The 62,508-nt window shown below is 36.3% G+C and overlaps 2 protein-coding genes and 1 long non-coding RNA gene across 7 annotated transcripts; 2 read left to right on the top strand and 1 right to left on the bottom strand.

Moving 5' to 3' along the window:
* The first annotated feature begins 3,010 nt into the window (after window positions 1-3,010).
* Window positions 3,011-4,641, top strand: LOC128467597 (acrosin-like). The gene is made up of 5 exons (XM_053449270.1): window positions 3,011-3,016; window positions 3,136-3,383; window positions 3,613-3,878; window positions 4,129-4,274; window positions 4,429-4,641. Exons 1-5 carry the CDS (start codon window positions 3,011-3,013, stop codon window positions 4,639-4,641), a joined length of 879 nt encoding a protein of 292 aa, XP_053305245.1.
* Window positions 4,642-7,029: 2,388 nt separating this feature from the next.
* On the bottom strand, window positions 7,030-28,290 carry PAX6 (paired box 6). 5 transcript variants are annotated; one of them, XM_053448578.1, is made up of 13 exons: window positions 27,882-28,290; window positions 25,162-25,237; window positions 24,744-24,799; window positions 21,678-21,808; window positions 21,077-21,118; window positions 20,770-20,985; window positions 20,196-20,361; window positions 11,772-11,930; window positions 11,121-11,203; window positions 10,695-10,845; window positions 10,482-10,597; window positions 8,999-9,149; window positions 7,030-8,260 (listed from the first exon to the last, which is right to left on the bottom strand). In XM_053448578.1, exons 3-13 carry the CDS (start codon window positions 24,751-24,753, stop codon window positions 8,175-8,177), a joined length of 1,311 nt encoding a protein of 436 aa, XP_053304553.1. In that variant the 5' UTR covers window positions 24,754-24,799; window positions 25,162-25,237; window positions 27,882-28,290; the 3' UTR covers window positions 7,030-8,174. The 5 variants fall into 5 exon arrangements, with proteins under 5 accessions (XP_053304553.1, XP_053304555.1, XP_053304554.1 ...); XM_053448580.1 differs by lacking the exon at window positions 8,999-9,149; XM_053448579.1 differs by lacking the exon at window positions 21,077-21,118.
* Window positions 28,291-37,678: 9,388 nt separating this feature from the next.
* On the top strand, window positions 37,679-39,128 carry LOC128467072 (uncharacterized). The gene is made up of 2 exons (XR_008345683.1): window positions 37,679-37,908; window positions 38,586-39,128. It is a non-coding gene; the product is annotated as an uncharacterized LOC128467072 (long non-coding RNA).
* Window positions 39,129-62,508: the final 23,380 nt, after the last annotated feature.

The raw sequence follows: 62,508 nt of genomic DNA, 5'->3' as shown, positions 1-62,508 counted from the left end.
TACCTTGAAGGTTCAGGCAGTGGTTTGCCCTAAGCTCACCAAGCCCTTGGTAACAAGTAGATACTAGTTATTTGCACTCCTACAGACCTAGATGTATTAATATTCTGTGGTCTTTAGTGTCTTTACCCATGAAACTGAGTTACATGGGACTCATATTAGACATAACTTGGAATACCATTTTGCCTCTTTAATTATCCCCTTGAGAGTCCCCTCTTTCTCTTTACCAATACAATCTTGTTCTTAACAACATACACAATAATATTTTATTTCTAGAATACCAGTGCATTCTATAAAGCTATACATGGTCCACATGATAAACTACCGTATATGATAATTCTTACCCAAGATCCAATGGTAATTGCACATTCAACCTTCATGGAATTTGGTCTTTCAGCTATATCGGGACTCTTGTACCTGTAATAATAAAGCTGTGACAAGTATACAAAAAGTCATATAAGGTGACTTTGCGTGTAACCCTAAAAGTCTGTAACGCCATGTGTAACGTGGCTTTCATTGTGATTGTTTTCCAAGGACGGCAGGCTCAATTGGAAAGCCTCGAGGATCCAATTAGTTATGCGTCAGCAAACACTACTTTATAAGAAAAAAAAACAAAAATCATCTGTCCATTCTGCTATCGCTGATCAGCTGATCAATGACTGGCCTGGATACACCGTTGGGAGCCTTCCTTGCATTTCTCCTCAGAATCATTCTAATCCAATATGGGTTCATTTATAGTATGAATGTTGATTCAAGCTTGGTTTTACCAATTTATAAGCCTGAAGACAATTGCATTAACGATCTGGATAATTAAAGGGAACTCCCACCGCCCGGCCAAATCTTTTTGTATTATTAAAATATTGTGTATGTATGTAACTTAAAGCTTTATTCTAAATCCTTTAAATGTTTACTTACCTGGAGGTACAACACTGATACTCTCCATCAGGGACCACTCCATTGATGACATTGCATGCAAATGAAGAGGACCAGGAAGCAAGGACACTTAATGCTAGTTAGCTAACCACACTAAACACTAAGTACCCTACTAACCACACTGCTATACCGCCTATAATAAAAAAAACAGAGGAAGTTCCCTTTAACCTATATATATATATATATAAATATATAACAACAATTATGTATTCAGAAAGTAACTAATGAATGCTGGCAAACCAGAGCATCGCTGAGACTGGAAACCCAGCCTGCACAATGGCCACTCCAAGCAAGGTGTAAAGAATAACTGGAAATGATCAACCGTACAAGTATTAGCAGAATGAAATAAATTTATCATTACTGCTTTTTTTGTTATTTATTCATTATGATAATATTTGGTTCCTTTATAGCAGATTATTATACCTCTGTTTTATGATACTGTACATGAGAGCAAATGATGTACAATTATTTAATTCCAAGACTCAAGAGTCTCTTACCCTCCGTAAGGCAGACTGAACCAGTCGGGGTAAACTTGGGGTCAAACTCAATGAGGAGGAATAGCCAATAATCATCCGAATCCTGAGAACAAGAAGTAAAGGACAGTGCTCCAAAATAAAGCAACTTTCTAACATATATATATACATATATATATATATATATATATATATATATATAAATGTCTGTTAAAAGAACCCATCACTAAGTTTAATTTGTTCAGTGAGCTGTAAATAAGAGTTTTGAATGAAACTGTGTTACATCATGTGGACCTTTATCAAATCAATTGGACACATTTATTGCAATGAGCGTTTTCAGTTAAGGACAGTTAGTCGCTACGTGTCACGCAACTACCTTGGTAAGCAGATAGATGGGGTGCACCCTACTGTCAGACATCATATTTGCTATAAAATATGTTTATAAAGAATCTATCAGGTTACTAATTACCCGTTCTTCCCTCCAGAAATCAGCCAGTGCAAGGAACTGTTTGTTTTTCAATGTTCTGCTTTTGGGCTTTAAATAAAAAGCCGTTATTCATGGCTCTTAGGACAGTTTTACTTCTTGGGTTTGGGGGAGCTCTATACTATGTGACGTCTACAAGGAAGAAACAAATAGTCTTGTCTGAATGCAGCAGCTTATTCTGACCGAGGATGATTAGGTAACTCTGCCTTAAAACGGGGGCTTGTTGCCCTTTTAGGCCCCTCATTTCCCTCGGCCGCAGAAGCTGGTGGTGCTGCTCTTGGTCAGGCCTTGATCAACACGACAGTTACTGAGAAATACACACAGGACACTAAGTGCTATTTTATTTATCTATTTTCATTCACAAGCGATCAGGACTTGCTTTCAACCATTGCACCCACCTGGCACTTTATATTGTTTATTAAAAGCTTTTCCACAAAGCTGACACAATGGAGGCTAGATACATGATGCCTGACATGGAATATAAATGCTATTATTTCTGATCATATAAAATGACGCCATAGATCACTCTTATTTTATGAAGTGACCGCGTTATTTAGTTAACACATAAGATTATTTGGGTGGTAATATCGACAAGGACGCTGCATACAATGCAATGTGCCCCTTAACATCAAACTGGGAAATAAACAGATGACAAATCTTTAACGTAGCAGCATTCACTGGGTTAAAAATGCTCACATGTGACTTTATTATGCGTTTCTATTTGAAATATTTTCTAGATTAAATGACAAATTGGGTCTTATGTTTTCTTGTTTCAATTAGTTACATTTAATGACCGCTTTTTATATAGAAAAATATTTTTATTAAATATGCTGGAGAATCAGTGAATTCAGTTTTGTGTTATTTATGTGGTTTTGTACATAAATATAATTGGCTTTATATTTATTTACTCACTATATATTTTTTCCCCTGCCTCACCATTTTCCTGTGTTTCACACTTTCACTACTTTGTGACCTCAATTCATTCTGCTTTTATGATGTCATAACCTACTGTAAACATCTGCTGCACATTCCGTTGCACAAGCAGATAGCGGATGGAGGAGGAGGATGAGGCTATTGGGATTCATCATATGGATTGCTTTCAGTGGTTCTGAAAGCTCGGATCATGGAGGTGAGTTTATTAAAATATAGGGCAAAGATGTTTACCATTAACATTATAATTCATAGATGTTTTATTTTGATGTGAAAAAAATGTTATACATCCTTTTTAATTTTTTGTGTTATTTTACTTTAAACCAAAGCCTCCTGTTTCTCCAATGTCTTTTTATTTCTATTTCAGTCTGTGGAGACAGACCCCTAGTGAAGGATTTCCGTGGCTCCCGCGTGGTTGGGGGAAAGGATGCGGAGCCCGGTGAATGGCCCTGGACAGTGAGCATCCAGGAGGACAGCGATGTTGGATATTTCCATCTATGCGGAGGGGTCGTCCTGAATGCTTTGTGGGTTCTGACAGCTGCCCACTGCTTTAAGGATCGCGGCAAGTAAGTAATTTAATTGTTTTATGGCAGAAAATGCAGAGTTACAATGTTTTAGGAGACAGGGGCCAGTGTGTTTTCTCTTGACTATCTGTTACAAAATAATTGAGTTAATGGGGGCTCGTTCCTTTATGATTTAACAAAAAAACAACAAACACAGCATGTGTTCTGGTTAATATGGTATTTATTAATGCCAGAGAAAGTAAGAAAAATAATAAAACTTTGGTTTATGCAGTGAATATCTTTCATGGAGACTTGTGTTTGGCGCCAACCAACTATCACAGATCGGGACAAAGGCTCAGATCCGGACCATTAAAGAAAAGATTCAGCATAAGAACTACAATCCTGAAACAGAGAGCAATGACATCGCCCTGCTTAAGCTGACCAAGCCCATCGTATTTGATGATTACACTCAGCCAGCGCGTCTCCCTCCCAAAAAAGCCATTCTGAGGAAAATGGACGACTGCTTCATCGCAGGATGGGGTGTCCTCGAAGAAGAATGTAAGTACAACTTTATCTGCAGATTTTGTTTATATGCTTTCTCCTTGTCCCAGAGCTGTGTATCTTCCCCTGTGGCCCTTTTCCATGGATTGGGCCCTTAGCACCACCTTTCCAGATGTTGGTGTCCTCATTGTAAGGGTGGTGGGAGAAGCATGGGGTTGGACGGGGTAGGGGGCCCTGTCTTTATGTTGTAATGGGCCCCAAGATTTCTGAGTCTAGCCCTGCTTTTGATTACTCTTTTCCTCTTCAGCCACCGAATCGTTGGACGTCCTCCAGGAGGCTCCTGTGAATCTGATTCCGCTGAAACGCTGCAACCGCCGGACCTGGTATAACGGAGCTTTGGGTGACTACAACCTCTGTGCAGGACATGAACAGGAAGGTATCGACCGCTGCCAGGTAAGCCGATTTTTTGTCCTTTTTACTCAGTGATGATACATTGTTAACATTGTGGACAGTACTTGTTTTATAGAACTGTGCCGAGGAACAGCTGAAGTAATGGTAATTATTGAGTCTTTATTAAGGAATGTTTTCTTTTCTTTGAATCACGCAGGGTGACAGTGGAGGGCCTCTGATGTGCAAAAGACACAAAGCCAAGTTTTATACTGTGGTCGGCATCACCAGCTGGGGCTTCGGCTGTGCCCAGAGGCAAACTCCTGGAGTTTACACCTCGACCCAGTTCTACCTCGAGTGGATCTCTGAACACATCAGCGAGGGCAAGAAACCTGCATCCAACTCTCTGAAGATGAAGGCCAATACTAGCTGAAAAACTCGCCGAAGCTGGCAAGAAGACCCATTAATTCTAGGGCGCACCAGAAATCAACGAATCCATCACATCTGGGCCAGTGAAACATGTCAGCAATGTTTCGATTTGATTGACTAGATTAATTAACCAATAAATAGTAAATCATCGATAAGACGTGTACTTGTCATGAACTTGGAATGCTGTGGTGTGGATGCTTTACTTAAATGTGTATGGGGTAGACTGGCTAGTGATGATGTAAATGTGTATTTTGTGTGTATGATGCACTAGGGTATTAAACGCAAATTTTCATCAAAATGTTATATTTAAAATGTAATTCATATAAAATATATTGCAGTTTAGTTGATCTCGCCCTGCTGCTGCTGTAATTATAAACTATATTGCATTATAGTCTATTTTGTCTTTGATATTTAAGACTGCAACAGAATGAATAATCTACCAAATCAAGTGAGTTTAGTTTAGGTATATTTGCAGTATATTTTACCTTCTTAAGATGGTACTTCAAACAATTAACTTCGCGTTCCGTCAGGTCTTTGGTAGTCAAACACTGGATCGAAGAGGTAAATATTTTTTTCTATTTGCTCAAATAATATCCTGAAAGAAAAGGAAGCTTTCAAGCTCCCCATGCGCCGTCGTCATCATCAATTATGGTGGTTTAGCGGAGCTGAAATTGTGTAATAGAAAGAAGCACTTACAGCTTACATCAATACAGCATCTGCTAATACAACTGTCAAGTCCACATCAGTAGCATGTTTACCCACACCAGCTTAAGGAGGGAATAAACTACTACAGTTATGGTTCAGGCTGAAGATACATCATGGAGAGAGATAATTGAATATTCTTTGTGCTGTGTATATATATATATATATATATATATATATGTCAATGTATCTATAGATCGGTGAGCTAATCCAGAAGATCCTCATTTAGAATGTCCGATGTGCAGACTGTAGGCCAAGAGGTAAAAGACCTTTCACAGTCCCAACATGCAAAACACTCGCTTCTTCCCCCGATCTGGATGTATTTTGTTTTTATAAACAGAGATTTGGTTTTGGATCAGGTTGATGCTGAGATGAGACCAAAGGCACATTGGATGGGAGGAATGGTTCTTATCTGCGGTCACATTTTATGTTTCTATGATACTGTTAAAGTGTCGTTCGCTATAAGTATCATTAATGCATCAACAAAGCCCTTAGCAGAAAATAAGTTTAACTGATTGTCCCAGTCTTGGGGACTTTATGAAATTAAATAAAGCCAATAAAGGTTTTTTCAGACAGGCCGAGATAGATGCCTCTATGCACAACGTCTTGAGATGACAGCTCTGTCTACTAACTCATCAAGTATTAGAGAGACTGATTGTTCTAACGAGCAATTTATTCTAAAAAGACGAAGGAAAGATCAAAGCATTAGTTCCCAAACCATTTCTGAGACACACTGGGAATATGGATAAAAATCTTTCCCGAAGGAGTGAATATAGAACATCTACCAAAAGTGAGTAGGCATGAAAAAACAAAAACAGGTACAATGTGGGCTTTCTAAGAAAAATGCATTTTGCAGGATTTACATGGGTACTCGATAACAGTGTGCCACCTGGTTTCTATAAATCCATTTGTTAACACGGTCATTGCTGGACTTCACACCTTAGGGTGTATTAAATGTAACCCTGAATTCTAGAGAGGATTTGTGACATCAGAATAATAATTGAAGGAAACATCCCCATCTGCTTTAATCTCATGACCCTTCTTCATCAACATCGGAAGTCCTTTTTTTATAACTCTTGCAGCTGGACTGTTCTTCTCAAAACATGGTTCTTATATTAATTGGAGTCTTCTTTTGGTATCGATCCTCTACTCCAAGATGGATCTACATGTGTCCGTGGCATAGCTGGTAGAAGTTATTGGGCTGTATAGGGTCTTTTGTGAAATTTCTGCCAAAAAAGCCTTACAATCCCTACTCCTCAATACACAACACTTGGCTCTACCTTTAGTTGACCTCCCTTCTTTGGGACATCAACTAAATGGTTTGAGATTACCACCTCATAATAGAACCTATTTGGATGTTGGGATCATGCGTCTTATAAGTACTGAACTTAATTAAATGTCCAACATTCCCTCCTTTGCAACATCTGAGCTTGGAACATCTGATGGAAAGTATGCATATAGTTCCTCCGCTCACTAAAGAAAACACAGCCAATCGGCTGCCATGTCTCCTCAGTCGGCCATCGATGTAGCACGGCAATCAACGTGTCTGATTTCATGTGTTCCCAGTCCTCAATGGACATGTTGAAAATCTGGGGCAATAACGATTTGGGTAATACACTTAAAAAAGCCTATGAAATGGACAAAGAATGTAACGATCAATGAAATAACTGGTATAGTTGATAGTTTGAAGTATTTGAGAAGCTCTTTCAGTTGCCCTAATTTATTTAAAAAATAAATTACAATTAAAACAAAACTGAGTTAATACCATACTGGTAACAAAATTTGCAACACCACGTTAGAGGATTAAATTGAAATAATATAATATGGGAGATACAAAGGCTTTGGTATGGTTTTTTTTTTTTTTTGTACAATCAACAATGGTAAAGTTTGATATGTGGTCTTGAAAACTTGAAAACACTTAGCTTGAAAACTCTCGCAAGCACTTTTAATTGGCAGAAGGAATAGTCTATATGCACAAGAATGATCAGACCGTGAACATTTTGTACAATCTAAGAACAATTTAAACAATTTGTTGACCAAAAAAAAAAAAAAAAGTATGATGCGTGGAAATGTGTATAAAACATCTATACAATATCCTTGTCAAATATAAATGAAATTAACTTTATTATAGAAATCATTCTGGGAGATTTCTAGGGAAGACGAAAACGTACATTTCGACATAAAACAAATTGGGTTATACTGATGACACAATCTACCTTTCATCTACCAAACGTCTCTCTCTGACTTTCTCTCTCTCTCTCTCTCTCTCTCTTTTTCTTTTTGACTTTTTTCTTGGTTTTTTTTTTTGGAAATTAATGTCAACCTTTGGGGATACCACAGGGAAACTTGGGGATGATGGAGGGGGGTGACAAAAGTTCCATTTTGTACTCTACGCAAAGGGTTTGATACAAACGTGGAGCATTGGTCCATGTAAGAACAAAATTGGTAGGAGTCGTCGATATATCTTGATAAAACTCTTAAATTTACGTGGCTTGATCATGGCTTCCATTTAGAAAAATGTAATTAAAAAAAAAATCTGTTATCATGATCAATGCAGAGAAGATCCATCCAGTCCATGTTGTTCTGTTTGTCTTAACATACAAATGTCAATTTACAAATAGTACATCGTATGGATAAAAGTTTGGATATCAAAATGAAGATTTGTTCCAACTGATATACTGACTTCAATGTGCAAAAGTCGATGGTGAAGTCTTTCCATGAATACCAGGGCACAGTTGCTGTGCAGAAGTAAGTTTCCAGTCCAGGCTTGTTTATAAAATACTGCTGAACATCCAATTGTTTTCCATAAAGTCATTGGTTAAATTAACACGATTTTTACTGTAGTCTTGGCCAGTACTGAGACATGTCAGGTTCACTGCCGGGTACTTGTACTGGGACTGACACTCCAGGGGAAATGAGACCTAAGGAAAGAAAAATACGTTATTGTTTCAAATCGTAAATTGAAATCGTAATTAATTATATTATATTACCTGTATCCAATGGTTACATTACTATTACTGTAGATACAAGTTGGTCTTTAGCCACAGAGTTCTAAACATAGGAACATTTAACTCTTGTTCTGAAAGCCTCTAAGAATGCCATTCCTAGCATTCAATGGCAAAACCAAGGCAACATATCTATGCAAGGCTTGCGGAAGTGATTGATGCCTATGGGCATTTAGAGTAATGTCCTCCACAAAGCCTGTTCCTGCTTTCTCTCTTTCACTTTCTCTGGAGACCAAGGTTCATTGAGTCCTACGTATAAACATATATTTTGAGGGCAGATAAGACCAATTTGGTCCATCTAGTTTGCCCATTTTTTCCAATTATACTCTAATTGGTTCTCGGTCTCGTCTTAGATTCAGGAGCCATATGTCTACCCCACGCATTTATTACTCTCCTTCAAAACGACTCAAGGAAAGCACAAGGGCAAAGCTGGGACATGGTATGTTTAGAACTCTGGTTCTTTATTGTGCATGAGCATATTCTGTGACATTCCATTTTTTTTTTACTTCTTTATATATTGTATGGTAAGGGGGTATATATACAAACACTACATTACATTGGCACTGCATTGTGTGGTCATGTGTGAAGAACCCGGTGACACGTGGTTATGTATGATGAGGAGTGGCCGAAGGTGGAAAATCATGGAATGCCTACCTGTAGAGGTGGTGCCAGATGTGCCCATTGGCTGGCTGTTCATGTGTGTCTGCATGTGGGGAGGTGTGTATGTATCATAGCTCCGCCCATTCACAGATGGACTGGTGGGCAGCATGCATGAGTAGGAGGAAGTCTGGCTGGCTACAGGGGGCTGGAAGAAGAAAGAAAATTCATATTACTACCCAGTGAAATTTGTGAATTAAACACAATCACTGCACCTCCTGTATCCAACATCTGCCTATTTGGGGCTAAGGAAATGAAAGATATACGTGTGTGTGAATGTATGTGTGTGTGCGTGAATGTATGTGAGTGTGCACACGTGTGTTGAATGTACGCACATGCATTAACCCTTTGGGTTAAATTTTGTTGGCCCTTCATACATTGGGAAAAATATTAGTCCTTTTTTTCGAGTGAGAATCAAGTTGTGATTTTTACTCCTGAAAATACCGCATCCTCCCTAATGTTAAGTTAAAACATTATTTCTAAAAAAAAAAAAAAAAAAAAAAGAACAAAAATGAGGGTTAAAAAGGAGGAAAGTGGGACACATGTTATTCCTACACTGTAGCTGGCTGTGGATAGGCTATATCAAAGGCTAAAATGTCGAGTGGGTAGTGGGAACTCAGCCTTAGAGCGTTCAAGCCATGCAGAAGATATCAGCGTCTGTATAATTAGGAGCCTTTACGATCAGCGTATAAGACTTATTGTAATAGGGCAAAGCCTATAAATAAAGCAGTTTGCTTTTATAAATAAGGCCATGAATAACACTTAAGTTAACCCTTTGGGTGCAAGTGATTTGGTGGTAGTTTAACCCTTGGGGTGGGGGGTTCACCTTTCTGACACAAAAAGGATCATATGTTCCTAGAATAATTGTAGTCCTACCCTATCGACAGCATTATATATAGAAAAATAAGTAGTAATGCATACAGGGCTGATCTCCCTGGGGCACCTGTATGATGTGGGGGGGTGACTTCAGTCCCCAATGTGTAGAAGCAGGTCTGGTGTCTGCCTTGGGTGCAACATATGAGGTCTCCATCTGCATCGGATTCTAAATGTCAAGTTTGAGCAGGGCAAAAAAAGGGGGCTTCTTGTCTGGGGTGCTTTTTGGTTGAAGATATATATATATATTCATGTGAATTCATATCTATTTAGCTAAGACCTGGGATGATTGACAAAGTGAAGGGGCAGATCATGTACTTTAATAGGAATATTTTATTAACATTGCAATATTCTTTTCTCCTCGTAATCTATATCCTCAGGAGAATGTATCTGTCTTCATGTGACAACAGCTAGATAAAGTAAAATGCATTGCTTAATAGACAACAAATACATACATTTTTAAGCAAGAATATTAATTGATGAATAGTTTATATATTTGTTATGTTTTGTAACTTATTACGTAATCACATATCCAAGATCAAGTCATGCTATATAACCTCATACACATTGGGTGAAGCTTGCATTTGCCCTATAATCGTGTACTCACTTGCATAGGTAGGTTGTTAGCCATGGTAAAACTAGGCATGGGGGGCAAAGAGCTGTATGTGTTGGTCAGAGCTGTGTCTGTTCTTCCCAACATGGATCCTGATGTGAACGAGGAGACTGTGTGAAAGAAGATAAAAAGGAAGAACCATGAGTATGAGAAGATCATTAAGTTTTTCGGGAGGAGACAGGCGGCCGCATGGTTCCATCATCTCACCTGGTGTAGTGGGTTGTGGAATCGGTTGGTAGACGCTGGTGCTGAAACTACTGCTAATGGGGATATGACTCGGGGTGTTACTGGCTTGTCTTCTCTGGTTCCGAAGTTTTTCTTCTCTTCGCCATTTCGCTCGTCGGTTTGAAAACCATACCTAAGAATGATAATAAGCAGAGTGATTTTACTGTCCATGTCTGGCATCACATACATGGGATCTAGATGAATTGTAATAAAAAGGAGGTGTGAATGGTGTTTCACAAGGATCCCCTCCCCCAGCTTTACTTTATACACAATGTGCTTCCTATAAATAGAGATATATGTTCAGAGGGTCTACATCTCATATCCAGATGAATGTTTTCCTTGGAAATAAGTGGAATGCATGTTACACTGGGGGTCAAATATCGTGTTTAATTACATAGTAACAGTTACCTGTATTCTTGCCTCTGGTAAGTCTATTTTGGCAGCTAGTCTTTCTCTGGCAAACACATCGGGATAATGGGTTCGTTCAAATTCTAGAAGCATACAAATGAGCAGGTTAGTTAAAGAGAAATTATCTCAGTTTAAAAAGAAAAAAGAGTATTAAAGTGAACAAATAATGTATCCAATAACATCATATCCAGATCTTTACATTGTAAAACTACAGAGGTATAAACCCGCAGATTTCTATGTTACTTTTGTCCACACAATCAGAGATTATTGTCTTCCCTTCTCTGGCCACTTACCCTACAGATCTGGCAGATTGAGGCTATGGAAGCCTGAAAGGCCATATAGAATGCCAAAACAAAAGCATGTATGCATTCAAGCGGTGGACCGATTTAACAAATATGCTATTATACATATATATATATATATATATATATGATATATAGATTTGTACACAAGATCTATACCCAAAGTCTTTGACTTAAAACCCAAGATATCCACTGCCAAATTTGGAATTATACTTATACCAGTATACATCTTGATATGTACCATCAAAACAAGCATATGTGTCTTTTGGGTTGAATCATCAAGAAAGATATATTTATGTTACTAATCTATGTTTACAAATATGTGACAATATGATAAATCATGATGTACCTTTTTCTAGGGCCTCTATTTGTTCCTGGGTGAAGGACGTTCTGTTCCTCTGTAGCTTTCTTTTCAGTTGAAGTCTCATCTGGGCTTCGTCCGAGTCTTCTCCATTGGAGCTGATGGAATTTGTATTTTCTGCTCCACCTTCTGGTTGCTGACATCCATCTACAATATAAACACAAATTATTTGTTACTAACACAACCTATAAGCGTTATGGGGAGAACAAAAATGTAGAGAAGGGAAAACATCGAGATGTATTGCTGTAGAGATCAAAAAGTCATTGATTGAGATTGTGATGATAGGAATTCAAGTAGCCTGGAGGTGGCCGCTAGGCATTCTGGGTAAATCAAAATTCTGTTGCGAGCCTTTAATTCAAAAACTTAAATTAAGTACATATTTTATTACCAAGTGATCTGTTTTAGTCTGTAATCTTATAGCATGGCAGAAATAACACCATATGGGAAAATGTAAAAGCTCAATTTTAGAAATATTGAAAAACTATGAAATCTAGTAGTAATCAAGAAAGAAAAAATATTTCACCATATACTGAATATTATATATAATAAGATCATTGTAATCAATTAAATGTTGATAGGTTTATACCAAATGCTATTAAGAACTCAAACCAAGCTTGTGATGTTTAAAAGAAATATGAATCTGTTTTGTTTTTGGTTTAAATTCAGTGCAGTCAATTTCATTTTAAAGATTCTGAATTTAGAAGTGTCTCAATTGTTCTACAATTTTATTCAACTATTGTATGATTGTGCATTTCCATGACACCTATTACAGAGAATGGTTGTAATTATATCATCACCAAGAGCAGCCTATAATTGCAGAAAATGGAATTTTATACTTAGATAAAGGGACTGTCCATTCTTTGTAATATGTTTCAGAATTCTAGGATTAAGTGAAAAAAATACTGTGTCATTTCTTGTAAATACACACAGTGGCGACTCTAGAAGCAATATATAGGGGGGCACACAAGATACCACAGTCAAACTGGGGGGGGGGCATTAATAATTTCCACCATGAAATCATACCACTGAAAAAAAAAATAAAAAAAAAAATATATATATATATATAAGCCTGAAGCCACAATTTAGTACGACTAATCCTTGAAATCCTTTAAACAACACAATACATTATCTTTTGCACTAAATGATTTCAGGGACTAATATTAGATCCTGCTGCTGATAATATATATTAGCCCCTGCTGCCGATAGCAGGTATAGATCAACACATTAACACACAAACCCAGCTTTGCATGTATAGATCAACTGAAATTCACTTGATCTCAGCACTGAAGGTATATATCAAATAAACAGAATCAGACATACAAATCCTGTATTTGCAGGTATACACTAATAATATATGAAACGTAGCATCGCAGGTATAGATCAAATAAATACATGGAAACAGCATTGCAGGTATTAATCAACTGAATAAGAAATACAAACCCTGTATTTGCAGGTATACATAATAATGTTCAATGTACAATAATGTACAAATAATGTATGGAAACTTAGCATAGGAGATATGGATCTATAGAATTGATATAGATCAATTAGAATTCACATAAAAACACTGCATTAAAGGTATATTTAAAACCCCCTAAATTACAGGCATAGATCACAGGTTGCACACCCCAAAGCCAGCCCTGGCGTCCACACTGCCCACATAGAACCTGACCAGCACCCAGATTACACACATAAGATTTGCCATCTTTGTCCCATATACACCCTGCCTGTGCCATCTTGGTCCCCGAGGCTCAAACATCCTGCTAGTGCCATCTTTGACCTTCCACAATTATACATCTATGATACACACAAACACATTAACTCATGCTCTCCCTCATTCAGACAATTCATCCATTTTAAGAAACTACACCCCTTGGAGCTTCAAATGAGGGGCTACATGTATTTCTAGGACAAAAGTTGAGTGCACAAATAATGATGGAATATGTCTCTTTGGCTAGAAAATATGTTTTTTCTAACCATAGCGACATGTTCATTTGTGTCTTGCGCACTCCAGGTTTGTACTAGAAACACATGCAGCCCCTCATTTCATGCGCCAAGGGGTGTAGTTTTTGCAAATGTGTACAGGATTTCAAAAATTGCCTCCCTCTACCGTTGGCTAAATTTAACCCCATGATCAAAGGGATCATAGGATTAAAAATTAGTATCGGCTATTTTTAAAAAGGGAATGTGACTTTTTATAGCTATACGATCACTGTGGTAACATTGGCTACCACAATGATCATTTAGCTAGAATACTTAAACTACCGTACTTTATGTTTACATAATTTAATTTGGGGGTCTATAGGCGATTTTGATCATTTTTATCTGCCTTTTTTTTTACATTTTTATTTTTTTAACCTAATATTTTTATCCTTTTTTGACATAATATATACCGTTGGAAAGGTGAGGCGATTACCTTTCCAACGGTATATGTTGGGGGTCTGTAGCTGCTTAGATGCCTGAGATACAGGCATCTAAGCAGCATGCCCCCATACCTCTTTAACTGACAATTGTCAGTTGTTAATAAAGTTGCGCGGTGACGTCATCGCGTCATTGCGCGAGACGTTACCAGGTGGATCGGGTGGCCCCGGTCATGCCCTTCAGTTTGAGGGGCAGATCGCCGGGGTAGGAGGTCCACAGACCTCTGTCAAGGTAGGGTAGTGCTAGCGACGGCATGTTGCCGTCGTTAGCACCTGACTGGGACTGCTAGCGAGGGCACTATGCCGGGACTGTCCTGGGGGGTTCCAAATTCGGCAGGGGGGGGCAAGGAATAACCTAGGGGGGACAATTCCCCCCCCTTGCCCCTCTGTAGCGACGCCACTGAATACACATATCAGCTTTAAAATATATGTAATAAGTAACTTGAATTAGCAACACAGCGTGCCATTGGAACACAGGAGTGATGGGAGTGATAAATGGCCTATGTACGCCTATGAAGATATTCTATTAACAATCAGCCGTTTCCAGCCACAATAGTCATTTCCAACATTAACAATGTCTGCACTATATTTCTGATCCATTTGTTATTTTAATGGGCAAAAAACAAGGAAATTAAGTGGCCCCAAAATTTTGGATGATCCATCTATATGATAAAAATATACAAAAAATATAGAACTATACCCTTTCTTCGAAGGATGCATACTTTCTGCAACTGACTATTGTGGGAATTAATTTCAGATGAATATCATTGAACAATAGTGGGGCCTTCAAAGGGTTAAGAGAATTGTGACAGAATATGGTAGGGTCTTTTCAAACACTTTGAAATGTTTCAAAACCCCAACATTCTCTTCCATTTAAATGGTCAGATCCATCTACAGTGCATAGCATATGGAGGTTTGTAGTCCTATTGAAATGACCACCAACACTTCAATAGAGAAGGAGCTGCCTTTCAACAGCACACAATGCTCAGAGAGTAAGAGAAACTATTAAACACTTTGGAACAGGAGGGCTGGCAAACTTTCGTGGGCAGAATTTTGAGGACACAATCAGAGAGTGGAACAAAGGGATTCTCTTAAAGCTTGCAGTCATCTACATTGTATCACAAGGGGTCCAGTCAACAGACTTTTCAGAGGAGTATGTTAACCTCTATGCACTTACCATCATTAATCACTGTCCCCCTGGCTTGACTACTCAGAGCTATATAGGATTTTTTACTTTCTATAGGAAGAGAGGAAAAATAACACCTACATTTATCAATGGGGCAGCTCCATGCACTGAAGCTATTTACACAGCAGCAAAAGAGGGGAAAATGCTTAGTTAACATTAGAGAAACTTACACCCTAGCACTGCAGCCTATATTTACTCTCTGAAATCGGTTGTGAGGGGGTTTGGGTTCTTCAGAATGTGTTTGTTTGTTTGTTTGGGTTTCTTTATTGTTATTTTCTTGTTGTATGTGAGGCTATGGGTACTCAGGGGCTGAGGATAATGCCTACTAAGCAGGTGGGCATCATCCTCCAATTTTCAAGATGATTACTTGATTATTATCAGGTCATCAGGTCTATTTCAAAGTTACAAAGTTAAAGCTCTGGAGGTTTGCTGTAGCATATAATATATATATATATATATATATATATATATATATATATATCATCTTTAAAACATCTAACATCTGTATACTACCAAAAACATTTTGCCCCATAAATGCCCCAGTTGTGTATTAAGTCACTCACTAAAAAATATTGCCATGAGGATTCAGGTCAAAAAAGAAAAATCACTTTGCCATATTTATAAAAAAAATGGAATACATCTCTTAACACTTTAAGTGCCAGAGGTGTGGGCAGTGTTGTGCTCACTCTTTCAATCAGGGAACAAGTGAATTGGCGTTAACTCCCTTTTTTGTTTAATAAATACCAATCCTTCCTTTAAATGCAGTGCCCCCTCCCTAGTTCAGACTGTTAACCCTATATGTGCCACGGAATTAAATCGCAAAAGAATAGGGGTGCACGCTCACCTGGCATTTAAAGGGGTTAACCCAACAACTCAGAGATCATATAATTCCCCCTTTTAACCTTTCTGTTATGTTACATGAAATCATTCCAGTGTCTTGGGCTCTAATATTGAATTACATATGATATAAAAGTGACACTCAATTAAGATATCTTCTTTAAGGTCTATTTAGAAAGCCTAAAAGGACTTGCTCAATAGACTGCTCCACCCCATAGTCCTAATCCATAAAGAGAGAGAGTGATTGTGAGTCCTATTATCCTGTAGCTAGACCATCTGACTCCGAATATAGGATTTGTTCCTTGGAAAAAAAAAAAGGAAAGGGAGGGGGTTCTCTGGGAAATAGAATCATTCCTGAGTCTCTTAGTGTCTTAATCAGTGAGGCGGAAAACCAGGGCAAGAAAGGGGGATAGCAAACCGATTCCAGCACCTTTATAGCTGGGGAGATCAGATCAAAACATGGTAGCATCTGTTAAAAAGAGAAAATGTCTAAATCCTATAGAAGGCTTTAGTCTTATAAGAAAAAAAAACAAAGATAAGAAAAAGTATCTGAGTAATCCTTAAAACCACTAAATCGCTGGAGAATTTTCTCTTGGACAGAGATGTCTCTTTTTGTTCTGTCATCTCTTGTGGTTCTATTATTGTATTCACTGTTGCATGGTGTTGCTAATATTGGGACCATATTTGCATCCTCTGAGACCTCATCTTGCCTTATGCTTTTCTGAGTAATAGGCTCTTAAGATCTTGCAAACATCTCTGTGCAAGAAAATCACATTAGAGCAAGTGAGAGAGACACCCAGAGTGAGACCATAAATCCAATTTTATTAATATTGCATTTATGAAATAAATCATTAAAGAGGATTTTTTGTAGCTGCTTTAAAGATCTATTTTAGCTTTATTACAGCTACTTGGGCCGGACTGGTTCAATGAAAGTATGTGAAATATTATTAGTGTGTTTGTGCCTGGGGTGCGGCAGGGAAGGGGTTAATGCTTTTCCATTCTATAAGATGTGTTTATCCAGGGATTCTGTTTCTTAAACACTATTCACAATAACAAATGCATGTTTGTTGTGTATTGAAAATGATAGATTTGGTGACAGGTGTGTCTATTGTGGCTGGAAATGTGGTTAATTGTATTAGATATATGTTTGTGTAAAATAGATAGATAGATAGATAGATAGATAGATAGATAGATAGATAGAAAGTGATAGATACATAGATAGAAATAGAGAGATATACAGATATATATGAATTTACATTAGTTCACATAAAATTTCAACAATATGTATATTGTCTCTAACTAAAACACAATTCAGAAATATGTAAGCACATAATTGATATATATATATATATATATATATATATATATATATATATATATATATATATATATATATATATATATATGTTTGCCCCAAAGTCCTTTGGAAACGAAATTAAAATAGAAAGCAGCATCAACAGAATCGCATATGTAACTAGCAACCAAACCGATCTAAGCAACTGACCAAAAATAAAATAATATTTGGATAAAAAAAAATATTTAAAGGAAAACACACCGATGGGACTGATAATTCACATTAATGGCTGTGTTTCTGGTGGTTTTTAATTAAGTGCATTTAGTTTGAAGCACCTGGTTTGATTTCGATTTCGCATTTACTTCTATAGGTCTGGGAATTCGGTTTAATAGACTCTTGCCTCTAGAACATACCAAGAATGTGTGATTCCCCTTCCGGCAATCTAAGGGTTAACCACTTAATCACTTTAATGGACAACCTCTTTCTATAGGTATACAAACAGAGATGGGTTTTATAGGTTTATACGCATCTATCACTTTTCTGTTGGCTTAGTGCATGGTTAATAATTGGTAAATCATTTCTCCCAAAATCACAAAGTTTTGAGGGTGGTCGGGAACATTTCTGGCAGAATAATGACAATTTTAAATGATGAGTGCAGGTTATCTAAAGGACATTTAGTGCCTATATATTTCAAGACATTCATTTACAGATCGACTCCATGTACCGGCGGTGGGTGTCATAGTATGTGGCCGAAACGTTAACTAGCGATGTATTAATAACGCTTCTATATGCGACATGAAGGACATCAGAACGGATTATTATTCACTATACCCTATCTATATCCAGTAATGACCATATACACAGGCACATATAGTGTTAAGAATCCGTGCACACCTTGCCCAGTCCCGTGTGCTCTTCCTCCAAAGGCCGATCACGCCCGTGATCTCAGGACGGGCTGACACTCGCTATACGGATCACCGGGAATGGGGTTAATCAGTAAAGGGGTAGCTGGAGTCCCCATCCCAGGGCCCTTCATATATTGTTTTCTTCTCTTAAAAACTGACATGTCTAATTGGCAAGCGGAGCCATAACGTGTCCGGGGCTCTCCTGTGAGACATTTCTCCAGCTGCCCCATCCAGCTAGACGCTCATTCATGTCTCCTTAATGAGAAACAAAACGATCTCTAATGAGCAATTACATAGGGGCAGGATTGTCCCCATAACACATTCTTGTGTGTGACAGAAACATCCATTGTAGGAGATACTTTATTCCTTGTAGATGACTGGACAGGAAGAAGGTCTGAGCTACAGCAACTTAACCATATGGGTGCCACACCGAGGTGCAATGCATTCAATGGTTAATGCCAAAAGGCGAGGGAGGTTAAAGCTTGTACACAAAAGGAATGAAGGGGTTACCAATATACCCCGTCTGACCAAACTGGAGCATATCTATAGATATATATATATAGATAGATATATCTATATAAAAATATCTATATATAGATATATCTATATATCTATAGATATATCTATATATAGATATATATATAGATAGATAGATATTACACGTTAACCCCTGAAATAATAACTCAAGCACTAAAGAATATTATATTTTGCCCCACTAGTACCATATATTGCCCTAGAACCACACACCCTGAAATAATGGTACAATAAAAATATAACCATTATATACCGTAATTATAAATATACTGCTCCAGCAATATGTCTCTTAAACAAAAACTGCTGCTCATCCTGAGATAATGCCCCATCACCGCAGATATACTACCCCAAATCACAGCTCCTCAAATGCCTCCCTGGGGAATCTGTACTGCCCCACTTCTACTAATGCTACATATTTACCCCAAACACCACCCATTACTACAATCCAACAAAATCCCCCCATTACTGTTATCGCCAATGTACTGTGTGATCACTGTCCACACAGCGCTGTATAAGCAAGCATAACATCATAATTACATATAGATTGTTTCAGACCATGGCATCCCCTACATACGTACTGGAATGAAGCAACTTGGCCTGAAAGCGCACAAATAAAGCGCTTTATAAAATACTACATTGGTTTAATTTATGTTGAAAAGGTCGCTTGCTCTGTATGACTGAACCCAAACATAAGGCGGCTGCTGGGATGTCTCTGTAACCGAATCCGATTCCACTTCTAATAGCTTTAACTTCCTCATTCCTAATTCACTCAATACATCGGCTCATTGCTGGCAGGTATATGTCCCTTGTATGTATGATGGTATGTAACTCTGTATGTTCCCAGGTTATGGGCTAGATTCTACATACTGACATAAAACAGATCAAAATTCATGTCATATAAACTGTAATTAAATGATTATTAGGCACTCCATCGAAGTAAATGTAATATTTTAAAACTAGTTAAATGTATGTATTTATATATATATATATTTATATATATAAATTTAACTTGGCAAGTATTGCCAGTTTTGTATAACAAATTTGTATATAAATATATGTATGTATGTGTATACAAATGGTATTTTAATATTACATTTACTGCGGTAGCACTAGTAATAATTATATATATATATATATATATACTTTCTTAATGGTTTCAATAAAAATAAAATGCATACATCATAAATTATTACATGGGATTATTTGCTATATGGAGTAGTAAATGTAAGAATGTACCCTGTGTTGGTTGTCCCGGAACGGATGAGCCCGGGTACCACCCCGGCCGGGTGCCCCAGGTGCCCGTCTGCCCGTTCAGCATCCGCAGCTTGTCGTACATGCCGTCTGCGCCCATCTGTTGCTTTTCGCTCGCCAGGTTGCGGAGGACTCGGTTTATTGATGACACCTGCAAAAGGAAATGGCGATTATTGCGGTTATATCGCGATTTACGACAGAGCCTCTATATTCACTGCAAACTAATTTACTTGTGTATGTGATAGGGATAGATCGATAGATAGATAGATAGATAGATAGATAGATAGATAGATAGATAGATAGATAGATAGATAGATAGATAAAACAATCAAATTAATTCTAAACTCTGTGTAATTCATTCTGCCTCGGTAACAATATACAAGTACATTTTTATTTGTATTATTATTTTTCATCATCACAGCGCTTTATAAAATGTAAAATACCAAACACCATTCAAATCTCCGTTAACCCCTTCAGTGCAGCAGGTTAGACAAGGGGGTCACCCAAAACTAATAATCTCCTTCCCAGGCTCCCATTCCTTAAGACATCGCAGACTTACACTAGGTATGTTGTCGTTGGTACAGACTCCCTCTGACAGCAACCTGTCCCGGATTTCCCAGGCAAATATGGAGGGGCACTCTCTCTTATACTGGGCTATTTTGCTGACCACTTCTGGGGTAGCTACTCTGGGTTTACTGCCCCCGATCGCTCTGGGTCTGATGGATCCAGTCTCGTAATATCTCCCCAAAATCTTACTCACGCACCCGTTAGACACCTGCATAGGAAAAACGAAAACACATCACATTATTAATAATTTCAAGACACTAATAGATTTTAAATTAGGCATTAATCAATGACAAGCTTACGTTTTGACTATCCAGCACTTGACCTTTTGCATCTGCATGGCTCTATAATACAAAAATATACCTTAAATGGTATGAGAACTTTTTCTTAAATTACATTCGTGGACCTACATTAGAAAAAAATACTTAAAAACCAAGAAAACATTTTTTTTGTTTTTTTTGTAATGAAGTATATATTAGCCTCCAGCTAAGAGCTAATTAACAATATAAACAAAAATATAAAAAAAATAATAAGGTCTATTTTATTTTAAATTAATTTCTTGGTTAGGGAGACATTTTTTTCCCCTATACTTATTATATAAGAGCCAAACCATACAAAAAAATCTTTTCAGACACAAGAATATACTTAAGTCATAGCAAATACTATGCAAGCAGTGTCTTGTTTCCAAAGTACTAAGCGCTATTATAACAAACAATCGCAACGCGTATATAAGATACTTTACACATACATTGTTTAAGCAGATGGTGCTTTTATATTAAAAAGCTGGACGAATATATTATATTTTTTTTCTTTTTGCATTATAATATAGAGGGGGGTGACAGATGGGTAATACTTATAGCCAAAGCTATTAACAGGGGGTTTGAAGGCACGTAGCCTGTTCACCTGGAGGATCCTTGAGATATCGCAAGGTCTTGCACCACTATGCGCCAGTTCGACAATTTTTTGCCTGGTCGAATCGGGAAGGGGTCTGCCGTTTACAAACACACCACCGAGCTGATTAACGCCACTGTGACCTGGGAATGAAAATCATATTAAAGATAGTAACCAATATTAACATTCCTGGGTTAATACATTTTTTTTTTTTAAATAAAAAAAATTAAATTACATTTTTTCTAATATTTACATTAAAAAAAATTAATTTGAGGAAAAAAAATAAAATTGAAAGGTTGGATACACTTTACAGAGACATAAATCCTAAATAGTCGCAGATTACCCCAAATTGACTTTCCGAAGCAGAACAAAACCTATACACGGTAACGAAATATTCGGAGAATACTCATTAATTATAAATATAAACATTATACAAAATATAATTAAGAAAGACAATTTTCCCGATTCAGAACTAAATTTGAAAAAAACAACAATCGCCACCTATGTAATCTCCTGTATTATTTCTATACATTATTACACGCATAGGAAAAATATATATTCGAAAAAAACAGGCAATTATAATCCGATCTAGAAAAATAAAATACGATATTTGTCTTATTTCAAATTACCCCATTAGATGAAAAACAAAGAAATTGATTTTCAGTTATAAATCTCACAAGATTAAAATAATCTAGTTTCCCTGAGCAATTCGGCGAATAAACAGATTACAGAGGAGACATGCATTTGCTTTAGATATCTAGCAATCTAATGCTTTTCTACTGAAAATACCTAAAAATGCAAGTATATTCCTTTTCTGATCATCGTGCTCTTTTGATGAGTTATTAGCAGTAGTTCATTAAAAGCCCCCTAACCTGAAGATCTGAGCCTCCCTGTGAATCCCAGGAGGAGATCTGCTATCTTCCTTTGGTGGACTCCAGATGAAGCCACTTGCAGGAGCTCTGGCTTCTTAGCAATAAATAAGCTCCAAATATAGGAGAGGGGGAAATATGATGAGTCTCCCTGACATTTGTCTTTTAAATAAAACTAGATGCATGTCAAGTTTGAGCTTAATTTCTGGAAATAAGCGGAAGTCGCCCTGGATCATGCATGGGAGGCTAATTGAAAAGATCAGTGGAACTGCTAGTGGCAGCCTTGTCACTTTATGACAGTCCTCTGCTTCTGAAAACTGCATCGTCAGGACAAATGGTACCAATGATAAAAACGACCCTTTCTGAGTAGATTTGGAGATCACTCAGACTAGATATTAGGGTGTTTCAAAATCCTTCAAGGAAAGTCAACATTTTAAGATGTTTGGGGTGGGGAGTGCAGGCACACAACCTTTATGTGAGAGAGGTCAGCAGTCAAAGGATTCAAAGTGACACCCATTTTTAAAATAAATATTAGTTAATTTTCCCCTCCACATTTTCATGATTCTAAATATATATAGATATCTTCAAACTTCCACATTTAACATTTCATATTTTCTTTTAAGAATTAAAATGCACATTTTATAACTATTTCAGTATATCTGTGCCCCTGCCTTCAATTCTCTATGTAAATGCCAAATTTCTTACAATGTACAAAAACCAAAATACCCAAAAGCCCTTGGCTTGGATCCAATGCCGGGTAATTAATCTATCTATTAGATAAAACACATTTTATGAGGGGCCAATATAACTCTGTTATATCTCAGTTTTTAGATTTATCTCCAGTATTGAATTATATATATATATATATATATATTCAGTATTGAGAAATCAGTAAAAAACATAATTTCATCGTTTCATTTGCCTTAAGGTCTAGGTTTTAACAATCGTCTTCATCAGGATTTGAGTCTTTAGTGTAATTTCTCTGTGGGGACTTGTCACCCTCTCTACATTTCCTCCAGGAATGTCATTGTAAAGACCATTTATCAACTTAAAAATGACATTGACAAAAGCAAAACTAAAAATTCGCTTAAAAGGTTAAGCCTTAATCATGATATAATTTCCCCCGGGAGGGTTGTAGAGCTTGCCCGGTGGCAATGATTAGCCTCCTTGTATTGTACAGCGAGTTATCTAATAAGGACACATATGGTGTCAATTTGGACTCTCTGATTCATGTACAAGCAGGAGTTGTTGACACAAAGGGTGAAGAACCAGGGTCTGTCTACCTTTACACTAGCCTACCCCCAGCCCCCCCAAAAAGGGTCACTCAAATAATGTCTGCAAGGTGCCATGAGCAGGTCAAAAACACCTTGTAAAGGCATTTCAATATGCAGTTTTTATTTCACCCCAGCAAGGCAACTTGCTAAGCCTAGGTAGATCCAACATGCTCTTGGCAGATGAAAACAGAATCAATCAATTAATATAATATATATATATATATAATTAGCATTATTCAATATTTTGAATTTTAAAGTCACACAAATTAAATATATAGAGCAAATCACAAATCTCACATATAAAAATACAGATTAAATTGCCTGTCTTTTTATTTCTTCCTGTAATTTTTTTTTTGGGGGGGGGGGTCATAAAAATCTGCAATTTGGAATGCGCATACGGTTTGCTAGGGGGAGGACACATGAACTGTTGTCAGGCTACACAATATCAGGAATCGGTTTTACTCAACAGTTAGTGTATTAAAACAGCGATTTATTCAGAGATAAAATTGTAACATTTAGAAATGAACTAAAACAATAATAAGACTTCTGAATTCCCTAGCTTATTTCTCTTATGTTCAAGCTCCTTAATAAAAAAAAATTAATGGATGACAAATTCACGCTAATAGAAATTAGCACTTTTTTATATTTTAATCAATGCCATAAATCTGAGCTCAAATGATACATTATGAGTCTACAAGGACCAAAGAGAACACATCAAGTCACACAAATAAATACTTTTCCTTCACAATACAGCACAATTTAGAGATCAAATATTAGACCTCTGCAAGTACCCCTGGAAATGCCCCTAATAACATTATCTCAACCTGAGCTCTTAAAGTAACAGAGGGTCTAAAGGAAACCCACACAGCTAAATGTATTGATGCCCCCAGATCTCCAAAGGAGCGACCCCGAATATATATCACATCATTACTCACTGTTCTGCATGTTGAAGACTTGCAACTGATTCCCACGTGGCAGTTCTGTGGAATTTCTATTAATAAATAACACATTTTCCAATTAATTAAGGGATTTCTTTTAAAAAAAGGCAGAGCCCCTCCTCTCATACAGAAACACACAGCCAGTCACACATATGCAACATGAGATATTTTTTAATAAGTATTATTTGAAATGTAAACTTATTTTAATATTTTTCCATGTCTAGAATACAGACATGCAGAGGCACATATATAACACGATAAAAATTATTTTATATTTAATATTTTTATTACTATTTTCTGGGTTTAAAATGCAGACATGAATAGCGTTAGGATTACATATTATTTACTTTACTTTATTTTATTTTAAACAAAGCCATATATGTCAAAAATAATAAAAATGTACATTCGAACTTGCCTGATATCTGTAACTCTCTTCCCAAAAGTCGATTCCACTCCAGCATCTGCTGGCTTGAACTGTTAGTTTTCTCCCTCTAAGATAAACAAAAAAAGTGTATTAAAGTCTCAAACAGTAGACACCACACAGTTTTACCCATAAATATGCAATAATTACAGGAGCACAACTTAAAATCCCATTACACGCTAATTATCCTAGAAAAAAAATATTTTTCCCCAAGGCTATTATCCTGAAAATCCAAATAAATGAGATGAAAAGCTTATACATATTTTTCCTATTTTCTATTATCTTTTTAATTTAATTTAATTTTTTTTCGACAATTAATTAAGGTCGAACATGGTAGGAGCTTAAAAAAATGGATCAAAGTATGTTTATAGTGGTTTTTTTTTGTTTTTTTTTGCTACTAACTTTTTTTTTTCTTTTTTGGTCTTTAGCTCTTGTATTTTTGACTGTACTTTGACACACGCTGTCTATCTCTCCTCGGTGCTTTAAGAAAGTAGGATCAGGAGGGGGTTAGCACAATTAAACAAAGCCTACAGAATCCGCACAATACGTTTTGTTTTCTACCCCTTGCCCAAAGAGAAGTATTTCTAAAGAGACTTCTAATTGCCCCCAGTAACTTACAAACACCCCAGCAGAGGTTCCTGTCTCACTTTCTCCCACTAGAAAAAAATAAAATGATTCTGATCCAGTGACTCCTTTTATCGGTTCCTAAGCTTTAGCAGAAAATACTAAAAAAAAAAAAAGCCACTTTCTTGCTATAAATTTCTGAAGGTAATTGTGTTACTGGTGTGAGTCGTTAGGGGTTGTAAAAAGACACAACAGCTCAGTAGGGGAGCCCAATTGGGAAGAAACAATTACAATAGAAAAAGCATTGAAGAAGGTTTGGTAAAAAGAAAAAAGAGGCAAAATAATGAAATAGTCACAGGCTGAAAATTCTCCCTAAAAATAAAAAAAAAATCTTTTACAGCCGCTATGAATATTAATTTCCCCGTGAAAAAAATGATTTTCTTTCGCAAGTAAAAAATACAACACAGATTTCTTATTTGTTTTCTTTATTCTATAATCTTACACACCCTCTACATTAAACTAAAATTTGTCTCAGTATGCGTAGAAGGTGCAGTAGATACTTACAACAATGGGTTAATAAAACCGTGTATTTATTTTATTTAAAACGGAATTTCATCAATCCACAGTGCCATCGATGATCTCGTATCTCATAATTTAGCACGATTTAAAATCCCTATGTTTCATTAATTGATATACAAACAACAGCCAGTGGATTGTAAACACATACAGGGACCAGCCATGCATATCACTCTAAACTAATTGTCCAAACCTTCAGAAATCACCAGGAACATCACTAATCTCCCTTCCAACAAAATCCTTAATCCAGTTTGAATATGTTATGTACAGTTTGCACACACAATGTATCCTCAAAGACACACAAGAAGCATTACAACCTTAAGAAACTGTCAATAATGTATAAATTGACTTGTGTTATTCCTATACAAAATTTTTCACTTTTCTGTAAACCTTGGCTAATCACTAAACTTATTTTTTTCTGTCTGTAACTCAATAAAGAAAAGGCCAGGCCTCCATCCACAACTCTGCTTTAGTGTGATAGATTTATTTTAAATGTATACACACTATAGAGAAAGAGACACCTGTGCCAAGGCTGTTTATTACTATCAAGGATTCAGATTAAAAATCAGATACCGTCACCATCTGTGAGTTGGATAAACTTTTACAAACCATTACTGGGAATAATAAAACAAAAATATCTTCTCCAAAGGAAATATATTTATATATATTTGTCAAATAATGCATTAGAATCAAATAAAAAATGTTGCACCTTTAACCCTGTGGGTGCCACGATGACTAACCCCTTTCTCAGTTATTCTAAAAAGTTTTTTTAAAATACATTGCAGCTTATGTGTTGCTTCTACGTTGTCAAGGGTTACAAAAAAACTACACTTTACTAAAAATAGCTTACATTATATATATATATTTATATTTTCTATAAAAAGTAGGTTTTTGTTGCAGTTTGGATAGTGACATGGGCATTAATAATTGCAATGAGGGCTTATCACACCGTAAATAATAAGGATAAAACTGATGATGGAAATGTATATTGTTTTTATGTATATATATATATATATATATATATATATATATAAAATAATTCGCGCATAATATATATATATATATATATGTTTCCCTCTTTTAAAGCCTGAGGCCCGGCTCTTATATACATCTTCTTTTCATAGAAAAAAAACATTACACATCGACACACAGTCGCTAGGATTTAGATATAGGGGATAGGAAAGGGTAATGGAGGAGATACTATAACTTCTGCTTCATTTAAAGCTATATGTAGCTAATGTACAGCTCTAGATCTTCATAAAGTCTCGCAATCCTCATCACTACATGCAGTAATCAACAGCCATTCTAGGGTGAATTCCAGCCATACAGGACCAGTAACACTATACACCCTACTTAATGCTTTCACAATATCACTAAAAAACCTGTTTAGCTGCCTTTGTGTTAAGCCTTAAGTGCAAAAAAAAATCTATTTGCAAGCAAGTCCAGCCAGCCCAAAGTTTCCTTTGACAGGCAAAAATATAGACATAAAAAACACAAAAAATAAAATCAGAATGCACAAGTGTGCAAATACCCAATCAGAAGGTAAATTGCCTTTTAAAAAAGTGCAAACTCACCAGTATAATGCATCCTGTGCTGTCAGAATCCGGTGGAGAATTGGTTAGAAGGCTGGATAGAAAAGAAGATGCCTTTTTTTTCAAGAGTTTGCAAAAATAAAACCAATTTCTCCCAGTAAGTCTGAGGAACAGACAGAGATTGACGATGAGCTGGGCTGTCAGTGCTTGCAGGGCAGGCAGTCAGTGCTTGCAGGGTAGGCAGACCGTGCAGTATACAGGCTTAGTGCACACCTATGCTGATGGCTGATGGTTCTGATGTATTAATGTATGTATTGCTGCTCCCTGTGCCTGCCTCCACTGCTCTTTACTGGCCCATTAGTAAAGTGTGACCTCTGTCATCATCTCCCAGCAAAATACTTCCTCCTGCTACTTCATCAGAGCGGGAAATGCAGCAGAGCCAGAGCCAGCTTTCAAATCCACTAATCAGTCCACGCATGCAAATGCTATGCTTTCCCCACACACAAAATATTGCTTTATGCAAAGCACTGGGAATGGCCTCCCATCAGTCTATTGGCTGCTTCCTCCCCCTGCCAGGCTCCATTGGCTCTGCTCTTTGAATATGAATACAGTTGATTTTTTTTTTCAGTGCACAGAATTTTTTGGGGGGTGACTTTCTTGGATTCCCTCTCTCCCTCTCTGTATGGCTCTCCACGCATTATGTGAATGAGCTGAAATCTATTATTTATTTTATTTTATTTTTATTATTTTATTATTTGTGCTCTTGGATCAATTCGGTTGGCAGGACTGTTGAAAAGCTGCATCCTGCAAGATCTTGTTTTTTCTTTGTGGATCTGGAAAAAAAATGGCCTGATTCCAACCTATATACATCTGAGGACGGATTTCAAGTATTTAAACCCGTATGATGTTTTTTGTTTCTTTTTTTTCTTTTCTTTTTTTTTGTTTTGTTTTCATTCTGTGCTACCCAGAGGTATCACTACCTGGCATTAGCAGCTCATCTTCCTAAGAAACAATTTGGCAGCTCTAATTGTGTACTGCTCACAATAGGAATTAAATAATTTTCCTTGTAAGCAGGTTTTTTTTGTTTTTTTTTTTGTAAAAGAAGATTTTCTGTGTGAATGGATTCGATTAGCATTTTCGCAGGAAGCCTCCACAAAACAATGAGGATAACCAAAATATCATTCAAATGTAAAAGGCATAAATATTTGTAAGACAGGCGCTTTGTAAACTGTAAATCGCCCCCAGCCATCCAAGAATTTGAATTGGAGGAGTGAGACATGAACCGCATTCGAATGATAGGAAAGGTCCACTTTGTGTCTTGAGAGCTTCTTGAAGCCTCAAGTGTAATCAGCAAACACTCACAAACTTACAGCACGTGTCGTTTGTTTTTCTGTTTATTTATTTTGTTTACTAACCTAAAGAGCTAACACTTATCATTAGGGGCAGATGATGTATCTAAGCCCTTTTAACAATAACTCCCCCACTTTTAGCTAATGGTCAGGTTGGGGGTATTTTTTCTAGCAATATAACTTGGAACCAAAAGGGGGCAATCCCCATCAAAACAGAGAAAGCAACAAATGAATATATATATATTTTTTAAAAATAGCATATATTTTTATTTGATTTTTTTTTTAAATGTAACTCATTAAAACTTTTTTTATTGTCATGTTTCCACTTGATTTTTTTAAAATGTAACTTTTGTATCTTGATGAATGTAGATATTTTTATGACGTTAGCATTATAATTATTTATATTTTTTTGCACCTGAAACAAATTATTATCTCTGATCTCAAGGAAGATACATTTCGTGACCCCCCCCTCGCTTCCAGCTGAGAATTTACTAATGGACACTAAACTGAAGCTGTCAGAGAAAAATCATTGGGAGGTAAGTATATATAGCTTTGCTGTTTTGACCAAACGCCAAAAAAAGTGCATTTGATGAACAATTGAACAATTTGGTACAATATTAAGATAAACCTCAAGATAAAACAAAGGAGGCCATTGATGCTGGTTTTAAAGTTACATTTAAAACACTCTAAAGTTCTGTGGTATCTGGCTGTTTATTGTGATCATAAAGGATAAAGAAAATCACCCCAAAAAATCTAAAAAAAAAATCAGAAAAAATAAAAGTAGTGCTAAAAGGGAACGCAGGAATTTAAGGAGGCAGAAAATGAAGTATTAGATAGTATACACTTGACTTTTCTTGACATGTGAAAGTGTTAAAAGTCAAAGCTCATCAATAAAGTATCTAAAAAGTGAATAAGGGGCCTGACAGGCATTGCATTCTTAAATAAAGTACAATGAAGAGACAAACGACTCTGGCAAAGAGTTTGCATGTTAGTGAAAGGGGCCTTGAATGGGAACTGGCTAATAAGCTGCCTGCCTGTCATACACTGTCCTCTCTGGCCTGCACACATCCAGCTCCCAGCTCTAAAGCTCCACAGTGTCCCCCCATTGAGCTCCTTTTTATGCAAATGTACTGAATCCACCCCACTACCCCTTAAGAAACATGCAAGAAGTCCTGAAGAACAGCTCTCCCACCCCAATACTGCATCTGACAGGCACCAGGAGCTTGCAGGATGAGTAATGTATAATATTTATTTTTCTTAGTGGATGTTACAGAGGGGGGGTCACTGAGTATCTGCCAGTGTTAACCCCTGAGTAGCCAGGTGAGTTATGTGATCTGTGAGCAATGTGTTCTGACTAATCTGTAGATGATACTAGTGGTTTCTTTGTAGGATACATGTCCTGTTGGATGCCAAGAGGTTAATAAAGAGCAGTGTGATTGATTTGGGGGTTAAAACCCCAACAATCACTGCACATGCGCACGCACACTTCTCAAAAAAGTACACAAGTATATACACGTGTTACCAAGTGTTGGGCTTTATTTTTAGGGGTTAAACTGTGAAATTTATCACTATCCCTCTGTGGCATGGCCTTTGAAAGAGACTTACATATAAGGTTTAATTATACTGGATGCATATGCTCATGGAAACAATTAGTATTGCAAGCAGTCATTTGAGACTTGCCATTGAGCACAATCCACAGGCCCTGCAAAGGGTTAATTGACCTGTATAATATTACATGTCATTTGCACTGCCCTGTATAGACTGAAACCCATTGAAAGTCTTTTAATGCACTCATAGATTTTTGTAAAATTATTATTCATGCAAGTTTATCATCCATACCAATATAAACTCATATGATCTATCAACTAAAAAACATTTAATGCGAAATATCACACAAAGAGAATATGTCTTGGGGTATGTAATTAGAGTCATGGACTGGGGTCTCTCCTAACAGCAATCTCCTTTTTCCTACCATTTTTTTTAAAAGGAAAACCTGATTAAAACCCTGAACACTGATCTCTTACAAGAATTGAAAGAAATGGCTGAATCACATCAGGGAAATATAAGATTTTTTTTTAAAATCCACCTTTCAATTAGCAACTGTTGGGATTAGCACCAGCAAATGCCTCTCCTTCAATAAACTATCGTGTTGCTATTTCCCCCAAGGGCAAAGTGGTCTTTGTGTGTATTCCTCCAAAGGATTGAGAAGGGGGGGGGGGGTAAAAAGTTTTAGCTAGAAAAAAAACAAAAACGCTTGGAAGATGTGAAATCAAAGTGACGTCATGTTAATGGTGGGTTGAGAAATGGTTGCACGGTTTATCAATGAAAGTATGTCTAGCTATATGTCTTTAGAAAAAAAAAGAATAACTTATTGCTCAATTTAAATGATATATATGAAATATGTTTAAAATATATTATTATAGTATTGCAATGCAGTCTACTGTTATGATTTCGTTTGCTCATTAAATATACACGTAACTTCAAATAATGTACATTACATTACATTTATTCATATAGCGCCAGCAGATTCCGCAGCGCTGTCTTTAGTTTTAAAAATGTATGATGCGATTTAAAATTGACAGCGGATTCAAGTTTTATGTCATCTGGTTTTTTTTCTGGCATTTTCTGTCATGTGAAATCTACATTTTCCATTACTACTGTTTTAATATTTCATGTGACCAGTTTTTTTTAAAACAAATTAATTTTCAAGATATTGTTAAATTAATTGTGATTAACAAAAGCTTAATAGAGTTCCCATCGGGGACTTTAATTATAGATGAAATATTTGTTAATGATTATATGCTGATTAATTTAGTTCACTTTTGTCACGTGTTCAGTAACAGATCATATATTTTCTTTTTTTTGGAAATACTTCTGTTTTAGGCAGACTATGGATGTCTTGTTGCGTTAATATCTGATCTAAAAGTCACCTTTTTTAATATCCAGAAAAATGCTTAAAGTCCTCTTGTCCAGATCGTTTTAAAAGTAGAGAGAAACATAATTTCTGACGTGTTAGACTGAGTTGCTTTTGCCTTTAGGATATCCAGTGCCTATTTGTGTGTTAGGGGAGGTCTTTCACAGTTAAAATACACACGACATGGAGTTAAATAGATATCCTTAGATAAGACAATAATAGTCGTATTTCATTCTAACCCAATTATTACATACATAAAAACAAAAAAGAAAATCAGAATATGTGTAACTGTACAGTTCCACTCCTCCTTCTGGAAAACTGCTGGATGTTGGTTTAAAACCAAAAATAAAAATATGAAAATTATAAAAATGTATGAAAAATCCCTCAAATATGAAAAAAATTAAAAGAATAGCAAATGATTTGGGTTGCACCATGCTGATGAGTTGTTTAAAATTCCTGCCTCATTTAATCTCTCCGTTAAATGCGACTTTTATTAGCGACCAGACACGCAGCTTGGATCAAAAGATTTTATGCTCTCCATACCCTCTAAGACCATCCTTCATAATATATTTTCAATTATAAAGCAATTTGTTAAACGGTTTGTAGCCTGTAGCATTTCCAAAAGTCTAAATATCTCAATAAATAACCCTGTCGTTTCTCTTAGACACATAGGGGCATTGTCCGCGCAATGCGAATATTCGCAAAAAATGGGCGACATTTATTGATATCCAAATACACTAAATTGTTGTGTGTTTTGAAGCCTAGTTAGAAAATGTAGTTTTCTGGTAACGTTTTCCTTTTGGAGGCAGATGAATTTCCTATCATTCTCCCGGATAAAGAGATTGATGAGATCTGAATCTTACTGGATTGGATTAGATTGTAAAATATGTAATACCAAATGCCTGTATCAAACTAATATACATATGAAAGCCTATTTGGTCAGAGGTAATTATGCTACATCCTTTTCTCTGCATGACAGCTGGATAAACACAATCTCCAATAAATATCTCTAATTAGAGAGGTGGAAACTGTGATGGATGCTATCTGATTTATTAGGAAGCAGAATGTCTTTTTACCGGCCTTGCTAAAATAATTTATTTTTATGTTAACAAAGGGGTGTTTTATAGATCGTTTAAAAGCATTCTATTTAATACATATATATATATTTCATAAGGCTTTAAAGTGTTAATAATGAAGGTGAGTGCTTTTAAACCGAGAAAAATACATTGAAGATACAATAACATTTTTCAATAAATCAAATTCTACCGTGACATCATAATGTTCAATAAATTTCCTCTGATGGGAGATATTTAGTATACAATGTGTGAGTTATTATATCATTTTAACACGTCTTAAATTGTTATTCTGTATAATGCTCAGATAATCTGAGTAAAAGAGTACAAATATGCTTTGTGAACAAAAACTGCTGTGCAAATAGAACTAAAATTAAATTTACTTGCCTTTGTAAATCGGGAGACCGATTCATTTTCCTATAACTCAGATTAAGGAATGAATAGAATAGAGCATTTTTTCGCAAAAACACAATTTCCTTAAGTGGGTCTAAGTTGAATCTTCACAGCAAAAGAGAAGCCGGGACCAGTTAACTGTAACCCAATTCCTTACACCCTACACCAGTGCAAATCGTTAATTATCGGGTTTTCCTTTAAAAAAATCTCAAATCACACAGTCTGAGGACTTAAAATTCTTCCAAACTATGTGGATCACATTCCAACATTTCAGAACCAGATATTTTAAGAGACTCTTTTGTGCTTTAACACTTCTTAAAGGTGAGAGTTATTTCTTTATTTAATTTTCTCTGTCTAGAAGTTTCTTAAACATGTGGAATTCTTCCATTTAAGTCTAGCAACACAGCAACTAAAAATAACAATTTTTCACCAGACAAATCTATTAAATAAATCATTTATAGTTTTAAATAACAGAAAAACTTTTTAGGCCACTGCAATTGAAGGAATGATTTTGAAGGTACTAAAGTTAATAATAACATGGGCTATTGCAGCAATCAAACACAATATTGAAAGAGATTAACATTATTTACCAAGTATTAGCACAGTCTATTACCTGTTTGAGCCTGTGAAGACAGATTCACATGATCTCTCAGTTTCAGGAGTTTTCTTTCCTTGATAGTTGAAATCTGGCAGGTTTGATCTCCAATTTCCACACAAGAATCTGCCACACAGTTTAAATGTCAGTGACAGGGAAAAGGGAGGGCATCTACATAGCTCCAACTTTCCCTTAATATCAATACTAGCCCCGCCCTGATTGGCTATTCAGCACATCTGACGTCACAGGGGACAGAAGTCGAAGATCAAACCTATTGGAAACTGTTCAAATAAAGAAATATCTATCCCAACCGTCCATGGTTATTAAGTGCATTCAAACTATTATATATATATATATATATATATATATATATATATATATATATATATATATATATATATATATATATATATATATATGTGTGTGTGTGTGTGTGTGTGTGTGTGTATATATATATATATTTTCTTAATTCTTAATGTAACCATATATATTCAGTATATGTATTTTAACCTGGAGCAAAATGATACAATTGTTGAATTTTGTTTAATTTAATTCTGTAGCAAATGTCTCAATGAATCCTTACAGCAAAAATTCAGGAGCAAGTAATATTTCAGAAGAAAAAAATGTGATTTTCTGTCTATTTCTGTAAATATGTAAAAGTTGCCCTAGTAATTATGTGTTTATTGCATTATAAACCAGACGTGTTGTAGGCACCATGTATCCCTCTATATGGAGGTAAATGAAGCTTTTGTGATGATTCCAGCAGCGATCTGCTTAATGTTTTGGGTCTCCATTTCTGTTCTGAATGTCTGTAGTCAGGTAGAAAATCCTACTTTTACTTTTGGTTCGTTACTTGCATTATTGAGCCTAAACAAGGCTCAGTTCTCTCTAAGCCTCACTCAGCCCTGTGCTATCCCTATGAATAAATAAACCAGAAACAAGGTTATAGAATAGTTTGCATTCTCCACACTTTGCCACAAAATCACGAATCATTAAAGCGATAATGCTACTTTACATTACATGCTCCCATCCCAAGCGTAATTAATACTCTGATTTACTTCTTATGATGCTATAACTTCCTTAAGAATCTCAAATCCTGAATTACTTAGACACTTTAGGTGATATAAACAATTCGCATGTTTATATCACTTTTTTAATCCGTTAAGTAGTTTTGGAATATCTTTTAACCCATTGTGTGCCAGGCAGAAGAGTAATAATGGACTGCACTTATTTAAATATATATGTGTCCTTCTAAATGTTGCTGGGGCACAGGGCAGATACTGTCGGTTTATTACCCCAGTGTGTGTGTTACACAAACATTATTTGCACCTATTGGGGTTGGTGCTGAGTGCTGCAGCTGCCAGCTGTATAGTCATTCGGTGTCCGGTTTAATCATTGTGTTTGTGAACTCACATGTAAAGACACAACTTGTGATGCGAGGGCTCTGCCTGTTCACCTGATGACACTTTGTGTACAGAAATAATGTCATTAACAGAGGATGTGGAGTTGGGGACACTGATACAGGGGTCACAGGGGCATCACCCCGTGTATGCCCTCAACTATATATCCAGAATAATAAAATATACTGGACATGGGCAACACTGATACAAGAGCCACAGGCACTTAACCCAGTGTATGCCCTTACCTATATATCCATATCAATATGATATACTAGACACTGATATAAGAGCCACAGGCACCTCACCCTTTGTATGCCCTCATCTACATATGGTACAAAGTATAGTTTTAATAAATAAGGAAAAAAATAGGTATGTGTGCATGTGTGTATGTGTGTATATATGTGTGTGTATTAATATATTATACTAACTATAATATATCTATTCAATCCAGATATGTCATCCATATCTATTAGGAGCGTTTAACCCTGTGTATGCCCTTATCGATCTATTCATTCCATAATAATGGATAATATAATTTCAATTCTGCGTATATATATATATATATATATATAATGGCACAGATTGGAGAATATAGATATATATATATATTGGAGAATATATATATATATATATTGTACCAGGCAAATAATTATATGGATATATTTATCCATATAATTTTCTTGGACAAATAGATGAATATGCAGATGATGAAGGCTGTTTTTTATATACTGGATTTATTAAATGCATATATATACACATACAGAAGTACAGAAGTATAGAGTTATAGAGAACCCTGCTGCTCTCTCTTAGCGACCGTCTGGTTAACGTGTAGAGGAGGTCACTTTGTTTGCTCGCATTACACAGTAGAGAGGTACAGATACGGGCAGGTCTCTCAGGAAGCTCATGGCTAATGTTTCACTGGGAGAGAGCTGTCAGAAAGGTGCTTTACTGATTATTTGGACTTGTTGCCATTAAGGGACTCAGGATCCCTGCAACCCAGCAGGGTTCTTGAAAGCAGCACTGGAAACACCACGGCTCCTGCCTGCTTATCTGGCTGTCAATAAAACAAGAAGGTCCTAAATATGGACCAGGTGCTGCCATGCCTTCCATCCCCAGCACAGGGCTCTCCAAAGCCTGATGAAGCGTGAAGCAAAGTCTGCCTGGCCTGGTCTCCTGTACACAGCAGCCAGACCAATATCACAAGGGGTTGAGGGTTTTAGACTTTTTTTAAATCAGTATCTAGGTAGCCAGAGAAGAGCCAAGGGGAGTGGGTCACATTAACCCCATGGTGGCTGCCACAGCATTTCAAGCACTGCTGCTTGCAATCTCAATGCCAAAATAATTTACACCTCCCAGCACCACCAAGGATTTTTTCAATGCCCCTTTGGCTCCCATCACACTGCTCTTTTTGAATTGCCAAAAGACACATATTTATTTGCCAATATATATTTCAAAGGAGATGAAACATTTGGTAATAGCTTTATGTACAATTTATAAACTGGCTTAATGTGATATTAAACACAGACCCTAAATTTTATATCTAGTTTATTTAAGTGTTATTATACCCTTGCTGTGGAAATTATGTAAACATTTAAAAAGCCTCTTTTTCACAATAAAAATGTGTGTCATTTCATAGTGAAATTGAATTTAGTGCCTGTTTACACCCAGGAAAGGATTACTGGGTAAAGATATAGAATCTTTTACACCTTGGCAAACCAGGGATTACATATAGATAGATCAATTCACTTGTTTGTCAACAGCAACTCTCAGCACTCCTAACTAGTCACAGTGAGTCTAGGGGTGATGAGACATCTGAAGTTGTCTGGAGCTAGCAGTGACTGCCCTTGGACTCTGGGTGAATAGTTAATTAACCCTTCCATTGCCAAGGGTAATGCAACATAATTTGTTTATATGCCTAAACTAACACCGAAAAGGTTAATGCCAGTTTGGGATCTCTGTATAAACCGTCTTAGATTCTCACACATTAAAAATGATGAAGAGAGACGCAGAGTATGTGTGTATAATGTACATTTCAATTATTCTGTTGATTTGATGTTTTGAAGGATGCCTCAGAACCCATTGCTTTCACATAGACTGAGCAATTCTCAGCACAGACTCTATATAATGAGCTCTAATTCTCTATCCAAGCATAATCCCAGCAATAATAATAAGCACATCAGGACAATTTGTTTACTGTGGCATGGCACAGATTGGAGAAGAAGCTCCATCCCCACTACTCGGAAGGTACAGGGTCCCTGGAATGGGTACAAGACACACTTATCTTGATGGGTCTACCTGGGAAGGCGAAATAAAACTGTGAATTTGTATAACCCCACAACCAAACGGTAAGTGGCATTCTGATAAGTGTCATTGTGCTTATCTGACCTGCTGTATCCACACTGATTGCACTAAAAATCACTGCCACGCATACATGGCACTGTGCCCTATCTGCAAATAATTACATTGTATTTATATTTACACATTTATCCCTTGTTTTATTTGTTATTTTTATGTTATTATAATACTATACAATGTTTCACAGATTACCAATAGTATGTTATTTTTCATTATATCCTTAAGCATTGTAGTAAGTTACTTTTTTTTAACCTAATGCATCGTAGCGAATTAACCCCCTCGCTGCTGATGCACGAATTCCACTGTTAACATAAGGATTTGCTACATTGAGTTGCATTCTTAGGCACTGAGGCAATGAAAAGGTTAAACTAAAGGTCATGACGTGTGAAAAAAAGGATATTGCTCTCTATCACAGTATTCCAATTTGTAAAACATTTTAATGCAAGGTACAGAGTGAGAATTCGGGGGAAAAAATCAATTAATTATATATATATATATATAATGTAATTTTTATTGCAGATACATTTATAATTCGGATCTGGATTTATGCAATTTGTCCTGACTTCTCACTCTGTGCCTTGCATTAAAATATTTTAATAATAAGCCTGGGTCTGTCCAATGTTTGATTTGTTTTTTTTTTTCTCTCTCTCCCTTATTCTTGCTCTAGACTGAGGCATTAGCTGGATTCCCTGGGGGTGATTGGAGGCAATGCACAGAAACTCGACAGCCACGTCCTGGATGTTAAAAATTCACTTTGGCTCAGCCTGACATCACTAAGTTCGATCTCCAATTGTATTTGAAAGCGCAGTGAGCGTAAAAATCTCCCATCATTAAGCTCCTCTCTCCTTTAACAAAATAACAAGATCTTTCATTTGCACAAAACAACTCCTAACAATCCTGACTCCAATACATATTTAATAGAAATCTGATGTATAATTCAAATCCAGAAAAGAAAAAAAGATTTCCAATGACCAACCTCTCCCTGTCCACCCATGTGATCAAAATGACTTTTTCCCCCTAAAAATCTTGAATCAGATACGAATTCTAACAAGGGGATTTTCACTTATGCCTTGACCCCTGTAATTGGATTAAATATAGGCTGAAACTTCCAAAAACAGCCCAAGATTGACACCTGCCAAGTGGACTCCCTTCTGATTGATTGTGATGATTCGTGCTGGCTGCAATAATGCAATAAATTGTATGGATAAAACAGAGCATTTGTCATTTCTGTGCCATCACATAGGAAGTCAACGCATACTTCCAGCTGTTACATGACAAGAACACAAGGCAAAGGGGTGGAAGAAAACAAGGGATGCAGACATTGACATGGGAAATTATAACTTGCCACATGCATGTTTTACATTCAGAAGTTTTCAATTAACATATATATTGCTGTTACATATAAGATGAGGGGGCATCTAATATATGCATTTGGGTTTTCCTGCTGGATGGACCCGGGATATTTGGAATCCACTTGTTCCACTGGAGCTGGTGATATTTCCAGCTGGGGATTTAAGGCATGTAGCCCAGCATTTGGGGTCCTGTCTGCCAACAGGGTGAATTTGGGTGGTGGGGGTTTAGAGCAACTGAAAGAAGAAAAGCTAATGCATTTGAGTTTGGGGAATGATGGAGAATTATGCTTAAAAATATATTTTTTGTTTATATTTTAGATATTTTTTATGGAGCCTCTCTTGCTGTGTTATTCTATCAAATGCCCCTTCTTCACTCTCTCTTCTTGATTTTCTCATTATGACCTGTGCCCTCTCCTCCCAATGACCTGTTCTCTCCCCCTTCTTACCTGCCTTGCTTACATTCCTTTCATTGATAATGCTTTTTACAACCCTGCTCCTTTCTGCTCTAATATTTATTTTTATGAAACCAATGCAGTTTGAACTAATTTCACCTTCAAATATATTCTAAAAGGAAACCCAGGCATACACTTAAGTATTATTAGGACTCTATGTAGTATATACAATATTAATTTATAAACAATGTAAATTAATATAATAATAAATATAATAAATATAATAAATAGAACTATACTTGTATTTATGTGTGCATAATATATATTGTAAAAAACATATAGTTATATGTAATGGATTTGTATAAATACCGATCTCATATATTGTGTGTATATATATATATATATATATAACTATATGTTTTTTACAATATATATTATATAGTATATCTAATATATATAATACATAGTTATTTAATAAGTGCTAATCACTGCCATGTCTCATGGCTTACAGGTTACACAGGGGGACAATAAACAGAATCCCTTTTAAAGGTCGGCTGAGTTTGGTTGTGTAATTAATTGTTCCAGCTCTGCACTGTCTGTATGTCATAACACGATCTGTGCTGCAAGACAAACACTAGGGCAATGAATATTCATTTATATACTCACTAATAGGCCGGATGGTTGGCTTTGGGTAAGCGATATATATATATCTATATATATCTATATATATATCTATCTATATATATATATAGATCTATATATATATATAGATATATACAGTAACAGGGCATAGTTTACATTAGATTACATTTAATTCACTTTTTGCACAATACAGCGAACTTATTCTGTCTGAAAATATGCATTAACCTGATCACCGATACATAATTCTATAATTCTTCAATGTGTATAAAATCAAGCTTATAGAAATAATATATCTTATGTCCTTTTTCCATGGAAGGGTGATCTTAAATAGAGTGTTCATGTGTTGGTGTGTGTGTTTGTGTTACGCTTACGCTGTGCTATCATCCTCGCTTGTATGACCATAGTTGGTTTGCTGGAAGTAATCTGAACACTAGAGGAAACTAAAGGGTTAAACGCTCCTAATAGTTATGGATGATATATCTGGATTGAATAGATATATTATATAGTATAACATATTATTACACACATAGAAACACACACACATATTGTATACCTAATTATTTCCTTATTTATGAAAAGTATACTTTGTAAAATATTATCAAGGATATGTAGATGAGGGCATACAAAGGGTAAGGTGCATGTGGCTCTTGTATCAGTGTTACTCATGCCTAGTATATCATATTGATATGGAAATATAGGTAAGGGCATACAATGGGTTAAGTGCCCGTGGCTCCTGCATCAGTGTTATCCATGCCCAGTATATATTATTATTATTCTGGATATATGGTTGTGGGCATAAACAGGGTTAAGTGCTTGTGGCTCCTGTATCAGTGTTACCCATGCCCAGTATATGTTATTCTTCTGGATATATAGTTGAGGGCATACACGGGGTGATGCCCCTGTGGCCCCTGTATCAGTGTCCCCAACTCCACATCCTCTGCTATTGACATTATTTCTGTACACAAAGTGTCATCAGGTGAACAGGCAGAGCCCTCGCATCACAAGTTGTGTCTTTACATGTGAGTTCACAAACACAATGATTAAACCGGACACCGAATGACTATACAGCTGGCAGCTGCAGCACTCAGCACTAACCCCAATAGGTGCAAATAATGTTTGTGTAACACACACACTGGGGTAATAAACCGACAGTATCTGCCCTGTGCCCCGGAAACATTTAGAAGTACACATATATATTTAGATAAATGCAGCCCATTACTACAGTCACTTCTGGCACACAATGGGTTAAATGATATTCCAAAACTACTTTGGATTAAAACGGATTAAAAGGGTGATATAAACATGCGAAGAAAGGGATCTGTAAAGTAAAGTACTTTCCCTGCCTGCAATCAGGTAGTGCAGGATTTAAGATTCATATATTATCAGAAGACTTAATTCATTAAGTTATTAATTATTTTTTGTAAGAGAACATATAAAGTAAGGTAGCATAATTACAATAATTGGCTATATATATATATATATATACATATATATATATATATATAAATATATATACACTATGATTTGATGTACCTGTCTATTACATCTATCTATCTATCTGCCTCCCCACACCTGAATTTTAAGCCTTTTTAGACTACTCTCTGATGAATACCCTCTCGGAACCGAAACGCTACATTTCAATGATACAGCGATCTTCAACCAGTATGTATATACGAGTGTGTTCTAATCACATATAGATCAAAGAGAGAACTCCAGACAATCCTATATTACAATCGATTAGTCCTGCTTGTGTCATTTTCAGCACATTTTTTTTTCTTTTTGTAATTAACAACTAGAAAGGATTAGAAACCACATCATGGAAATAAACCTATAGTGAATGGATTGCATTACTTCAGCTCCCTTGTGGCTGAATATATTAACATTATAATCTCAAACACTATTTTTTTATGTTACTATTGTTAGTAAATCAAGCCCATAGGTCCTTTGAGATGCTGACCCCTTGGCAATTTCAACCAAATTGTAATTATGTCCCAGAATCTTGGATAGATTTAAAAGATTACATTTCAACTAAATCTATATCAATGCTAATTTTTTTCTTTTCTGAAGTCTCCAGGTGCTAGGTAATAAGATGTGGTCCTCTTGGCCAGCACACTTCTTTCTCTACAGAGAAGAGATGCCTTGCTGTGCACAAAACCAAAAGAAATACAACTCCTTCCAAAATTGCACCTATTTCTTGTTACAAAACCTGTTTCTTACATGGTAAAGTTATACAAAACAGCCATGCTAAATTAACTTGAAATAAAACCCAGTTTAATGCTTGGTTACATGCAACTGGTGTATACAGGATGGCTAATTGTCTATCACAATTAAATAGAAAAGACCAAATGATTCGTTAGAAAAAGTATTGAAGCTGCAATAAAAGAACTTTTCACAAATATAATATCAGAGTCTTCCAAAGCCTGTTCATTTACAACTTGAGCCTGGCAGGGCTTCAACCTTTGAGGTGACAGTTATTGTATGTAAACAGCCTCTAGAACACTGTGATATTGAGATAATTTAAGGGTTTTGGTAAAAACCAAAATACAGATGCTCAGGGTATTATCAGTGATGGAGCTGAACAGGAGAAGGCATAATGATCCGTGGAGGGACCCTATTTACCAGGTACTAACAAGCACAACAACATAAACAATTAACACTTTAGTGATTCCTTCCTAAAAACCTATGTATGAGTTTTCTTTAAATAACTGAGACAAAATAGCCTTGCAGATAAATTAAACACAGTGTGAGCTTTAGGATTCGTGAACTTTGCAAAACAGTATGTGTCAGCTGGATGGCACTCATACAGTTAATGGATTAGTGTTATATTTGTCTGGATTATGCTTCTATTGTATCCAACATAAACTCACCTGTGCTTGTCAGAGGATAAGTAATCAGGTATTCGTGGAGCCACACTGCCCCCAAATGCCTCCTTGTCTCAAGCACAGATTCCAACACGTATATATATATATATATATATATATATATATATATATATATATATATATATATATATATATATATTTATATATATATATATATATATATATATATATATATATATTTATATATATATATATATATATATATTTATATATATATATTTATATATATATATATATATATATATATATATATTTATAGATATATATATTTATATATACATGTATGTATATATATACATATATTCTCCTTTACTCCTTAAGAATATATTTCTTAAGAATGTATTACATATATATATATACATATATATACATATATATATGTGTGTTTATTTTCTTACTCCTAAGAATGTATTTGTTAGCACACCCTTACATATGTATTTTTCTTACACCATTATTGAAAAACCACATGATTTAGCCAGCGTTAATATATTGGTATTTTTCAGAAATAAAAAAAAAAATGCGAATATCAGGTTGAATCATGTTATGAAACATAATTTCCTTTGTATCATTATTGTATGAAAATCAGATGATCCTGTTATACATTAAACCCCCGAAGGTTGCATTGAGGATTGCACCAGACCTTGTGATATTCTCCACACCAATTCTGTCTCAGTGTGTTATAAAGAAGCTCCATGGTAAAGGAAACTCCAAGGCCATTCGACTATGCAAAAAACCCAAACTTAGTCAAGCAGCAAGAAGAACAAACCGTCTGGAAAATGGAAGCAAGGAGCAGCAAGAATCTACTATCTTATCTTTGACAACTTGTGTCCCACAGAAAATATCTTGAAGATAATTGGAATGATTACAGTGTATTTCTGCCTTACTTTGAATAAGATCCTCTCAAATAATGCAACATTGGGAATGCAACTAAAATAATTTTATTTTCTTGCTTACTGTCTGTCTACTGTTCCTAGAAATTGTGTGCTAATACATAATTCTGTACTTCATTGAATTATTCATATTTTTTTCTTCTCCAGTAATGTTCTTTGCAACTTCAAGGTGTAGATGCAAATGAAATGTGACTGCTCCAGATCACTATATATTATTATACTGCACAGTCTGGAAGAAAACATTTCACTCCTGACTTAATGGGGTCTCTACCAACTTGTTCTTCACTGCTGATATAAGAATGATAAGTATGATTAACCAATTATTGAAACTATAAAAGAGTCTCTGCCAGTATTTGCATGAATACATTAAAATATATTAATCTGGATAAATTAAGTTGGCAAAAAATGTAAATCTTGCAGAAAAGTCTTCTCATAACACCAAGAAATTATCTAGCAAGTTGTAGTGCTTCTACAATGGTGAAAAGCCATATATATATATATATATATATATATATATATATATATATATATATATATATATATATACTAAAAAACGTTCTAGAAAGTGTAAATATGATCTTTTTATCGCAATATGTGTCTAGATGGTCAGATGAATAACTGTGCTTATCACATTTTTAATGTAATTTACAACTGTTTTCATATTGACATAGGAACTGTAATTTTATACATTTTATAAAGGAAAATGTAAAATCTGTCTATACATTTTTTGTATCTCTATACCAATCTGTGGATCTGTGCAATGTAAACAAGTCTGATGTGTAAAATCTGATCTAAATTAATTTCTAGATGGTCGGATTAATAAGTGTCCTCATCAAATTTTTACTAATTAAACCCCCAAAACATGTTTAAAAATTGCTCTACAACGTGATTTTTTCCCCCCTCTGTGAATATCAGGAAAAGTGTGAAAAATATATGTCTAGATCTTTATATCTCTCTATGGGTCTGTGCACTGTATAAAATCCTGATCTAAATGAATTTCTAGATGGTCAGATTAACAACTGACGTTCCATGTAAATAAGCGGTAAGGGAAGACAGACCATCTGCTAATTGTCCTTCTTTAGATCTTCCTTAATTATGCCTTTAATTAAAGATGGTTCAAGGCATTGGACCACATGAAGGGTAGTAATTACAAATTACATGACAAACCCAACAGATGTACCACTATCTGCTGGGAAAAAAGGTACTGGTTAAAATATGAGTTAAATTTATAGAAAAAAAATTAATCCACAGCCTTGTGATTTTTTTTTTTTTTTTTTAAACATGCAGCTCAGCCAGGATTTAAGTTCGTTGTCATGATTGTTTTCATATTTCTTTGACATCTATTGATTTAGAGGCAGCTGCAAGGGTTTGTCACAGGAGAGGAGACCAGTCACAATATATTAGCTTGATTGAAAAACCGGAATCTAGCTAGAGAAAAGAGGAAAAAAAATAAAAAAAAAATATTTTAAAAAAAATATTTTAAAAAAGACAGTTACCACGTGACTGAGAGATGGGACTTAAATTAAGGTATTAAAATTTCATAAACATTATTTTAAAATACTATGCACTTAATAGAACACTAATAGCGTCTGGACTCCACAGGGGAGATAGTATGAAAGAAAGGGGGAAATGGGCACTGGCAGCCATGCTAACAGGAAAAAAATATTTATGTGATTTAAAAAAAATTAAAATCACGGAAAAATAGACGATAATGATAAAACAAACATATATATATATATATATATATATATATATATATATATATATATATATATATATATATATATCATTAAAAATAAGTATTTATTGAATTTCCTTTCCATGTTACTCTGTATACAACATTTCATTCTAAAATATTCTGTAAAACTCTTCTATAAACTTTAATTTACAATTAATAAATAAATACATAAAATAATTATACTGGAGTGGAGATCTTCCTATACATATGTACTATTAGTTTGTCCCACTTTTTTAAATCATTCTGTTTAGGGGTTCCTCCTACCAGTATCTTGGGCACTGGAGGCACTTTATTGCAGAGGTTATCCCAGGGCAAACTTCCTCAAGAGAAACACACACTGTGAGGAGTACCATTAAAGTAATGTTTATACAATAATGTAAGAAGAAAGAAATTCAATGTAAGAATTTGTATTTATTAATTTATGTGACTGGTTGCAAATTAAAATTCAAATCTTTTTACCATGTTTCAGTCCTTATTGTTAGAAATGTGTACATGATTTTTTTTTTCCAAAGTTAAATTTATTAAAAAATATCTTGTAAACTGAATTATCCCATCCTGTGCCTTCTCTTAGTATTAGAGTAATGAGATTAGCTCAAATATCCAGAATTAGTGTTATAAATCTGAAATTTGATTCAGCAGATGATGTTAGGAACACTCAGGCAGCTTTAGTGCAGGATACACAGGTTATTGTATGATCTGGGGAGCAGAATGGGGATATGCATGATCCAATATAATGCATATTTCCTCTTCTACACATAAACAATAATATATACATATAGGTGAAACTAATCTATATATAGGTGGATATACCTACATAAAACATTGTTTCTCTATCTCAATGTATCACCTTCAAATTAAATAATAAATGCACACATAAGAATTCATAATAATAATAATAATAATTGCAAATTTGTTGAACACCAATATAACATAATGATGTATTTGAATAGATACATTTATTTATGGAGAATGAGCTTGAAACTGCAGAGTTTAATGTGTTGCTGTGGATATTAACAATATACAGTACTGTGCAAAAGTTTTAGGCAGGTGTAGCAAAATGTTGAATAGTAAGAATGCTTTAAAATATAGATATTTATAGTTTATTTTTCTCATTTAACAAAATGCAAAGTGAGTAAACAGAACTAAAATCTAAATCAAATCGATATTTGGTGTGACCACCCTTTGCCTTTAAAACAGCATCAACTCTTCCAGATAAACTTTCACAAATTTAGGTATTTTGTAGCCATATAGTTAGGTGTATGACTAAACAATTCTACCAAGCAGGTGCTAATGATCATCAATTTAATACGTAGGTTGAAACATAATCATTAGCTGAAACAGAAATAGCTGTGTAGGAGGAATAAGACTGGGCAAGAAACACCAAAGCAGACCAGAAGTTTCCAGATGTTCTGTCCAAGCTCTCTTGAAGAAGCAAAAAGATCCGGGCAATGTTGAGGAACATAGATGCAGTGGTTGGCCCATGAAACTTAGTGCAGCATATGAAAGCCAGATCTTGCCTTCATTAATTGAACATGTCCAGCAGTGCCATCAGCTCAGCATCGGCAGAAAGCAGTGGGACCCCGGTTACACCATTTACTGTCCAGTGAACTCTGGTCTGAAGTGGTTTTCATGGAAGACATGTGACCAAAAGCCAAAACTCTGACATGGAAATAAGGCCAAGCCACTCAACTATTCAGGAAAAACATAGTATGGGGTTCAGACAAATGTTAAATATTTGGCTCTAACAGAAAGCAGTTTATCCGCTGAAGAATGGTACAAAAATCAGTGTTTGAAGGTGACAGTGAAGCATGGTGGAGGTTCCTTGCATTTTTGGGACTGCATTTCTGTAAATGGAGTTGAGTATTTGGTCAAAGGTAATGGACTCATCAACGCTAAGAAGTACAGGCAGATACTTATCCATCATGCAATATCATCAGGGAGGCATCTGATTTACCCTGAATCTATTTTGCAGCATGACAACGACCCCAAACATACAACCATACAAGTCATTGCAAACTATCTTCAGCGCAGAAGAACAAGGTGTTTGGAAGTTATGGTATGACCCCTACAGAGACCTGATCTCAACCTCATCCAGTCTGTCTGGAATTAAATGAAGAGAGAGAAGCAACTAAGTCTGCCTAAATTCACAGAACAACTGTGATTGGTTCTCCAAGATGTTGGGACAACCTACCTGCCGAGTTCCTGAAAAATCTATGTGCAAGTGTATCTAGAAGAATTGATGCTGTTTAAAGGATGGTCACACCAAATATTGATTAGATTTCATTTCTTCTTCAGTTTGCGCACTCAGCATTTTCTTAAATGATAAAAACGAACTGTCAACATGTCTACTTTTGAAAGAATTCTTTCCTCATGTAAGTATATTTATGTGATAGTGGTATGTTTTGTGGTTTGCTTAAGGGCACACGCAGGAATCTTTTAGGCTACCATCATAAAAGCTGGTCCAATCCGTGCATAATGTATAGAAATAGAATATTTTTAATTTTGCCTTTAGAAATAGCCCACCTGTGTGACGGAGCTCCTAAGAGCTTGCACTCTGCTTGGTCTCTTGCTAAATGTAAGCATCCATCCCACAGTAAGTGAGCATTCCTTGTTCAGTGGTTGTGGTTCTGTTGTGTACTTGGCTATAGATAATAATGCCATGTAGATTGTGAGGAGCCCTAGCAAAGTATGAACTTAGTGAAGCGTTTAGTGTCATATGGGTGTACAATGTATAAAAAATACTCGCCATACACCATCTTCCATGTCTACATTTTTCTTTCAGGCTAATTGTAAAGCATACATAAAATGAATGCATTGAACATAAACATATGTAGATACAGTAGAGGGGTGATAGATACATATGTATATATTTTGGGCTATGTAGCCATTTAACACTGATATAACATTATAAAATCCCACGCTATGTATTCATCTTATAAACGCAACATATTTTTCATTTTAATAAAAGTGGACATGTTTTTAAATGAAATAGAGTTTATGTATAAATAGTAAAAAAATCGATTGGTTGCTATGGTGACCATATTTCTACTATTTTGCTCCAGGATCGTTCCCTTAGTGTAACATAAACTGGACCCCAATTTGGATGAGATGGAACTGGTAAAGGCTTTCTGTACCTCGAATCGGTATGTCCGCTAAAGTCGGTTTCCTCCGCGACTCTGACAGCTGAACCCTCTCGCTTATCGGCCGCTAGCGCCTTCCTCTCAAGAAACGTCAGCCGAGACTAGATGCTTGAGGGTGTCTATTCACTATACCCAGAGTTTAGTGAATAGACACCTATTGGACCAGCACACAATCCTTGCCAAATACCTGCTTCAATACCCTATTTTAGGCACAAGCCACAACACTCAGAGACAGGTAATTTTATGGCTCAGAGCAAGGGAGGAAAAAACCACAGAGAGACGTTTCGGTGAAGTGCCGCCTTCAGGGCACAGTCCTGTGATTTTCAGGAGTGCTTTTTATTATTTTTATTATTTATATTAAGAGTACGCACTCTGTAGGATATATATATATATTATCTGTTTCTATATACAGACATACTGCATTATTATTTTTGTATTTCTGTTTTTTCCGTTACATGTTACCACCCAGCAACTACTTATAAAGGGTGAGTTTAAAAAATATTTATTTTAGCGCTCCACACTTTTCTGGTGCAAAAGCGCCAGAATATATATGTTTGTACACGTGGAATAGGGGGTCATTCCACGTGTGTTTTTTGAGCTGCTATCTTCTAAACCTTGCACTACCATCACTACTGTTTGCTGTATGTGTATAGAAATGAGTTTATAACTTAAATGATGTAAAAACAATGCTTTATTATTTTTCTAAATGCCTCACTCAATTACATCACTCACTTACCTAAAATCGTTTTTTATGCTCCGCCCCTAGCCCTGCCTCCAGCCACACCCATTCAAACAATAATGTCCCTTTCTTGTTGCTTTTACATTTTTTCCCAAGGTATACATATATTATATCCATCAACAGATTGCTTTATTACAAATTATTATTATTAATACCCAGTTGAAATACCAGAAGTATATTCTGTTTATACATTCAGTCTATGTGGCTGTGTGATTTACCATGTGATCAACATGATGTATCAGAAACCTGTAATTTTACATTTTTCCTTCTGTAATGTATTTTTCAATGTGGAATAAAAAAAAGCTTTCTTTTATTTAAAAAAGACTGTGCCTCTAAATTGTTTTCATCCATTTGCCTTCGGGTGAAGCAATAATGCACTTTATAACACACTATATATTAGTCAAAACATAACATCGGAACACAATATACAAATTAAATATAAAATGTTACTTATGTTTGACGTGGCCATTACAGGTTTTGAGTCTTTGTGTAATTAAGATCACTGCTGTTTATATTAGGTATTTATTTGATAATTGGCGTGGCAACGTCTTATGCACAATTCAAGTACCAACCATGAAATCAGCTTGTAGGAAAAAACTGGGGGAACAAATGATTCCAATTATAAGGGACCCAACTGAGCTAATTAGCATCTCATTCAGAATGTTCTCCTCCTACCTTTCTATAAGTTAGATACCCCACCCCCCCTACATCTAAGACTAAAGTTAATATTTGATGGAGTGCAATCAGCATGTATTGTTGACCCCAATTGGAACCACTTATATTTAATGGAGATCTAACAGGAGTCAGACCTTCATGTAAGCCCCCCCTTTGATATGATTATTAGGGTGCATTAAAACAATTGTCATCTATAACATATACAGATTTAAAATTCAACTTCCCCATGAAATGTTTTTTTAGGGTCAAATAGACCATATTAGTTAATAATTATAATAGAGTCATGCAGATTTCTTTTCCCCCTTAGCTATTTCTTTTGTTGCTACTGATAATATATCCATTTTGTTAATACAGGAAAAAAAATACAGGTTTATTACACTTTATTGGCAAATAAGTTTTAATAAACTGATGTTTTAACGTGGTGACATTTCTAAGAAATAATAAGGTAGGTTCAGATCTAGAAAATAGATAGAAAACTAGATAGAACACAAGGAAAGAGGAACACATTTTTTACATTGAAATAGTTATAGATGTATGGAACCGCCAACCTGTAGAAGAAGTAGATACTCATACAGTTGGAGAGCTCAAAATGCCAGTCTGCCATAAATAAATAAATATATATATATATATATTAAATATATGAGGAGGTGAGAATATGTAATAATAACCCAAAAGGAGAATGACTAGATCTCTTTCACATCTGAACCTAGTAACGTTCAGTGCAGAGGCATTCAGCTTTTTAGATGTCCTGTAACAGATGGCTATTTTGTCATCCAACATGGTCCACCACATTGTCACCCAAAAATGAATGGGTGATATTCACTGCCATTAAATATAAACACACTATAATAGTTTAGTATTATTGATTTGATGTCGCTTTTCACCCTTTGCCCAATAAATCAACATTTACATCATTCAGTGTTCTTGTAATCAAAGCAAAGCAATTGAAACAATAGCCTAATATTTATAAAAGCCACTAAGCATTTGTGGCAATGAGCACTTGACTGCAAGCCAACGTGGTATCATTACAACACTTTATTCTGTTGATCACATTTTTAAATGGAACATGGAAAAAAGGAGGTTAACCCTTTTACTTTCAGCTAATGTTTTATGTTAAAAAAGCAATATGTTCCTTCCCCAACTCTGGCTTTGAAAGGGTTATTAATCTACACCACCATATTGCCCCATTGTACTGGCTTTCCAGGATTTCTTTAAATTGTAGAGATTTATTCTAAGGGCCATAAAATTAGGGCAATGTCAGGTCCCTCTTTCTTCCGCGGAGAATGGGTTGCTCAGTGTCGACCAACAAAAAGAAGGGGTGGGATGGAGTATTTCTCAAAGTCCCCACTTTGTGTAGAATGTCACAGCTGTGGGCGGGCTGTGGCCCCTCTGTTTGTCACTGACACTTCTGAAATGGACTGGATACATTGCCAGCAACCGTCTTTTCACCCTGTGAATCCTATACATATGTAAAGAAACCCTAATAAAACAGTCAAATGAAACGTTGCTGCTAGTAAATCTTTAGCAGACAAAACCCTACACTTCTGATGCTTCAAAGTTACCAGTTTACCCCCCAAAGTCCAACTCAATACAAGTAATTGGAAAATAAATAACTTTCTGTGTAGGATCTTATTCAATAGTTACATGGAAAATTTTCACCCTCCACGCAACGGGACAACCTAAACAAACTCTACCATAGAAATTCACTTCAAGACATACAGGGATGTCTTTCACAAAATGTAGACATTAGTAGAGAGTCAAAAGTAAATTTACAGCCATTGTGTAAAAAAGTATACATTTCAGGTCCTGTTTTGTTATCAGCTATTTAATCACAACGGCATATAAGCAGAATAAGTAGCTGCGTAAGGCCAAACTAGACCTGAGGGCTCCATCAAAGGGTGGTGAAGATTGACCCAGATACCGTTTGGGTACATCATCCCGTACGAAATGTGATTCTGATGCGAGGTTTGAAATCTTATAACCAATGGAATGGTCCAATGAACAAAGGACTGATTAGTGTCTAAAACATCTTCAGAATAGTTATGGTGAATTGTGAGATATTTTGCTGGGCACATTTATCTGTTGCTACTTAATAATTGACATGACTGTCTTTTTAACAGGACCAATAGCTTGCCGTGGGCCAAGCGTATCCAGAGGCCACCGACTTTTGTACCGCGATCATAAATGTCTCTGTCTACAGGACCATTGTCATAAATAGCCCTCCTTTAAGCACAATGGCCAGAAGTCCATTGTCTCAGTACCACCAATGCCATAAATTGCCCTGACTCTACAGCCATGAATTGGCCCGTTTCTAGTCTCCGCCGCATTTAGCACCAACAGGTCCCTGAACTAACACTTTCTGATATGAATTTACCAAGAGGTAGGGTAAAAAAATAAAGTTGCTCTCAAGTCTTTTAGAGAAGGTCAGTGCTTGGTGGTATAACAATCTGCTTTTGACAAAGCGATATAAATAGATATATCGGAAAGAGCCGACCCTTCTATAAAGCTGACACTATGTGTTCATGGAGAATGGGTCTACGATCATTTAAGGTTTGTTGAACCCTCCCTTTAGCGAATAGATCCTAACTTAAGTGTTTGCTTTTAGACTATTGTAATGTAATTATAGAATCTAGTCTGCAGTTTGGAGTAAGGTCTGCACTAAGTCTGTACAGGCAGTTGCATTAATAAGAATGGAGCAGGTCACCATAGAGGCATTGCTTAGGCTTGTGCAGCTTCAGCAACCTTTAGTGAATAGGTCCTTTGGTACAAAACAGGTCACAACAGGGTTTATTTATTGTTAACTGTCCATTGTTCCTCAATATACAGCTCATCATGGAGTGGCAGGTGTAGACATTAACATGTTGATGAAGATGTTAAGCTTGTGTCATCAGATATTCCGGATCTTCGGATATACACCGATCAACCATAACATTGTGACCACCTGCCAAATATTGTGTAGGTCCCCGTTTTGCCGTGACCCATTGAGGCATGGACTTCACTAGACCTCTGAAGGTGTGCTGTGGTATCCGGCACCAACACGTTAGCAACAGATTCTTTAAGTCCTGTTGTTGAGAGGTTAGGTCTCCATGCATGCGTCCAGGTGCCATGTGTTCTCCAGGTAAGCGACGCACCTGGCCATCCACGTGATGTAAAAAAAATGTGATTCATCAGACCAGTCCATCTTCTTCCATTGCTTCATGGTCCAGTCCAGTCAGCATGAGCACCCTGACTAGTCAGTGGCTATGCAGCCCCGTACGCAACAAACTCATTTGTGTGCCAAGGCAACTGGGGTCAAAAAGTTTAGATTAGAGATTAAGCGCTGCGTAAATTGTTGGCACTATATAAATAAAAGATAATAATAATAATAATAATAATAATTAGAGACATAGATCTAATGTACTGAGATGGTGGTAGATAAGTGGAACAGACCCCCAGTGGAAGTAGTAGAGGCTAATATAGTGAGGGAATTTAAACATGTACGGGATAAGCATAACAATATCCTGAATCTAAGATGAGAACAATTAATGATTAAGGTCTGACTCATTAGATCAAGAAAATTGGGCAGACCAGATGGACCTAATGGTCCTTATCTGCCATTAAATTCTATGTATCTGTGTACCATAAACCTGTAGACTGACCATGATAGCGTGTCGAAGTGCGTGTGGAAACACATGTACATGCTCAGCCGGAGCTCTATTGAATTACAGACATACTTGTTTATTAATAGGAGGGTTGGCGTTGTATTTCTGCAGCATCTGGAGTAGTAGTGGTTACCTGTCTATGGCAGGTAGTGCTGGTAGAAAACCTAAATGAACAAGCATGCATGTTTTCCATTTGCGTGTTCAATATATAAATGCTGGTAGGTGGAATTGTCTTAAAGTCCTCCAGAATTAAGTTATGTTTTGAGATTGTTCGTGTCTTTTTGTGTTCCAAACTTAATTTGCTACAGCAGAGGGATGAAGGCAACGGTCATCACTACATTTAGCATGGGGGACACTCAGACTACCCTGACGGAAGAGCAAAATTGGGACCCTAAATTACTAAATACTAACAAATACACCAATTTCATTAACATTTCATTTTTGTTTCTTGTTAAAAATGATTTTCTATGGAATATAGATTTTATTTTTTTTCCTGCACCCCACGGATCCCCAGGGACCGCATTCTTACGCCTTAGGGTGTCAAATACAATACACTGGGTTGTGGGACGCATTCCTCTGTAACTCAAAGGGTTAATTAACAAATCCTTTTTTTTAAAAAGAACTGTTGCTTTTAAAAATAATAAAAGATACTGTCTTAATTTTTTATTAATATTGTGACACGGCATTAAATATTAAGGGTTCATAATTTTTGTCTTGTGCAATGATAAATTAGTAATATCCAGGGGGATGTGTCTTCATTATGCCGGAAGCCTTTCATGTGGCTGTGGTAGGTATTATTAACCCCTTGTGAACCACCACATAACATGCTATGTATGGCATTCATTTTCATGCTGATAATGGTAACAATTGAAGTGCACATTAGAATTCGCCAGTTTTCAGCCATGACGCGTTGCGTTCTTCAGCCCATCCAGTCGACCTGCTTCCCCAGATGTAAGGACTCAAACCTATGCCTATCTCATGTATGTTTAAATCCCCTCACTGTATTAGCCCCTGCCACGTCTTCTGGGTGGCTGCTTCTTTACTACCACCCTCTCAGTAAAGCACAAAAATATGGAGGATCTCCACCTGCAGAGATCTGCATGAACTAAAAGACTGAAATATATCCCAAAAATGATATTCTGGGTCCTGTTGAGTTTGTCTATGTCCTCAGTCGCACATTGCACATTGTCAGGATCTCCTCAGATGAGTATGGAGGGTGTCACGTCCTACCCAGGCTGCGGAGATGCATATCTCGCTCTCGCTTCAGTTTCCCTGTTTTGCTTCGATCCATTCCTGGATTTCCTTTTGCTCTGTTCTGATCTTCCATCCCTTGATTCCAGTCTTGCTCTTTGCTTCAGCTCTGTTTCCTTTATAAGGTGTGTCCCACCCGTTTGTTCTGTTTGTCTCAGTCTTCAGTCTAAGGTATGTCTCAGTGCTATGTGTTTGGATTTCATGTTTGGTTTGTTTCGTACCTTTGTCAGTAGGGATTAGCGTTAGGACCCACCGTCATTGGAGTACTTTGGTGTAGTGGTGGGCTAAGCATACTATGGCCATAAGATGTGACGGAATCTCCAATTGTTATCAAATAGTCCTAGGCTAGTTCCTGTATTTATGTGTGTGTCCTGTATCCCCGGCAGCGGGGTGTCCTGTCCTGTATCCCCGGCAGCGGGGTGTCCTGTCTTGTATCCCCGGCAGCGGGGTGTCCTGTCTTGTATCCCCGGCAGCGGGGTGTCCTGTCTTGTTCCCTGTTATGCCCTGTATCATGTATATCTTGTCTAGTTATGTTTATTCCTTGTCTGGTTCACTGTAGTGCTCTGTAACATGTATATCTTGTCTGGTTATGTTTCGTGCCTGGTCTCCCTGTCTCTTGCTTGTTATGTTTCTGCTATATCCTTTGCTTAGCTTCCATACTCCCTGCCTGCAGCATCCTGCACGTGAGTCTTGTATTATGTTTCATGCCTGCTCCAGGGTGCCTGCAGGATTTCACTTCATTCTGGACTTCATCCGCTGCTATATCAGGGTGCTGGTGTTTGGCTGCACAACCCTAGGTGCTCGACACCTGGGTGAGTGTGGTCGCCCCGGCAACCAGGCCCTGTCCAACTCCACTACTGCACTGTGACTCCTGCATACAAACACCAGATGCGCTGGGTCCTTTCGGTCATCAGCATGGACCCAGTTCCTGACAGAGGGTAATAGCCAGCGATTCTCATAGACAGCCCTAGACCAGTGTCATTCACCTGTAGACACATGAGAAGATCTAGACAAATTGTCCTACTTGATGAGCCTCGAGGAGAGGATTCAGAAGCTTTGATCTTTGATAGGTCAGCGTAGGAACTGGTGGATTGGATCCTTCAGGAAAACATTGCAATCTATATCTAACAGAATGGGTGTTTTCATTTACATCTGCAATAATTGTGAAAACTTAAATTCCCATCTTATCTTTACCATCTTCGAATGGAGCCGCCTACAGAAGAATATACTTACGTTTATTAGCCTCATTGTAGCCTTAACGGCTTCCTATTGCATCTGGAGGAGTGTGGGGGCCGCAGCAAGCAATGACCCCACAAAGCTATGACTCAATGGTATAGTGGCCAAGATATGTGGCTCTAGTTTGGGGCCCTGAACACAGAATGTTAATTTGATTTAGAGTAAATGTATCTAGTTTAAATAGTCTTAATGATGATCTACTGACTGTGTAAAGGACAGCGGCTTCCCTTCCTAACAGTCTATCGGAGGACAGTATTGGTGGAAATGATGTAGAAATCAATTGCAGGCGAACGCAGAGGTGATATATTAATATGCTAATCTCGGAAACGCATCACATTGTAATAGGCTTATGATAAATTACATTTCTAGTTGACGTTTCTGTGTAAAAGTCTCCCTAAATAGTCATTTTTTTTTTTTACCAAAAATCATGTTATTGAAGCTGTGTTTTCTAATTTATTGTATACATTATTAACTCTGCTGTCCCCATGATGTGATGTTGATTTAAATTTTGAACATTTATTTATTTATTTTTTTTTACTGATGGGAAATCTAATGTTTTATTTCTCAGTGTTTTTTTTCATGACCACACTATTTTGGGTAAAATATTTGGTATTTTTGGAAACCATAATATTTTTGTTCCAATTAAAGTGTACAGGCAGTCTGTAATTCCTGAACTGGGTTACCTTCTAGAATGTCTTCTGGTGAATGACATGAAAATCCCACCTGTAAAATATTTATTTTATTCACTCAAGTGGGACTTTTTCTCGAATTTCCTTAATAATGTCCAAGCTTGCAAATCCCCAACGCTTTTTTTTATAAAGAGCACGGTCCTGTTGTACATCTTATGGTATAGCCCCAAAATACCTTTTTTTTACTAGTACATTTGTTATTATTAGGCATTTTCCCCCGGGTTCATGGTCAGTAGCCATTTAACTCAACAGGACTCTTGTCACTCCAATGTAAGTTATTTTGGTATAACGTCTCAGATTTACTTTTATTTTACTTTTCTCAACATATTGTTGCCCCCGCAGTTAAACACACATGGTATGGTAGGGGCTAAGCCATCAGTCCAAAGCAGATTCCATTGTATGTGTCTGCGTGCGAGCCGGAGCAAAGCTTTTAACATATTCCCTTTGTCATCTCACAAAAGATGCAAGGAGGCTGCCTTTGACAATCCACCACTCCTTTTCCCATAAAACTCTTCTCTTCTCCCCCTCTACATGTTGCTGATATAACATAAACCAGGTTTGAACTTTTTTTTACCCCTACGCAAACCCCAGCCACAATGAGGAGACCAATTGGCGCATGAAACCAACATATTAGTTAAAATAGACAAACAATATATTTAATTTAATTTTATTTCAAATTATGTAGCAATTCAGAGTAATAAAAATTTGATTTATCTTACATGGCAAACATATAGAAAATATATAACAAAAATGTTTTTTTTTATTTTTAAACATCAAATTTATACGTCTATGGTCATTAAAACATTTTTTTACAATTATAATGTACTTAATAACAGGACATCAACACACATTATTATTATTTTTTATTTATATAGCGCCAACAATCTACATAGCGTTTAATACAATCCATATATTCAAGGGGTCTGACAAGATGAGAATTGACAGACTAAGATAAACCGATACATTAGGTGGAGAGAGCCCGACTCGCAAGCTTACAATCACATCAATGTTAATATAGTATAGGCACATATAAAATGAAAGAGGCATATTTCCAGAGATTTATATCATGAGAAAAATGTATTTCACGTCATAAATGCCAAAAACAAACAAAAACGATAATATATATTCTAGAATGATTGAGAATTCTCTAGAGTATTACAAAAAATGACGTGGGAAGGGTTTCTGTAGTCTTCTGTTTTCTTTCCCTTGCTAGATAGGGTTAGATGTTCAGCTGTTTCGTCTTCGATGCTCCAGATACTCAGCGAGGGTTTGAACCTTCACCTCTCATCCAATGGAGCATTAGCACCACCAGTTGGCCATGGGGCTTGAATAGCATCCCACGTGAGGTGACTCTCTAGGATTCTCTGCAAGTGACAGCCCGTAAACTGCCGACAGGCCTACTAACAACTGCAGTGAGCTGAGGATACCTAGCCAAAGTCACCACAACCATGACGGCTGCATCATTGAAACAGTATATTGGTTCATTCATTTTTTTAATTTTATTTCTTTGTGACCTTGAGTGGTTTCTGTGGTTCTGTTCTTAGAACTATTCTATTCTATTCTATTCAAAAGTAACTTTTATTTCTCAGTGTTTTTTTACGTTCATATTAATGCTGGAAAAAGAAAAAAAAAACATTTTTGAACATTTGTTTGGTAAAATATTTTTTTTACTAGCAAAATGACAAATTAGAATGTTGCGGCGCTACTGCTATGACTCAATCGATATTTATTATGTATTATAAGTACAATGTATATATATATATATATATATATATATATATATATATATATATATATTGCTATTTTTTAACAATCTCAAATTAACGAATTAGAGAAAAATTCTTTAAAAATCACCAACATATTACGCAGTGCACTTTACCCATAATATGTAAAAACTCTTTAAATATGTACAGCTGCTGATGCAAGGTGTACTTTATTTAATTATAGTATCAAATATCCTTATAAATATGTGTTTAATGTATCTTTTAATAGCTCGGGACAATATATTTCAAATAGTTACATAAAAGATGGAATAGTGTATTAAGTACAGAAGCTCGCAGTAACCTAATTAATTATAGCAGAAATGGCCGAGTATCTCATTCAAAGCATGAAGTCCACAGTTCACAATAAAAACACATTTAAATTAGGGGAAAATTGACTATCAATGGAAAGTGAATCACAAAAGTACCAAAGAGAGTTAACTTTCTTTCTTTTTTTTTTTTTTTTACTCCCTCCCTGTAATGAGGGCTGCTATCAAAAAACTCTTAGAAATGGAAATACATGTGGGCGGTGACCGCAAGAATATTCATTAGATCTGCTCTCTAGAAAAGGACTCAATTCTCCCCTTTCACTCTCTAATCAATTCTCCTGTTCTGATTGAGCTCCAAGTTATTTCACGTAGAGTTATAAAACATACAAACAGACGAAGTAGGTTACTGATTATAGCCAGTATGTTTTATAGGTGCCGAGGAAGAATGCCTGCCCCATACCCTCCTCTTTTGGCCTTCTTTTCACTATAACTGGTTAAGCTAGAACACAATCATTAAACCAACCTACTGTGATGGTAACGGCTTCTTACTGGGAAGGATAGCTAACAATTTGTTAGCTGCATTGATTTACAAACTACCTTTGTTTGTTCAATAATGCTGAGATATACAGAATGACTGTAGAGATACTGGGTTACAAATTAATCTAGTGGGGTGGTGGGTTCCAGGATTCTTCATCTCCTCCATTCTCTCAACTATAAAACATGCCTAAGGACAGGGGCTCCCCAGTCCTCCGGCCAAGTGAACTTGGTACTTAATTCAGTTCTGTACCAGTTCTGTTAATTCTGTCTCCATTAAATTAAAATATTAACAGCCAGGTATGGGCATCCATTTTTTTTTACATGTACAGGGAATGGTATGGAATGGAGTTGAAATGACGTTGAATGTTGAGGCTCCTGAAATAAGGGAACGTAATTCTCTACGATCCAGGGGAGAATAGTTCTAGGATCTTAGCTAAGCCATCACATCCTTTCGCATTATTAACCTAGGACAGCAATCACCTATTGTCCTCATTTATCATGGTATTAAAATGTCATAGTAATCTAGGCTCTTTATATGTTCCGTTGTGTGTACCGATGGGAACCTAGAACAATAAAGCATTCGTAATGGGTCCTGTTGCTGGATTCTGATGAACTCTGTTTATCGACCCAAAGTCCACCTTCTAGCCTTTTAAATATAAAATGGATTGTTAGTACTTTCAAAGAACATTTGAATGCTAATCCTGAAGCAATTACTTTCCTTTCAAGATCATTAAACCCAAATCTGACTTGTATTTTAATGGGACCCTCAATGTATTTAACAGAGGGCAATAAAGGTTCCCTTTTTTCTAATAGATAAATGTTTATATTCTAATACATCCTCAGAGGCAGGACTAGATGCACTCGCTAGATTATGTTATGTTTTATCTTTAAAAACATTAGATTTTCTACATTTGTGAAAAAAAGCTTTTAGGGGGCAGAGATGTACTGTAAGGAAGTTTTACTCCACTGAGAGGTGATAAATAAGTGGTACAACCATCCAGACAAAGGGGGAGAAGTGTATTAAAAATAATTCAGTGATTTAAACATGAAAGAGATAGGAATAAGGCTATCGTGAATATAAAACAGGACCAAGGACTGAATAAGGTTTGGAGTTTTTACAGCAATGGTCAGACTAGATGGGCAAAATGGTTCTTATCTGCCGTCAAATTCGAGGTCCCTGTGGTCATCATATAGAGAAACTAGGCCGCTATAATGTGGGGTCCCTGTCTCTAGCTATGTAAGCAGGTGACTGCAGATGTGAGGGACAAGGATTGCCAAGGGGGCAAGAAACTCAGTCACGGGCTGGCAGTCAACCGTACCCAGGAATTGCTTATGATGGACACTGGTGTCCGTTTACAGACACTTTGCCTAGCCTGTTTCCCATGAGCAGATGTTCAACCGGGGCATGAGTGGGAGTAAGGACTCACTCACAGTAAAAGAGCCTTTTACTGACCACGCCATAATATTTATGTCTATATCTACGTTTTTTAACTGGTGTTTGGTGATGGATTTATCTAGAGTGACCAAGGTCATGTCGCGCGGCAGAAGGTTACATTCCACCTCAGGATCTGGGTTCAAATTGACTTTGCAGTAGAGGACTCCAATGGGACCAGAGATCTCCATGGATTAGGAATTGCGCGGTTCTACACTACCAGACAGAATGTCATGTCTCGGTCAGTTGCATGGTGCAGCCACACGAGGGAGCAAATCTAAGAGGTCCGAAAAACAACTAGAAAAAGAAAATCCTACATAGCATAATATAATTCCAATCTCCCGCATATTCCCCACCTCCTCCCCCCAAAAAAAAACAAAAAAATAGAATTGAATCCAAAACTTTATTCTACTATTGTTATAATTATTTCTGATCTAATTAAAATGAAACAATAATAATACAGCTGAACAAACACAAAGCTTTTAGAAATGAGATAAAATAAAATTACCCCAAACCCCATGTGATATATATAAAAAAAGAAGAATTACAAAAATCCCCAGATTGTGGATGCCCTGTATATCGACAAATTAATGTAAAAATGTGATTACCATATTAAACCTGTGTTAAATCTGCAAACTCGTATATTGAGGCTCGCATTACAAGTATTATCTAGAATAATCTCAATGATTAACTCTGCAATTAATGACTAGAGATTCGGAGCTCTTTTCTTCAAAAGCAATTACTTCAAAGGCCCAGGCTGAACAATTGCTTTTTTTTTTGTCACGGAGAAAAAAAAGATGCAAATTTAGTTGCTTAAAAAGGACCTTCACTCTCTAATTTCTAGTTTGATTCATTACCTTCAAATTTAAAACTTGCACCAGTTTTTTTTTTTTGTATTTTAGGTTCCACGCCCAAAACAGTTCTTTTCTGACACCCTGCCGTCCAATGATGATAAACAAATAGGTCTAAGATGCAGGTGCTCTTAATGTCTAATTGGCAGAAAATCCTGTATGTTTAGAACGTCTACCATAGTCGAGCATCCAAAAGAGCGGCGACACAAGGAGCAAAATGAGCTTCTTTCAACACTTCACGGCTCCAGCAGCAAATTGATGCCTGGGATAATTTTCTCTTTTTCCCTGTAAATCAGATGCTTTATCCATCACATAGGTGCAGAATATGTGATGAGAGAGATGTAAATCCATGCTATGGGTATAGCTTGTGTGATCAGATACATTTTAATTATAGATGGGTCCAAGTGCTTAAGCCTGGCTTCTACAACTAGTTCCCATCCACATGGGCATGCTAATCACGCCCATGATATCATA

This window comes from Spea bombifrons, chromosome 10, assembly GCF_027358695.1.
Source record: "Spea bombifrons isolate aSpeBom1 chromosome 10, aSpeBom1.2.pri, whole genome shotgun sequence".
NCBI classification, from domain to species: domain Eukaryota; kingdom Metazoa; phylum Chordata; class Amphibia; order Anura; family Pelobatidae; genus Spea; species Spea bombifrons.
This window is presented reverse-complemented; position numbering and strand designations above follow the sequence as displayed.

Excerpts from the sequence above, each read along its gene's own strand:
- LOC128467597 (XM_053449270.1), top strand. Across the intron at positions 3,384-3,612 it reads TGCTTTAAGGATCGCGGCAA|TGAATATCTTTCATGGAGAC; the intron begins GTAAGTAATTTA and ends TGGTTTATGCAG. Across the intron at positions 4,275-4,428 it reads AAGGTATCGACCGCTGCCAG|GGTGACAGTGGAGGGCCTCT; the intron begins GTAAGCCGATTT and ends TGAATCACGCAG.
- PAX6 (XM_053448576.1), bottom strand. Across the intron at positions 21,119-21,677 it reads ATATCTCAAGGATCCTCCAG|AGCCATGCAGATGCAAAAGG; the intron begins GTGAACAGGCTA and ends TTTGTATTATAG. Across the intron at positions 10,598-10,694 it reads TCCACAACCCACTACACCAG|TCTCCTCGTTCACATCAGGA; the intron begins GTGAGATGATGG and ends TCTTTCACACAG.